This window comes from Pyxicephalus adspersus, chromosome 2 (assembly GCF_032062135.1).
Source record: "Pyxicephalus adspersus chromosome 2, UCB_Pads_2.0, whole genome shotgun sequence".
In the NCBI taxonomy this organism is placed as follows: domain Eukaryota; kingdom Metazoa; phylum Chordata; class Amphibia; order Anura; family Pyxicephalidae; genus Pyxicephalus; species Pyxicephalus adspersus.
Genome location: NC_092859.1, coordinates 75,608,801 through 75,680,889, shown reverse-complemented (window position 1 = coordinate 75,680,889; position 72,089 = coordinate 75,608,801). Strand labels below are relative to the sequence as shown.

General features: G+C 35.0%; 1 protein-coding gene across 1 annotated transcript; it reads right to left on the bottom strand.

Annotated features, from left to right (window-relative positions):
* Nucleotides 1-43,906: 43,906 nt before the first annotated feature.
* LOC140322068 (homeobox protein EMX1-like) lies at nt 43,907-63,657 on the bottom strand. Its single transcript, XM_072398711.1, has 3 exons — nt 63,242-63,657; nt 46,262-46,446; nt 43,907-44,435 (listed from the first exon to the last, which is right to left on the bottom strand). The coding sequence occupies exons 1-3, from the start codon at nt 63,522-63,524 to the stop codon at nt 44,268-44,270; spliced, it is 636 nt and encodes a 211-aa protein (XP_072254812.1). The 5' UTR covers nt 63,525-63,657; the 3' UTR covers nt 43,907-44,267.
* Nucleotides 63,658-72,089: the final 8,432 nt, after the last annotated feature.

Genomic DNA, 72,089 nt, shown 5'->3' with positions numbered 1-72,089 from the left:
TTGTTTTACAGTTTCATAAAAAAAAACCTTTTCCAGATCATTTGTATTCCAACCATTATGTTAGCAGCAAATCACATCATTTGCACCCTGTCTTTTTCCCTGTGGCAATGTTCACACAGGTGAGTTTGCCATCCAGTTCTATTACCACAACAGGTTTTAGGGAGATATGGAGATGATGATATTCACAGAGAGGAAAGGTAGCAGGAGGAACGCGGGGATGGCAGTCACAACAACTGATTAGCTCTTGTGCTTTGCTGCAAGAATGTTGCTGCTGTGAAAATAATGAAATTATCATCACTTGATCAGATGATAACAGCTGAGCTATTTTTATTGTTAGAGAAATTATTGCTACCATAAATACATAGTTGTAGCCATTTTGTAAGAGAGAGTACATGATGTGTCTCACCCGTTTCACAGGGCTTGGGCTTCATACACACCCTCAATTATTGTCGCTGGAAATTATCTTTTATGATCATTTCTAGCAACAAAGGAGTGACAGATGAAGGAATGAGCGCTGTACACACAGCACCAATCTAATCTATGAAGAGAGGAGGGTGGAGTGATCGGCATCTCACTCTTCTCTATTGACTTGTACAGGGGCCATTCATCCTCGGCCGTTAGTGGAGCCGTCGGATGGATCCATAAGTGATATCGAGCAACCACTGTACACAAGTCAGATTTTCACCTGATATGAATACAACCATTTGTATCGGACACAAATTATCTGACGTGTAAACATAGCCTTAATCTAGGGACCTAATCATCTTATATGATAAAGCCCTGCAAAATTGGTAAAGCTTTTTGAAAGGTATGTGACCTTGATCTCATTTCAATAGACAAAGAAAAGAAATCACCATCTTCAGTTTGCTCCTCTGGTGAACTTGTGAATTTAAAATGTAAGAGTGTAGAAAATGTAAGAATTCATATTTTGTTGAAGTAACCTAAATATTCAGAGAATAGGACAACAATGTAAATACACAAAAATAAGAATCTCTTAGAATGTTTTTGCTCACATTCACTTGTGGACAAATTAGTTCAAACCGTTATAGTGCTGACTGTCTTTAGTTACCATTGCACTGTAGATGTTTTTACTACTGTATTCATTTTTGTATGATGAAAATGCAACATGTCTTCTTCATTTAGCAGATATCCAACAAACTGCTAACTTTAGCAAGTCCGAAGCCAAGAAGGGCATGGATTTGTAGGCATATAAAAGTCACAGTGCCATCCATTGGTGAGTATTAAAGGATAATAATGCCGTATCGCTACCTAATGATGATGCATCTGATTTAGGATGTAGCAAATCTAATGTGGCCTTTGTTTAGAAGATATACCATCATAGGAGAACCTGCAGGATTTAGCAAACCTGGAACAGATTTCCTAAAAATCAGTTGCTATTAGCAAACATTTTCAATTGTGGGCCTTCTTCGTTTTAGGTTTGCGGGATCACTCAGGTTCTTCCATGATAGTCTATCTTCTCCAGTCCTAGAGAGCTTATTAAATCAGGTCCATACCATATGCAATGCTTTAGGAATCCATAAACACTAGATGATTGCTGCCCAAGTCTTTATGGAAACCTTCTGCAAACACCTTCAGTTGATTGTTTCAGTTTTTTTCCATCTGAACAGTGACCATAGCCATTCAGTCACCATAGCCAGGCATCTCCTTTGGGTAAAAAGTTAAAATGATCAACCAGATGGCATTTTTTTCTTGCTGTCCGTATTCCCACCGGTGGACTTTATGCAGAATTTGGTTTGGTGACCGATGGAAATAAGACACAACATAATGGAAGTTTGCACTGTAACAGGAGGTGACGGGATATTTTTAAGCCTGAACCTATATTGTGACAACATTTTATTTTTTTAATACCATTGGAGAGATTTGTTCTCAATTGTTGTGTTTAGCTGTATTGTGAAACACCTTAAATGTTCCTATTTTCTCAGCTTCTCTTTATATGAATTAAATTACTGACAAAGAAAAACCAAAAAAAATGAAAATACTGACAATGTTCCTCTGTCGCTGTTGTGGTCTGATGTGATACATAGAACTTCCTGTATTGGTATGGTGTAGTTTTAGCAGTTTTGGAATCACAGATGCTTTTTTCCTATATTATTTTCTAATATAATGTTAATGTTGTTGTTGCAGGCATAATTTGGTATCTACCTCTGACCTGGCTTATGCACAGCTACCTAGAACTTACCTGTATAAGAGAGATGGACCTTCTTGGACCCAGCCAATTAACTTCAGGTACATTGTTCCCAAAATTGTCTTTGCACCAATTGTTGCACTTACACCAATATCCCAGAACACAGTGACATAAACTATCATGTACATATTTAGTTACTTGTTCACAGTGTATTCAGGAAATACACACAATCACCAGAAAAGAACTTTCCAAAAGCCACAGTTTGCACAGAGGAGTACCTGTACACAATTTCCACGGACAAACCAAGGCTGCACACCCGCTTTCTGTCAGAATCCAGTGTCACTTTTCTTGTTTCCCGAGCATGATTTTATTTTTAGGAAGCATTTCTTTATTTGCTATAGCAGCAATAAATAACAAAGGCATGCAGGTCTTACTTGTCTAGAATCTTGCAACCCTTATACACAAACATTTATATGAATAAAAATGTAAAAACATAAATATGTTACATAGTATATTGGTCTTAGTACCAGAAGCCTGGCAAAGGATTTTTATGCGATTGTAAAAAGGTGGAAGTACTTGTGGGACTACAAGTGTCAGGAAGGGTTAAAGAATGACACAAAACACTCAGGCACTGCTTAATTAAAAGTTAGTACTTATTTTTATTGGATGCATACAATGGTCCAAAACAGCAACAGCTCCAACAGCAAGATCACGCGACTCAGTTTACCCCAAGGGAGTCCTCATTTCCATATCATCTAACTGGGAAGAGTCAAGCAGGGAGAAGCTGGCATTTCTTTACGCGTATTTAGAAAATGTCAGCGTCAGCACTCAATTCTATGATATCTGGAGTTAACAAACTATACACAATGATTTCAATCAATCAACTCGTTGCATGACCATTGCATGACCTAACCCACAAACCTTTATCTAATGCAGTCTTTCCCAACCATTTTACATGAGAGAACCCTTAAAATAATTTTCAGGTCTCAGGAAACCCCTGAAAAATATTTATGATATGCTCGTTTCATGTTGCAATATCCTGGTGGTCAATGGGATAAATGCCTCCTGAATTGTTGGCCAGTGGAAAGATACAATTGAAGATAGTAGTAACTGACCCAAGAGGTACAAATGGCTCATTGCTCAGGGAGCCCCCAGTAACCTCTGAAGCAACCCCTATAGACTCTGGTTGAGAAACACTGGTCTAATAACTAGATAAAACACCATTTAAATAAAACATTTGTCATTTATATAAAGCCATGGTGTGCTTAACTTACCTGAAGTTTATTTTACCCTCCAGTAAACACTATAGCCCTAAAACTTAGACAGTTACCTTATCATTGTCACCAACCGATCCTCTGTGCCCAGATCTTACAATGTTGGCATCAAGATGGGATGATGTGTCTTTTGTGAGATGTAAACCATCTTTGGCAAGGCATTTTAGTTTCTATGTATACTGACGTTTAGGTAAAAATCTGTTTTATTACAAAATGATATTATCAAAACAATAATGCAATTTCAGTACTACATACATTGGTATTTTGGTAAAAATGATTAGTAGTAATTACCTTGTTTTTTTTTAAAAGTTGTACAGGTTCTGATTGCATTGTCCGTAGTGGTGTTGGTTATCTTCACTGTCTCTGCTGTACTGAAAGTTCACCAATCTTCTGAAGATCCTTCCATTGTTGGTACCTGTTTGGAGAGAACCTCAGTGAAACATTTACTGCAAGCTGTACGAAGTCAGATGTATCCTCTTCAGGCTCTGGCAGCTTTTATCCTGATTAATAGCTACCTGCTATTACAGATCAGCCAGATTGCACACGTCTCATTTGGAGAAGCAAAAGACAATGGTAAGTCATAAATTACACCACTGCTGGTTAACCACCATGAGCCCCCTGGCCTGATCACATTTTCAAATACGTAAACATATGCAGACTCTGGCCTCATGTTCACTCTACAAGTTTGTAATGGGTTGTAAGCATGCTGCTATTGTAGTGCAGCATCCATACCTGTAATCAAAGGCAGCTTGGAATCTATTATTTTAGTCTAGTACTAGTTAGTTAGTAAAAATAGTAAAAGAAAGGTAAATATATGCATTTTTGGTGGTTTGCAATTAGGTTATTTTTGCCTTGGAAAGGTGAAGCATAGATTCGAATTCAAGATACACTGGACCTTTACCAGGATGCCATTGCCTCGCCCTCTTTATTTTCTGCATGCACTCAGCACCCTATTTTACTAATATGGGGACAAAAGTACTCTATAGGACTGCTGAAGGCCATCGCGAGTATGCCTCCCTATGGGAATGAATGGGGCTACGTTACTTAAATGCAAGATGACCAAGGGTTGGACGCTTTCTTAAGAAAGACTGTATTGCAGGAGCACACAGTTAGGATCTCTGGAACTTGGACAGAGGTAAGTAGTGGAACAGGTGGGTTGCACTACGGTTCTACGCCCTTACCAACAACATGTTCCAAAGTTTCAGAAGTCCATTAAAGTAAAGTTGGAAGATACTATTCATTCTCAATCTTGTACTTAAAAAATTGAAGAAAAGATTTCGAGCACTTTAAAAGTTGACTTCAACAAAATGATTGCCAGGACCTTTTATGTGAAATGCATAAAACACTTCTAAAAATGTACATGTAATGTGAAAACATTTACACTTTTAAGATGCAGACGTGTAAATGCACCTTAGGGCCTTTATTTTATATAACTTGGAATCAGCAGAGGAAAAAAAAACTAATTTTGTTAACATTTGCCAAATCCACTTGTCACTTGTTACTGAAAATAGTATTGATTAAAGATTAAAGTTATATAACAAGATGTTAATCACATGCTATTTAGTTACTAAATTATCCTTTACTCACAATGACTGGTTTCTAGTATGTATTCAGATTTTTTAAATGACTTCAGGAAAACAAATATGCTAAATTCAGGAACAAAAACATAGGTAATTATTGTAACAAAAACAGGTAATAATGTAACACAATCACACAGTAAATAACCCCGAACTCAAAAATAGTTTCATTGCTCTACTTTGCAGAACTTCACAATTGTTGTAATGGTAATTAGAGGCTATAAATCTTACAAATCACTGAAAACAATGTACTATTTACTACGGCTGATCTATGACTGATCTTATTTTATTAGCTGTTAAGTGAAGAGGTTGAATAAGGTTGATTCCAATATAGCGCTCCCTCCAGCGTTTAGTATTTAAATATCTACTAGTAATATTTAAAATGTAAAAATGTGAACGTTTAAAGTAACTATAGGGTGATTACTGCAATAGTAAGTATAAACAAATGGTCATTGAAAATGCAATACACTTTTCTTTTTAAAAAAGCTGTAAATGTTTTGGGTCAGTTTTTCCTCATCTCTTAGTCCCTTTTTTTACTTGCAGAAATATACTGATTCTATACCTTGTAGCATTTCTAGCCTACCCCAACCTAATTTATAAAGTTTGGGGACAGGTTTGCTAGATCATCCAGGTTTTCCCATGATGAGCTAACTTCTCCAGTCTTGGAGAGCTTTAATATATCAGAACCTTATGATTGGGCTTGTCTAGTGACCCTCAAATGCCACAATTCAGTGCTATCTCTGTAAATAAATATATATCTGTTTTACCAGTCACCATGATAAAGGTTTCCCAGAGTACTGTGGATTTTTTAAAGAGAGAACAGAGTAGCAGGTTTCTGAATGAAAGTTCAAGAGGGGTTAGTTAAGTTTTAGCTTGAACTATTGTGCTTTGTAAACAAAATGCTATAAACAGATATTAACTGTGCACATTTTTTTCCAGAAACAGTAGCTAAGGAGAACAAGAGACTTGAAACTAACAATTCAGACACTGCACTGCTGCTGCTGCTTCTACCAGCTGAAAAGCGACTGACCTACATGATGTTTTGTGGAAATTTTGCCATTCCTTTGATTATCTATGCCATACAAGGGTCAGAAATAATATGGCAGAAGGAGAAACTTTGGGGATTCCTTTATTCTTTCATTTTGCTGTTATTACCACTAAAGTACTTGTCATCTTCTCTTACTTTTTACGTCATCAGTGTAACAGACCTCAAGTTCCCGCAGATTCTTTTATTTCAAAGTGTTTCAAATTGGCTTCCAGCTCTGTATATTACATCGGCACTTTCTCTGTTCTTCTTTTCACTAGCCCTAAAAATGTATATAGAACTAAGCTTTAAGACCCTTTCATTGAGCTCCTCTACAGCTAGTATAACTTTACGAAGGAAAATGTATTCTTATCCCCCTTCTCCGTTTGGAGTAACTTTGACATCAGTGCTTGTTTTAGGTTGTGAATTTCCCTCTATACTGCACTTGATTAGTTTTATTGTCCATGGGAGTAGTGATATCCTAATTGTTTGCTTACTAGCATTCAACACTGCTTTCTGCTTAGTGACTGTCATTGTGTCAGTGGTGGTGGGGTTCAGGAGGAGCTGTCACCCTAAAAAATCCAGGATAAAAAAGAAGCGAGCAGATAGTGGGGTTTGCCTGGCAAATTCCTTTGTTTACCAGACCAGGTCAGAAGCAGGCAAAGCAAAGTGCTGAGTGGTAGAAGTTCTCCTCGAAAATGATATGTCTAAAAGTACTAAGAACTAGTAAAGAAAAGTACAGAAGATTTTTAATGTTTCTGCTGCAATAAATAAGTCTTTTAGGCAAGACATAACTGTAAGCAAGACAGAAATGCTTATTGACTTGGTATTTGTGTGTAGAAAATTGGTAATTTCCAGACTTTGGGCACAATATATAACATCTATGCAAAGATAATGAAGATCGAAATTACCAGCTGATAGAAGTACAGATGTATTTTTTTTTTTTTAATTATGTGGTCATAAGCAGACCATAGCACAAGAATACATTGCTGGGCCTTCCTATGAATATATTTCTTTTTAATATTACAAAAACTTGCCAAGTATATTTTAACATAAAACACAGATATACCATGCTCAGGCAGGGCCAAGTAACGAGGTTGCCTTAATGTCCCCCTTCTTGGCTTCAAATACCCAACTTTACTAAACTACCCCAGTACTTCAGAAAATATCCCAGTACTTCCAGGTATGGAGGAGAATGTAATTAAATGACCTTCTTCTCATGTGACCACAAAAATCTGCACTGTCACATGAATGCAAATAGACAGTCCAGAGGGCCCAAAGCAATTTGGACCTTAAATGGGGCTTACTGTTTACTCCCAGGAGCGAGGGAGCAAATAAAAGGTGAATACTACTGCAGAGGAGTAAATAAGTGAACTTGTTGTTATACCCCTCATTGGGAATGCATACATTTGCTTTGAGCTAATGTTTTAATCTGTGTTTACATACTAATTATAATATTTTTCATTTTTTATTATTTTATAGTATTACAATACACATACTATTTATATATTTTATACATGTATTACATATACATATTACATACAGTTTATTGCTTACACTGTTTCTATGTGGGGGATTTTTTATTTCAAATAGTTTTCAGTGTATTCAGCATTTATTTCCAGCATATCCTCCACATTGAATTAATAAATTGTATTTTGACTACTAAAATAAAAAAAACAGACGAGATTATGACTTCTTCATTTCGCTAGGCATGTCCAACCCTGTACATGACAGTTTTAAGTGATGTTTATTTCAGTTTGTTTAACATTTTGCACTTTATGTAGTCAGCATTTTGTACTATTTCAATAAATGAGAAATAACAAAAAACTATCTGTAGCAAAATAAATTATGTCTTTGTATGAAGGTTATATTCATTCAGTAGATTATCATTCTGTTTTTTTAATATATATATATGTATAAAATAAATCAGTCTTAAACTGTACAATAATTCTTTTATAAGGTTTCTGCATTTTCTCTAGCTGGGGCCTCAGGGTTGAGGCTATAAGCATGTTTTGTCATGCATTGCTTATGTAAACAAATATATTAAGTTTCTGCTGAATATTATATCCACTAAATAATCATTATATTACTTGAGGGGTCAGTCCATCCATCCAACCAGTTTTGCTCAGATGTTGAGTGGTTGAACCACTTCATCTCTCCAGTCTCTGTTGAGAATTTGCTGGACCTTTTTTGGTTGGATTGTTTAGTTATTTTACAATATAAATGCGGTAGTAGACTGGAGGTTACTCGTCCTTTAGCCAGAGGAGAAAAGTCCATAGAACTGTGACCTCCAACAACTAAAGTCCTTAAAAGACATAGTAAGTCAACCCATTATCTGGTTGGCATTCCAGGATTGTTTCTCCTGAAAATTATTGTACAGTCTACCCAGGTATTGTCAGCTTAAGATAGGTGACACAAAAAAGATCCACATAGATAACTAATTATTTATTACAGGAAATGTCACACCGCAACCTCATAACCTAATATTTTAAAACTTTCTCTTCATTTTTTTTCCGAAATGTGATACACTTTTTTATTCATAAAAAGATTATCTATCTTCTATATATGATACATGGTAAATTGTTGCATCACTTCTAGGATTTGCTATATATTTTACATAGATGCATATGACACGCACATAGATGTAGTCATTCTGTACTGGGAATGGCTTTGTCCAACTTTTGCCTTATTCAGAAATATATACTCAAATATATGTATATTGGTGCTGTGTGATTACTTCCTGCTCCAAAATTAAATTAAGTGGTAGAACAATATTGTGCACATAGGAACAATTGTATCCTGGTACCTGAGTGAGCAAGTATTTTACTTTTAATTCCTCTGCCACTAACTACTGGATGTCTAGATAACTTTACACAATCCCGCAAAGATTTCTTAGGATGCCTTCAACTCAAAGATGGGTTGGGTTACCATGACCATCTCTACATATGGTACACTATATAGCACACTCTATAGTAAGTATAGATGGCCATGGATCTCTTATATCAGATCACAGTTCAGCTCTGTACAAGAGGGTGGTAATTTCTGGAACAATCTCTGTTCAGTAGGGAGCAAAGTCCTCAATTAAAGCTTCATTTCATAGGCATCTTTTAACCACCATTTATCTGAAGCTAAAAAACAAAGGTCCAATATTAAATCACCTAATTCTTGGACTAGCTTGGGGAAAGGCCCCACCGGTCTGGCAAAATGTGACAGTTTCAGTTTTCTGTCAGTACCACAAACTGAAGAGCAACTTCAAAGTCAACCAGCATCTGAACAGCTTTAGGGCACAAGAGAAACGGAGTACAAGGGTGTTTCATTATGGGATAAGATGGGACATGTCTCTGACCTAAAACACGCACACTGAGTAATGTCTTTCTTATAAGAAAGCACAAGCAGCTACTTAGTTAGGAATCCGTACAACAAATATGTGACTCAGGATCTTATATAGAGCTTAGTGTCAATTAGGTATAGGATGTAATTTACCACTACATCTAAAAATTTCACTTAATGACATGTCTGCAAGGATTGTGGGAGTGTGTTTTTTTTTTTAAAAGTAATATATAATTATTGAAAGCAATCCTAATGCTTAACAAACTTTTTTAGGATTCGATAGGGTTGCCACCCATTTCAACAGGAACAGAAAGGAAATCTTCCAGTGGGGACACTTGTTCCCCTCTTCTGAAAACTGTCTTAGAGAATATATAAGGATATAAAGAGAAATTCCTTAATTACCTAATGAGACACAGATGACAAAAACCTGATTTTAAGCTTCCATCCAAAACAAAAAAGTATGAAATTTAGATATGCTTGAACTTTAATAAGAAATTAGGATAAAGAGAATATAGGGTAAAGGATCTGTCCTTTAATCTAACGTAAAGTCCTTTTCTCACTTTCTACTTTTTTAATATATGTCTAAAAGCTGAACCCTGAGCAGAAATAACATTCTGTTTTCATGATTACCATATATACTCAAATATAAACCATAACAAATAAAAATTGAGGTATCTACTTTTTACCTAAAAGGGAAAGCTACATTGACTCAAATATAAATCTGGGGCACAAAAAGCACTAACATTTAAAACTGTAATCAAAAGAAATACCATTAAATTGAATGTGAATTAAACATTTTAGAGGGGGAAAAAAAATCACATGTGCTCCATTTGTTATTATTTTCCCCCCTTTTTACTAGTTAAAATATTTTGTACTGTTGAATTGGTTGTGATAGGTCACTTGCTAATAAATTATATTTTGTGCATTATTGTTACCCACCAGTGGATGGTACTCTGTCTTTCATATAAAAGTGTGTTACAACCAGTTTATCTGAGACAAATGTATTTCCAGGACATGCCACTAGATATCACCCGAATATAAACACAGTTTTTTTTCTACCGGTAATGGTATTTTCAGGGCAAAAATCTTGGTTTATATTGAATATATATGATACATAATTAAATATTTTTTTTTTATTGAAACTCTGGGAATACTTTGGTATCTGGCCCTTGGAGTCCAGAGCTTTGACTGTCCAAAATTTCACAGGGATATTCAGCACAAGCAACTAAAGTGAACTGCTGTAGCACCCATGTGATAACAAGAAACATGGTTTTGGATGGAGGGATCAGACTGCTGTTTCTCATTTCACTGTCCAGTCAAAGCGCGGTAAAGGGTCAAAACTTGTAAGTGTTACCTAAATTCAACATACAAATTTAGGACTGCCAAAAACATTTCTTTTTGGTAGTAATATTTATAGACATCTTTATTGTGTACACAATGTAAAAATGTATTTTATTTTACTTCAGATTTTGCATAATATATATATTCTCTTCTGTAGAGGTTTGGCACAGTGATCAATTGACCTGAACTATGGATTGTTTTGTTTTCCTTTTGGAGGCATTTCCTCAACCAAGAGTATTATATAGAGTTCTGTTTGACCTTCCTAATGAGGAGGGTCAACAGCTAATGGTGCTATCTAAAAGGTGGTGGCACAGGTGTTATGTTCTTTTCACTTTAGAATAGATTTGGAGTCTGCATTCATTTAAGGGAAGATTTTAAGGCTCTTTTTTACTGCTTGCATAAGTGTTGTTTATGGTGATCCACAGTACATAATCATTTTCTTTTACTGCTTCCTTCCTTTTGTCAAGTTAGCAGATTTCACAACAAAAATAGGTGGGCATGCAAAGTAAAGCCCAATTATAGGAAGAATAGACTATATATCTTTTGTTCCTCTAATGTGCAGTACACTTTAAGATTGACAAGCTTTACACTATCCTACCATTAAAAAAATAGTCATACACTCTAATAGTTTATTAAACCACCATTAGCTTTAATCATGGCATGCATTCTCCATGGTACCTTTTGATAAGCTTATGCAATATTACAACATTTATTTATGTCCAGGCTTGCATTAATTCTTCACCAAGATTTTGAATTAATGATGGGAGAATCAGAGCTCTACATAAATTATTTTTGGGCACATCTCAAAGATTCTCAGTGAGGTTAAAGAGGAAGGAAACCACACTTACCTTCAATCCCGCAGAGCAGTCGATCCATCAGGTTTCTTCCATCGGGTCCCGAGTCATCCAGGTATTTTTCTCCAGGCTGACGCAGAGGGAGCACCAGGTGCCGCCAATCTACGCCACCGACGCAGGAGCATGATCGCGTGACGTTATTTAGAAAAAAAACGTGCCGATCTCACTGCACATGCGTAAGATCAGCAATTTTTCCTTTTGATGAAGGGGGGTCCTTCTGCGCATGCTCGAGATGCAGTGAAAATTGTAAGGTTTCAGGACCAATGCTGCCCATTCAACCGGAGTAAATAAGTATCAGTCATAAAAAGACATGTATTGCAAGAATTAGACTAAAGTGACATTTCTGTACAAAAACAGCCTAAGTGTGTGAACCTTTATAAAACAAGAACAGGCTTGAATTTGTAAATGAATAGGTTTACCATGCCATACGTCTTTATCAGACACAAGTACTACCTTGTCTTCAGAAATCAGAGAAGACACTTTATTTTGGAGGTAATATAGCCAGTGTGTCCCTGTTTATTCCTCAAGTAATTAGCCAGTAGATGTTGGGAATTGTTTCACAAACCACTAAAAATGACACATTTCACCCAGAGACAATGTTCTACTTCTGTTTTTAAGATGTATTTCCCAAATGAATTTGCTAAGGCTGCATAAATTAATTGATGCTAAAACACCTTTAATATCAATTATTCATTCAGTCCAGGTGAATTCAGACGGAAAATTAGTGTGAAAAACAGGAAAAAAAGTAGTGTAAAATACATCATGTTAGAAAGTTTATATTCCCAATGTGATTTAGCCTACTGACATTGAGCCAATTTTTTGTCTAATTACAGATATTAAAATGTTTATTTAACTTAAGAGGTATTTAGAATTGCACACTTTATTGTGTTAATATAGTCAGTGTGGACAATAAGATATTCATACTGATGTGAATAACATGGAAGTATTGTTGGTTGTATAGAACGTTATTTTTTTATTGTTATTCTCTTAGACAGAAGACAAAGTAGTAACTGAAAATCATTTTTTTATGATGAAGTAATGTAATTATGATGAAGTAATGTTTGGCAGGAATGCTTCAAAATTAGCAGCTCATATTTGTAGACCCAAGAAGACAAGCCATTCCCAAAAAGCCATTTTAACAGAATTTTGTAGTACATGTATAGTGAGCATGTATTTCATTTCATTTCATTTTGCATTTTATCAACTCCAGCATTAAAACCCATCCTGCATCTTCTAGATGTGGGGGGACTGCTAGAGATGTAGATGCACCCATGCTGGTCTCATACTATCCTTTTGGGTTGATATTAATACTGAAGTCGTTTTTTCCGGATACCCAGAAAGCAATGAAGTAATGACTGTTACAAGACCATTTGGACGAACCATGAGGAGAAACAGGAAAAACCTGAGCTCAGCACTGGAAAAAAACACTACAGATGGTCATGTGACCACAAGTAATTATGGCGATAAAAAAAACAATGGTTATTTTTTTTTAAATACAGACAAGCTATATGTGTGACTTTCTCAGTACATTTGCTTGCACTTTTTTTTAATTACTGAACATAGAGATTAGTAGATTAGTCATTAGTGGAGGCAGTTACTTAATTTGCCATCACTTGTGACACGATATCAGGCACATAGGGTGACTCATAGATTTGCATTTTTAGGAAGCATCAAAGAAGAACCATCATTTTATAATGAAGGAAGAAGGAACTGAGTATCTAATACGAAAATGTGTCTTCTCTCGTGTACAGATATATTTACAATCGTAACATAGAGACAGAAATAGAATAATAAACACAGGAAGATCAAGAAGACAGAAGAAAGCTAGGGTTTTAGATTTGGTAAATTAAACTGGCCATCCACCTAGGCACAGCATTACTAGGCATGTAGATTGACAGCACTTTGATCCACCTACTTTCATGCACTTCCTCATATTGGTATTTATGATTCTTCTCCTTTCCACTTCATAGTGCACTTCCCCTCTTAATACCGACATTTAACGCTCTCAAAATACCCCTGAAGATGTTGATAGGCGAAACACATCGGGTTTAGAGGCATTACACTTTTGTGTAATTTTTTAAAACATAAGGATTTTCCTGCATAGATAACCATCATATATCCTATCAGCATATATTAGGACATGACCTAGTACTTGATGAAAGAGTGTACTCACTTGTGTTTATGTATACTTATTTCACACACTTAATGTGATGACTTTCAATACAATTTAATTTGCCAAATCTAAAACCACAGCTTTCTTTTGTCTTCTTAATCTTCCTCGATTTATTACTCTAATAATTTGAGTGGGGTCAGCTTTGTTGTGTTTTTTTAGCTTTTTATCACAGGTTTGAAAAAAAATGAACCACAATACAAAAATAATTTATTCTAGATAGCTTTGTTTATAATTCCTTAGGGTTTGGCGAACATCTCCATTGCAGTGCTTTACTTCACGTGTTATTGTGTATCAACAAATTGATTCGACTGGTCTGCCAAATGCACCTCAAATAACCTAAAGTACATCTACACCATTTATGGAATTGCAGCACAACTCAAAACACGATATTTGTATTTTATTGAATGAGGGAGTATTTTATTAAAAAGCTTCACATTGTAGTACATGAATTGTGATAACATGCATAAAAACACATTGGCTTATGCTACAAATAAAGCTACTATTTACCATGGAAATTTGGAGTTGTCCTTTCTCAGAAAATACAATTACAGCATGTGCAATAATAAATGGAACCCTATTCAAGGAAAGGTTTGCTGTATGGTAATTTCTAAAATCTCATCTACAGATCCTAAGAAACAGTAAAAGTATTCTGGTAACACTGAAGCTGGCATTTGATAAAGGATTGCATAAGGAAAGCCAAGAACTGTGAGCTTTGGGGCAGCAAGATTTAAACATCTAAGAGAAACTTTTATAACTTGGAATGTGTGCATGAAAAGAAAGACTGCAGCAGAATTGAAACTTCAAATAAATACAAATATAGTTTGCATTCTTGCTGTAGGAAACAGCAAAGAGTAGTAAAATATGTTCCCTGCCAGCATGTTGCAGAGTGAAACTTGCCTATGTGTAAATGCACTCTCATTGAAGAGGTCTGACACATATCCTGCTGTCAGACCTATAGCTTTGCAATCAGTAAAGCTCCTGCACCCTGCTGATTGTAGATCTCTGGCTCTGACTCAACAAGGGGCAATAAAAGCCTCTGCAAAGGGATCACTGCCTCCCCACAGAGAGCAAGAGTCCCTGTCTTCAACATGCTGGCAGGGGCTAGGCTTTTCTGTGGCTAATTGATAAAGAAAACAAACTGTCAGACTTAGCATACCTTATAATTTGGTGCCACTAGAATACATTTAACTAATTAAAATGGAAGTTTTGTTGGGCTTTATAATTGACAGAAAATCTTTGTTCTTAGTGTTGCTTTCAATAGTGGAGTGGAGATAGTTCCACAAGACATGTCATTATGTAGGAAGGGTAAAAGATAGAAATAGGTGACTATACAGACCTGTAGGCAGGCTCTTTGGAGTGGTAATTATACTGGAAATATTTTACAGGAAGGTATACAAAAATATATAGATGTGTACAATCTAATTACAGAGAATGTGCATGGGTTTATGAAAGGTAGGCCATGTCCAACATGACCAGTGGGTATGAAGATGTAAGGCTAAATTTGGATGTTGGAAATGCTAATTATGTAATATATTTACACTTTGCTAAAGCATTCAATATTATTAAATATAAACATTTTGTGCACAAATCAAGATTGCCAAGATTACCATCCGCAGACATTTCAATATTGTCTCTCAAAGGAGCTCACAATCTAATATCCCTACCACAGTTAGTTAGCATTAACCTGCCAGTACTTGTTGGGTGGATGTATGAGAACCCAGAGCAAGTCCACACAAACATTTGGATTTGATACTTGAACATAGAGGGCCAGCCACTATGGTATGTTTATATAGAATTGTACACAACAAAGCCATTCCAACATCATAGTCTGCAATGTTGTACTTTCCAATGCAATATGTTTATACAACATCTACATTATCATACAAGTATCTGTTCAGCATGTTCAGCACACCAAGCGCAGAAACTTAGTGCTCCTATGCTTAAACGTGATTATTAGTGTTTAATTTCTGTAGTTGCTGAAAAAGTAATTAGGGGCGTATTTCAAGCAAAATATTACCATTATTAGTTTGATTTTGAAGTGCTAATTTGTATGCAGGTTGCAAAGAACAGGATGAAACTGTGTAATTTCCCTGTGTTACAAAGATGTGCCCTGCAGCACAAGCATATTATAATTAACTGAGGTATGACACCTATTCATGTCACATTTGCTTTTCTCTCACCTTTGAAACAAAGCCTCGGAGGACCTCTAGTGCAAGGAGATGTAAAATGATGCTGTATTGTAAAAAAACTAAATTTCCAATAGGTGTGTAGCATCTCCAAGGGTTAATGGTACCTCATATCTGCATTTTGGTAGGCAATCAAGTCAGCGGAAAACATATTCTCTGAAGCCCAAAAGCGAACAATCTGTCATGGGGCCCCCAAACTAAAGCACTAATTATCGGGTCTTACCCACACCTTTTCTTGCACAATTCAGGATGCAGCTGGAGTGATAATGTTTGCTAAGGTAGCCTACAAACAAGTGTTTGAAATCCCCCCCCTTTCTCTTTTGCTTTATACACAGATGTTTTTCCCTAGATCTTGTTTTTATTTAATTCATAACCTTGAAGGCACTTTGGAGGGCATATGCCCTAGAAGGCTAGAACTTTCCTTGGCTTTGTAATACAAAATGCATATGTTAAAATAACCTCCTAGATTGTAAGCTCTACGGGGCAGGGTCCTCTCCTCCTGTGTCACTGTCTGTATCTGTCTGTCATTTGCAACCGCTATTTAATTTACAGCACTGCATAATATGTTGGCACTATATAAATCCTGTTTAATAATAATAATATTATTGTGGACTGGTGCATCCCCCTTCCCTGCACACAATTGCACTGCCATATACTATGTGACCACAGTTCCCTTGAGCTTAAAGCACGTTGATGTACACAGAGGTCCCTTTGACGTGCCTTTCAAACACATTTTAAATTTAGGTTAACCATTTTACTTTTAATTTAATGGAGTATTATACATCAGAGTTTGGAGGTTGTGCATTTCTTGACAAATGCTGCTTTTCATTTGAATGGAATTTCTTCATTTAAATTAAATTTGAATGATGTTTCCAATGGATTTGACAGGAACATCTAATGACATATTCCCAAGAAGGAGGTCAAGTACAGATCAGAAGGACAACTGGAAATTATATATATATATATATATATATATATATTTATATACTTGTAATGAACTTAGAAGCATAAAGAATAAACTTTATGTAATGAACTTAGAAGCATAAAGCACATGAAATGAAACTGCTTTAGTCACGAATCTAAACAAATAAACCCTTTGGGATTACATTAAAGTTACACATTAAAGGTAATATATATATATATTTATGAATAAGCATGTTAAGGAAATAAGAATAGTGGATTTTGGTTGATTTTCTCATTGTACTTTACTGTTATTAAAACATTCCTTCCATGTGTAATCTATAAATATATAAATATTTCGGGGGAGCTCATTAAACACACAAGATCCAATTTCCATTATTATGCTTTGCTGCTCCTTCTTACAATATAAGTTTTTGAATCACCTGACCTAATGAAAACAAAGGACTAATTGTGAGGCTGATATTATCGCAATAGTTGGTAAAGAATACATGTGTAAACATATATGTACCTTTTGGTATATATACTGTATACATACACTTATATATATATAATTATAATATATAGTTATATGATTAAAAAGATTATATTATATGTATATATATATACTTATATGTATATATATATATATATATACTTTTATATATATATATATATATATATATATATAACACAAATATAACAAATATAAAATATATATAAAACACATGTCTACACTTATGGAAAAGATTCAGGCAGGTATGAAAACATGCTGTAAAGTAGTGAAGTATGTATGCTTTCACAAACATAAATTCTAAATCTAATTGTTTACCCTTATCAATTTACAAAATACAAAGTGAGTTAGCAGATGAAAAATCTAAACCAAAATCTAAACCAAATCAATATTTGGTTTGACCACAACCAGCATTATTTCTTTAGGTACAATTGAACAAAGTCAGGGATTTCCAGGATTATAGTCAGGTGTATGATTATGTATGGTTATGTATGTATGATCAGATTCTTGTGGCCAATATTTTCATATGTAGGCTGTACCCAGTCATTAAGTAAAACAAAAAACTGTGTAGGAGACTTAAAACTGGGTGAGGAATAGCCAAACTCTGCTACAAAGGTGAGGTTTATGTGACAGGTCATAAACTATGGAAGACTGAGCACAACAACAAGATACAAGGCCTACATCAGCATGGACTCCCCAGGCAGATTTAAAAGAAGACTGCGGTCTCAAGATGTGCTCTTCAAGTTTAAAGAAACAGGCAATATTGAGAATGATAATGATGATGATGTCGTGGTTGGCCAAGGAAACCTAGTGAGACAGATCATGTTTACTTTTGTTTGAAAAAGGAAAATGTCCACCACAGCCAATAGTACAGAACTGTCAGAAACGTGGGAGATGTGGGAGATAAGTCTGGCCAGAAGAGGTCTTCATGGAAGAATTGTAGCCAAAAAGTCATATCTCCAATGTGGAAATGAGACCAACTTACTCAGCAATGCATAAGAACTGGAGTGCAGAAAAATGGCAGATTGCCCCCAAAGGGGTGAAAACAGTATTAGTAATGAGTGTTTGCTGGCCACCACCGGTGGTCCGCGAGAAGGTTTTGGTGGTCCACAGCTCTGCAAGTGCGCCCCTGAGTGGGGTCAGAAGAAAGACTCCCAGGGAGGGCACACTGGCCAGAGCCACAGACCATGTCCCCCCGTACGGATTGCAGGCTCCGGGCGGTGGGTTGTGTCTCTGGACACAACCCGACAACTCTCTCATCGCAGGCTCAGACCTCTGATGGAGGAGTGGGCGAGTTCTGGCATCATGACTTTAATCTGGGGGAACTTACTTCCCCTTTGAGTGACACCCGGCTCTCAACACATGTGCGGTCCGGAGCTGGTAAATTTAGTGGTGTGTGGGTCCGAAAAGGTTGGCGACCACTGGTCAGGAAATAATGGTATGCTCAATGCTGAGAAATACAAACATATATTAAGTTATCAAGCTATTGCTATTTGAATTCATTAGCCTGTTCTTAGTCTGGCAAGCATCGCCTTTTCTTCTCCAAACATAGCAACATTTATTATAGACAGAAAATTTGATCTTGTATTCATCAGACATTTCTCCAGCATGTAAAGCTACGTACACACGTCCAACAGTTCTCGCCCGATATTCGGCTCAGGGCCTATATCGGGCGAGAATCTGGGGTGTGTACAGCGCCAGTCGTCCATCGTCCGAACGACTGTCCTGGCCGATCCATGGATGACGGACAACTAACGATCCTAATGCAAGGGAAGGGGGAGAGCGCGCAGCAGGGTGCCACTCTGTCCCTTCCTCTCCCCTCTGCATAAAGAGATTGTGAAAGATCCTTTCCAACAACTAATATTGCACGTGTGTATGTGGCTTAAGATCTCTGTCTGTGCCATTGCAAACTGCAGTGTGATTTCTTTATGGAAGCTATGAGCAGTGGATTCTATTCTATGGGCAGTGGATGGAGTGGTATGAAGGCAGTGTGATCCCAGGACCTTTTATACCTGCATATTACTGTTTGTACATGAACAAGGAACCTACAGACATTTGGAAAATTTTTCTAAGGTTGTAGGTCCATAACTTTTTTTTCGATTTTGATAGAAATGAGCAGATAACTCCTGTGCACTCAGCCTGTGTTGCATATCAGTTACATTTTGCCCAAGTATTGCCATTCCAATAGACCACCTCCCTTTTTATTTTGTGGAAAAGAGGACAGGAGAAATGTTTGCAGTCCTTGCACGCTTCCTGTGACAACACTGTTCCACCACAGATGCAGCACAGCAAGTGAGCATTGTCATCCTAGATGTGTTACAGGTATTGTTACAAAACAATGAACTAAACAAGCAAAACTAAAACAGACACAGGCCTGACAAGCTATATATATAATATAATACATTTTGGATTTGAACACATTTACGTTTTTCTAACAATGTACCAATATTATTTTACATGAGCCAATGACATAGGTGGATGGATACTTCCAGTAAGGAAGGCACTAGCTTGCTTTAATACGTTTTTAATTGCATGATCCATATATTAAACATTTTTTAATATATGTTTTAGGATATAAAATAACAAAATAACATATTGTTTCATTTATTCACATATATTATACCAAAAGTAATTTAAACAAAATTAATTTTAAGAGTGGCAATGATATATATTTTACTACTTACTCAATTTTCTTAATTTTCTCGCACTTCCATCTGCCTCTGCCAAGGTGAGCATTACTTTCTTGTTAGTCACTGATAAGGAGAGAAACTAAAGTCGTTAAGGATGTGTTGATGATGTTTAAATAACAAACAAATCTCAGCCAAACTGTCAGATCTAACAATAACTGATTGCCACTAAGAAAAAAAGCCTGTTCTGCCCCATTGTCAAAATGCTACATTAACTGGATTACTGTCCATGACAAGTGAGATCAGTTAAGTGCTTTGAAGGACAACTTTTTGCTAGAATGGATAGGAGTTAGTGGTGGTTGACCGCTAACTTGCTGCTGATGAGTAAAACCTCAGTGCCTAGGGCAACACAGGTGTTAGATTTGCCACCAGCTAATGCTTTGGAAGTAATATATACTAGCAATCTTCTTTTCTACTTGCAAAGGAAAACAAACAAAACTAGTCTACACAGTCTCAGGATTCCGGAAGTCAAGCCTTCCTATGCCTTTGCCCCAACCAAGGATAAGCATTCATCCATTAAATGACCTGCTAGAGACAACTGAAGGTGGCAAAAAGCTTAACAAATGTATATGATTATCTACAGCTAATTGCTGCTAATTGGTGAGACCTAGAATTAGAGTTGTTTAAAGTCCTACCTGAAAGTATCAGCCAAAGTGTTGGTGATTCATAGGGTGAGTATACACATCATTTCAAATAATTTATGGCTCTTTACACTTTGTTAATAATATAATTCATGGTTCTTTAGGCTTTGTAATGTTAACCTGTAACTGCGTACAGCAGAAATTTCATACTGAACTCAACAGGAATTGATCTGCACTTCACTTAACACATCAGGGAAAAAATCCTTCTCTTCATTTATCCACTATTACTCTAAATGCAAAACACGTTTAACAAACACACAGGCAAACTAAAAAAGGATCTGATGCTGTATTATTTTTATGACTACTGACTACAATAAAAAACCTAAAAGGACAAAAGTTAAAGAGTAAACCCAACTTTCAATGAGATCCTGGGGTTGAATATTTGATCATTGGGTTGAACAGTAATGTTAAAGGGCCTTTTCTCATAAGATTTGAGTTATTTTTTATTTTGGGGATTTCACCAGAATTGGCACAGATAGAAGCATTGGTATGGTAAGCATATTTATTATTTCTTTTCGCTTCAGTTTCCTTATTCTTTATTATGTTTTTTTGCCCTTGGGAGGAAAAAAGCTGTTTGACATTCAGTCTATTTAGGGCTTCCAAACCCTAATATTCGTGGAAGATTGTCCTGAAGGCAATAGAATACTTTCAAGAGCAAATATTCCACTACACGTCATGTTCTCCCCTGTTAATAATCCTAGCCAGAACAGTAAGTAAATATTATAAAGCAACGTAAATTCAAATATTTGCAAGTATTCCCAGTTGAAATTTCAAAATAAATTTTGATCCAACCAGATCTAAAGGACCATATCAAAACCTAAACGGTTCTAGACTACAACCTTTGCCCATTTAGCAGCCCAAATCTACTACTGCCCAAAGACAGACAATCTGTTGGCAGGTACGTATTCACAGTGTGAGTGAGTAGACATGTACTAGTCTATGAAATGACAGGTATCTTCATTTTATATCATCATCTGTCCTCAACTCACAGGTTTCTTCACAGCATCTCAGGCCTGCGGTGAAGCATCTTCAGCTCTTCTTTACTACAGGAGGGGCCTAGTCCCATCTATTCTAGTCCTGCTCTAATTTCTCATTCCAAAAGTGAGAAAATATAATTATCTGAAATATGCACTTAATGATGTGTTAATTGGTCTCCAGCCGTGAGAACATAAAACACTTGCTTGAAAAGTTACTTACTTTGTAGGAGGAATTTGTGAACATTTAGTTAGATTTGCTAAGAAACATCCCTAATAATAAGACCAATAAAATGATAACAACCACAAAGGAAAAAGCGAAGAGCTAAAGAGCATACAGTAAAGCAACACAGGAATAAGAATACTCATACATGGAGTCAAAATGTTGTATCTTAATTATTTTGATGCTGTCACACTACCATTTGTATGATTTAACAAAACAATTCATCACAATAGCACCAACCTAGAAGACAGACGGAAATTTGTGGTGATTTCCAAATAATCCCATCCAATATCTAAGGAAAGCAGGTGCTATGTGTTAAAACCCACAATGAGCTAACCCAACATAAACTAATTATTGGATGTGGATTTTTGGTAGAAAATGTAATCTTACTATTCCTTTGATAATATTTAAAACATTTAGTCTTAACCCTTATACAGTTTAACTTAAAATGCATCCTATCAATTATAACACAATATTGTGTTGCTGTCATCAACATTTCCAAAACGAATTGTTCCTAGGCGGTCAGGATAGAATTCCTCCAAGAAAAAATGGATTCCATAGACTGGTCCATCTAGAGAAAAAAAGTGTTTGATTTACCTACTGTAGTCATGGGATTCCAGAGCTTCTTAGGAAAACGACATGGAGATGGAACTCTTGACTGAAAATCATACTTGGATCATTCTTGAAGAAGTGAGTGTAGATTACCATGTAAATATATAAAAGTAGCTATTTTACTTTAAGGCTATCCAAGATCCACTCTCTACATGATAGGCCTATCGGCAGGGGCGTCTATATTTCAGTTAAATTTAGAATTTTGCCCTACTGCTGTAGACTCTAGACTCTGTAGTAGCTCAATGTGTGTGTATGCATACCAACCACAATGTCTCTTTACTGTACAGATAATGCACTGTATTATTACCAATTTTGTGTCCATTCTGCATTGAGTTGCAGATACTATACTGGTATTCATGGATGCCCAGGTCACAAAACTACTTACTGTGGTTACCTACTCCCTAAAGCTGCTACATAATTTCTGTCTCCTTTTAAAGCTATAGGAACACCTTAATGACAGAGCAGCCTAGGGGTGGAAACATAATGGTCTTTGAAGAGACGCAATCATCCAAAACACCTGGAAGTGCTGGATGCTAAAGATCCTGCGGGTGCCTTTGACTCTGGAAAAAAAAAGTTTCCATTAAAGATTTAATTTAAAGGACAAGGTCATTCGAATAAATGTTTACTAACAACAGTGTCTCTTTTAAGCTAGGTACACACTTGCAATAATTATCGTTAGAAAACGAACAACTAACGATTATGCACTATTATTTTGAACGATCGTATTGTGCACAATTCTGTACATGTTGTAACAATACGATCGCTCAAATATAATCCACCAATAGTGTGCACACGCTAGATACAACCGTTTGAACGATGCAGGAAGTGACATGTATAAAGAGAAAGTGTTCTGCAGAACCATCCACGATCACTGAACAACTGTACACACAATAGATAGTGAACAATTGTCGCTCAATCGGATCCGGCGGAACGGTCTTTCGTTTCCAGCGACAATCCTCATTCGTCGGTGTCGTTAGTCAGTCATTGAGACTTTTTTTGTTAAAGATTATCGGACGATCGGTCACTAGTCTTTCGTTTCCAACGATAATTATTGCAAGTGTTTACGTAACATCTCAGACTCCTTCAATGAGTCTACACATACTTGTGTCACTTTAACAAACCTTCTTCATTATGCTTTCTGTCTTCAGTTCTGACTGTGCACAGACATATAGGCTTAATAAAAAGACTTTATAACCAATTTTTAATTATAGGACAAAATTTGACCTCAACCATGAACTGGCACTGCATGAAAAAAAAATACTTTTACCTGTGTGTTAGCTCTGTTAATTGAGTCTATGGTCTGATAAACCTTAGACATGCATCATTGGAATCCAAAATTCCAATGTAGTGAGCCAATGGTTTAGAACATTGGAATGTTATCGTGTGCACTAATAGGATGTTATTACACCAAAACTATTCACAAGCGTTTTCTAAAGATACTTGCACCAAAATCATCAGAATTTCAGAGCTGCCACCCATGTTTCTGCTGTCTCTTGCTCATTTGAACCAACCCTACTCCTAAAACAAATTTGCTTCTAAATAGATTTGCATTATGGGTGTATTACATTTTCTGTCATTAGCTACTATGCATATGCATCCTCTCATACGTTTTCCTTGACAGTCCTGAAGCATATTATGGCACTGATCAGCATGGCAATTTTAGAGTGAAAGATTTCTAAAGCCAATACAGTATTATTTATGAATGCCAACTTATTAATGCTTATAATATAACCCACGTACTACCAAGCTGGCACACCATTTACAAACAAGGGGCTTATGTAGGCTAACTGAAGAATCTTCTGTTTAGTTAATCAGTTTATAAAAAATGCATTGAAACAGAGCTGAATTCATTTGTGTATCTGCATTTATTTAGCTATTATTGTCGCTTTGAACTTCATGTCACATCAACATCTTTTATAGTTCAAGCATCAATTACCATATAATAGTTTGGCTTGCAATCACACTCACAATAAAAAGCCATTTAGTTCCTTTCTGCCCAAAATGCATTTCAATGTGAGATGACAGAATAATGTCACCTTCCCTTTCTTGTCTTAGTTACATAAAGAGAGGATTATGCAGATGAGGCGTTTTCACAGTCAAGCTTTAATTAACAAGGTGTTACCTTTTACAATATTTGGTAACACGACAGATGCCTGCAGATGTTCAACATGACAGGAACTGTGCTCAGAATAAGGAAGTGCAGCTCAGGTGTGCTAATTAACCCTCTGCTCCATTTAAATGAGGACAATCTGTTTAGAGAGAAATTAATTAGTACAGTCATTACACTCCAAGAAAGATGCGACTAAGAAGACAATCAGTGTTTAGACTTCGGTATTGGAAACAAAATATTTGTTTTTATACAAATGGAGTACAAAAAGCAAAACACTGAGCAGGATACATAATAATGAGGCAAAGCTGCAATGGAATGAGATATAAGGATATATAGTATACTACATGGTAAAGCTTAATAAAAGTACTATATAGCTATGTTTTGGATGCAGTAGGAGCAGCATTAGTCTGAACCAGCCTATAGTGGACAATCACACAGTCAGATTTCAGTAGTCTAAGGTTGGGTACACACGTGCAATGGTTCTCCCCGAATAATTGGCTCAGGGCCGATATCAGATGAAAATCTTGAGTGTGTACACGCCTCGTCGTCCATTGTGCAAACGACCGCCCTGGCAGATCCACGAACGATGGATGACGAACGATCGTAATGGAAGTGAAGGGGAAAGAGCTCAGCAGGGTGCTGCTCCATTGTTCTCCCCCTCCCCTCTCCATAGAACAGTCCTTAGTTGTTGGAAAGGATCATGGAAGATCCCTTCCAAAGACAATTATTGCAGATGTGTACATAGCCAAAGTCCTTTCACTGTTTAATGCAAACAGCTTGATTGGTTGTTTAATTGCAACCTAAGGAGTCTAACTTTAACACAGAGCACTAATCTATAGAAGTAATCATTTTCTTTCACCAGTGATAAACTGAAGAACAGTTAAGCCCCGTACACACGTCAGATTTTTAGAATCTGGCGTGTGTACAGTCGATGTCGTCCATCGTCCGACCACCGCTCCGTCGCTCTCCCCCTCCCCTCTCTATAGAGCATGAACTGTATGTACAGCACCGTTCATGCATCGTGCAGTCCCTTGTCGTTGGAAAGGTTCGTGAAAGATCCTTTCCAACGACAAAAATTGCAAGTGTGTACGCAGCTTTAGAGCCTTGAGACAGTTAAGTGATGTGCTTTAATCAGTCATAGGTATTGCATACAGAGGTGTAGATATTTAGGCCTCAAGCTACCCATACAGGTCAGATTTTCATCTGTCGGACCAAAAAAAAAACTTGCCAATAGCTATAAATGGAATGTATAGGTAGATCCTTAACAATGCCATATTTTGTTTTTATTTTACTGTGATAAATTGTATTTCCTTTTGGTGCAGGGGAGGTTTGGCCTGGGGAACAGTTGGATATTTGGCTTATAACAGACATACCTGTATGCAAGCACTGACTTTCTTTGTAGCTCTTCATCATGTAACCAAATGCCAAGGAGTCTGGCCAACAAAATTGTATATCATAGTAAACTGTGTCCTTTAGAAGTACACACTATATACAATGTTGAACATTTTAAATGGCAAAACTTAATTTACCCATAGAAAATTCTTCCTGGTGTGACAGGAGTATATGATTGGGTCCCCCTTCCCCTTATTATGCCAAATGTGTCTTTTACTGCTTTGGTGGCACAGTATGAGCTTCTTGTTCTAAATATTAAGTGGAACAACACATCCTGCTCATTTTGAACAAAAGTAGACTTTGCCTTTGCTGTATTGGACATTTTTGGATTGGTATATTAGGACAGCCTGAACAGTATTAAGGTTAAACTCCACGGAAAACCATTTAACCTTTCCCCAGTGCAAAGCTGCTCAGTTAGGGGATGATGCATAAGCAGATAAACACACCTCTTTATTTTCCTATTTTCCCCTGTTCAGCTTTAATTAAATAGGGTATTTTCATACCTCAGGTATGACACCCCCCAGAATAACATTCAAAGCTAATATCCAGAAAGATGACCAAACACTTGCAAGGTGCTAAAGAAAAAAAAATATGATGGTGTTACCATATCCACAAAGAGTGGCATCTTTCTTTTTATGCCATGTTGGCAATTTCTCCAAATTACTGGGATCTTATATGGGTCTTATGTTGCATACTATCAAGCTGTTGGTTGTCACGTTTAATCATATACATCAAATAGGAATAAATAAGGCAGAAACGTGATATTAATGCTGCAATAGTGTTGGAATCAATTTTCACAAGAGTAAGCAGGGAATTTACAGTTTCAATTTGCATGCCATAAATCTCTGTACTAGTGTTTAGCCCAGATTGAACAGCGGACTTTTCACTGACTTGTCATGTTAATTTCTTTGATACGCTAGTGGGTGTAAATAATTTTGTAAGATATCTTACACGTCAGAGCACTGCATGTAGAACTATTTAGGCTTTGAGGATGTGTCACTCCCACTTGCTTTAGGGGACATTGCTCCTAATGTTGAAGGACAGATGGAGGTTAGGGGTCATCAGGATTTGAATTTGGAAAATTGTGCACATTTAGAGTCAGGCAGGAGACCAACAGTGTATTTATCCTTACAGCATAACATATAAGAAACAGATTATTGCAATGTAGAGGAGATGAGATAATTACATGATGAGGAAATGTTCCAATGTTAGGGTAGAGATCCCAATGAAAATTATAAAGCAAGAGCTGAAGAACTTTATTTCTTTACATCTCAAGTAATGTCTTTAGAAGTTTGTTTATGGAGAGCCTATTGTCTTAACACCCAATCACCCCCAAAATGTCATTATCTACCTAAAGTTACAAGAATGTCTAGGGTGACCTATATTGGCCAGTATTGGCTCTCTATGTGAAGACATCTATTAGACCAGGTACGTCCTAAGCATTCATTTGATGATAAATACGTTATTTTACTGCTAAGGATTTCATTAAAGGTCTTCTCATAGGCTATTAGTTTGTGATGTCATGGCATGGTACTCCTTGATGCCTTGGAGGCCTTGAAGTACCATCATGAAGGGTATAGTGGATATTCTGGGGATTTACAGCATATCATAGGGGTTGATTTTGTTTTAAACAACAATTAATTTTACTTCAACCACGGTACTATCATCAAAGGTGTGGTGCTTTGTCGGTGGAAATATTTGCACCCACGTATGCAAATTTGTCTATGGAGTGGTGGGAGCACCGCCACATCTTTGAGGCTGGTAACGTGCTCAGACCAAGGATCTATATTTTATTTACATTATATTATCTATTAATAATAAATGATGAGATATCATGTCTTTTTTGGAATATTCAAATGCCAAGGGATGCAGTTTGTAATTTACTTGTGAAACACATGAAACTGAAGTTTATTGTGTTTATCTAAATTTTAAGGTGGGCCCAGTAAGAATAAGATGTAGGACCACAGCCCATGGCAAGATCACAGTAAATTTTTTTGTAAAGAGAGCAGAATGAAAACCCTCACTTGCTTTTATATGTCTCCCCTGCTGGGCAAGTCAGTGACAGTCCCTCAATCAGTGAGGGGGAATTATTGAGCTCTTTTTAGCAGTTCTTTTGTTGGTGGGTTGCTGTGAGCAATAGGATAGCATTGGCCTAGCTAGCTCTAACAGCAGCATACACTAGCATATACTTTACAAAACATGTGACTGAGTGCTCCTAACAAGTTTTTAATTTGTTGTCTATAGACCCTTTTAGGAACCATATTTTTTTGGCTGTTTGCAAGCCCATGCAAATTGATGGTTGATGTATTTGGTATCTGTTTACTTGCCACAAAATATTTTTTTTATAGTTGAAAAAAAGGGGGCAATCCCAACTTCCCTTGCGGGTGCAAGGATGAATAAACACCGCCATGTCTGCAAAGAAAATATGCATGCTTTTAGAAAATAACTAGTTTTATAAATTATAAACATGTTTTAATGAAAAAAAGGTTTATTTTATATCTGCAAAAATTAAAAAAAAAAATGTTTCAGCAGCAAAATCTGTACTGAGAGAATTCGTGGGTTTCTGTTGCTTATGAAAATGTAAGCTTTCTGTTTATCAAACTTATCTAGTTGCTTCAATACTTTAAAACCATTGCTCTAGTACAAAGCCTTAGATCAGGAGTTCTGACTTTACTAGAACATCCTATTAGAAATTATTATCTCTGACCAGTAACTGAAAAGTAGCAAAGTTAAATATATTCAAGCTCCCCAACTAATACCAACCGTACATTTAGCTGTTTCTCAAGAGTTTTACTAAGCTAATGTTCATTTAAAATATTATGTATTTGTAATGTATATTTAATGCAATTACATCTAATTCCAATGCAGGTAAAATGCAAAGATGTGAATTGGGTTACTGGCAATAATGCTACAGTTCTTGTTCTGTGTATTGTGAGCAGTTTTACATAAAATATCTAACTATGAAAAAGTCCTTGGTCTTAGGGCCTATTCCAGGGTTCCTTCAGAGGTTGTTGGGGGTTCCTTGAGCAATGAGCAATCTGTGCCTCCCAGGTCAGTTTAACACCAATGATAGCTTTTAGGCTATCTATAACCATAGCATACTTCCCAATGACCAGAGATGTAAGAGGCATTCTGACCACCACAATCAGTCAAGAAAGGCTGACCTATTCACACCAGTCTGTCTTGGCCCATAATTCCACAATAGTAATGGTTTAATGTGTATGGAATTAAAGAAAAACTAAAGTCACAATTACCCTTAAGCTCTTAAAGAATAAGTACCTGAAATGGTTATATTGGCTTACTTCACTATCATGTGCAGCCTGGGCCAACCCCAACCTCATAGTTTTTGCATTGAGTTACAAAGAGTCTGAGATAAGTTAATATTGTGGTAATGTGTGTTTTAACACAGTTGATATTACTTTGGGACAGAGGCATGTAAGATTTTTTTACTGTATGTTATGTATGTTATGCCAGACTGTAATAGTAGTGTGTTACTATGCATGGGGTGTGCTGCAACACACATGCAGTACATACATTAACATGCATTGCAGTAACATGAGTGTTATTGAGTATCTGTATATTCCACAGTGCATCATACTGGAAAGGAGTAAAAAGCCGTTAGCCTTTCAGTATTTAAACAATTTACACACCTGTTTATTAAAGGCTAAAAGGAAGAAACGGCTACATCCTATTGACACAAAGTATCAGTATATTGTCGGCTCTATTAAAATTTACAACACCAGAGACATCATAATCACTGCTTGCCATGAAGCACTGATCATTTCCTTGTAGACTTGATGCGTCTGTTTTACTGTCCAACACCTGTTTGCGGTAATGATGTTTGAAGACATGTCTGGACAGAATTACACAATAAAAATAACAATTTCACCCAAGCTGCTCCATTTAGAACTCTCCTTTCTCTCTTCAGGGTAAAAACACTTGGGGGTCCAGCAAACTTTGTGTAACTGCCTTTTCAGCTGTAATTATGTTACAGTATAAAGCAGCATTACTTATATTGCTTGTGATAAAAGACTTTACTTTTACCATTTACTATTCATCCCAGTATATTACAAAAATATCATAGTGGTAGAAATCCAGGCAAGACAGGGTTGAATGATGATGTTGATGATATATCAAGATATTTCAGTTTGGTATTTATTTGTTTGTATGAACTTCAGAAGTTTAGCCACCTAGATGATATTCTAATTACCTGAAATGGTTTTATGTGTGTCATACAGAATGCAGAATGGCTACTAAAAGCCAGCCTGGCACTGAATACACTTAGAAGCCCTCATTTCACAAGTAGAGCTGTGGGCTATAATAATGTCAGTTGTGATGACATCACAATCATGGGAAGTTGTGGAGTTTTGCTTATTATTATTAATATTATTATTATTATTATTATTATTTGTTATATATGTTTTTTGATGCTTTTATTGAGTGGGTCCTGACTATGATTGGAGACTATCGTCAACATCCTTATCCTTAAAGAATTGAATTATTTTTGCAATATTTATTTTGGATCTGGATCTCAGGTACATGTCCATGTGAGTATTGACCTGGCTGTTTGTTTATCATAATCATAATTTAATTTATATAAATAAATATATATATATATATATACATATATATGTTGAAAATATATTACACTCTGAAGTGTCCACTTTTTTTTTACCTTACCTTACCTTACCTTACTTTACTTTAATTACTGCCATTGAAAAAACATAAAGACCTGGAACATTTCCACCAAGGAATGTTTGAGGGAATGCCTTATTCCCTGTTTTATAAACAGAGTCCCTTGAGTGCATTTGTATTTAATACTGAATTTTCTGGCTTGTTTCCATTTCTACTAGATATGCTATTGAGTTTCCTAAACTTTAAGAAAATCTTTGTTCATCTACTTATATATGAAAACACTTCTATTATTTGTATGAGCCATATCTGGGACTTGGCGACTAATTGATTCTCTAAAATAGGGAAGGTTCTTCTTGAAAAACTGGACTGTAAAAATCAGGCACCAGTGCTGTAGGCCAGATGCCTTTACTGTTCATCAGTACCCAGACATTGACAGTCCTATATGACAGTATGGCAGGGGTGCGGAGAGCTGTGCATTTAAAATTCTATTTCATATTTGCCCAGGGTCTTATTTTGTCCAAAACAGTCCCCGTCACCAGCATATCTACACAGAGGTAAGTGAAGACATAAACCTAGCATGTACAAACATTCTAGTGATTTGGTAAACAGACCTGTGCTTAACATTTCCTTAAACTCCGAGAACTAAACACAATGATTTTACTTAGAACAAAACAATATAAATCACAGTTTAACTCTTTGGTGCAGGAATTTTAAGTACAGGTTTTCAAAGTAAAAAAAATTGCTGGTATTTAAATGTCTGCTACTTTACCATAACATTATAGCTGGGCGTAACATAGGGATTCAATGAAAAGGAATCTGCTAAGCAAGATTTAGAATCTGAGAAACAGATGTTTCTGTCACTGCTGTCACCACCTCTAAAAAAATAAATGTGCTGAAAAAGTCAGATCACTTTTTCAGCACCTGGGTCCATTTCCCAGGTTGTCAGGACTTCTGATAACGAAATAAATGACAATGTTACCCGACGGTTTAATGCAGCTTTTAACCTTTTTTTTCCAATAACTAAACGTATGAAAATAATTGCAGTCATTGACAGAATATTATATATATCAATGTCATTGACATCAATATCATTGACATAATTTAATCAAGATATTAGTAGGATAAAAGAAAATCCTGGAATATCTTAGATTTATAGTTAATACTTTAAAGGTGTGTGCCTTTGGGTGAGAAAAGCATATTATCATATTGTCCCTGCAAGATAAAATAAAACTAAAAATGGGTAGTTCCAGACATAGTATTAGAGGCAGACACAGACAGCAAGGGGCCACATTTTATAACAGTGTCTGCATAGCTTTTGTACTTCTCAGTGTTAGGACAGTCCTAGTGATTTTCACCAATAAGTCCAAGTGAATGTTTATTAAAATTTTAAATAAATATTTAATTTTTATTGGAAATGATCACAAAACTTAATTTCAAATGAGAATCTTTGAAAGTGTATAAGCAGCCTTACACTGCTTGAATCTAAAGCAAAAGGTATTTAGTGTGGGAGCTTGGAGAGATACCAAAACACCTAGCTTTACTGGGTTCAGTATACTAAATGTTCTGAATATTTGACACTGATTTGAGCAAATTCCCATTGAACCTCGTAATCCACTACCTGACTATGAACGTTTGTCCAGCTTGGTAATTCTAATACCTTGGGAACTATGCATTCCCCATTCCCCTCTTTTTTTCAACCCTGGTTGGGTTAGATTTGTGTGTCTTCTCATCTCCAATTATGTTTTATTATGATATAAAGCATATGTCATTCATTGTCATAAGAAACCCTACAATACTTTCTTTTGCTGGGAAAATCCCGCTTGATTGGCATAGTTGAATAACAGTCACGTGAGTTATTTTGGGGACAATGTATAAGAATTGTGTCAGACAGTCCTGATTACTGCGAGCACAGATTCCTCATCTGGTACCTACTGTACTGTGCCATCATATTAAGACACACAGCACAATTTCTGTAACAAGAAAATGAACCTAAGATGACAATGTGACTACATATCTATTTATTTTACCTTGGCTAAGCTTCAGCTTCTTTCATATCCATTAACACAGGGTCAGCCGACTCTACAATTTATTGTGAATAGCGAAAAAGAAACAGAGTATGAAGTGGCCACATACAAGATTGTTGCCCAATAAAGATACAAAATGTGGGCTGTCATATCTATGGGTGCCTCCAAGCAATTTTATTTTTAGGCAACAGATACATCTACATTACTTGATAGCTATCATTGTTTGTATACAGAGACACAGATACCAATAATACTTGTGCATAAAGTATAATGTTTTTTTATTTCAAGTATATCTAAAACAGAAAAACATACAGTTATTGAGGTAAAATTATGTTTATATAAAAAATGCAGTCCACAGCAACTATATCCTACTATTAGTCTAAAGAATGGTAAAGTGCATGTATAGCCAAACATTTTCATATTTTTTTGTTCAATAGAACAGTAAAGGTAATCAAAAGTCCTGTTAGTTTATTTTTGGCCAGATTTAATAAGTAGTGTCTAGGGTTCATTCACACTATTGGCTCTATTTATAAAACAGAGCATCAAGTATTCCCTCAAACATTTACTTGTGAGAAACTTCCAAGTCCATGTGTTTCAATAGCAGTAATTGATTCCCACAAGGGAATGTTTAAGGGAATGTCAGATTGCCTGTTTTATAAATAGAGTCTGAAGTGTTTCTTTGAAACCTAGAATTTTTTCAGAGGGTTAATATATCAGTTTGTAAGTTTAACCTCCCTAGCGGTTCATTTCTTTCCGGTTTTATATGTCTAAAAGCGGTACATTGTTTTTCATGAAAATTTATTTTACAGTAAAATATAATAAAAAAAAAACTATATATTTAAAAAAAAGTAAATTTTTTTTAATTAAAAAAAAAAATACATATTATACTAATACTATTATATATACTGTAAAATAAATGTTCTTGAAAACAATGTACTGATTTTACACATATAAATCCAATGTATTGCATCCAATACAGATATTTTGCATTGAATGCAACACAAATCGATTTTGAATTTCCCGCCCCACCCCAACATACACACACACCAACGTCACCGTTAACTCCCCAGTGACTCATCGGATGCAGAAGCCGGCTGGGGGAAGAAGAAAGAACACAAAGATTGCGGCGATGGACGACGCGGGACGCCAGCGGATCTGGTAAGGCTGTATTTACTAATACTTCCATAGGTTTACCTACCCCAAGTGTGACTCAGGGTTACCGCTTTTAGCAACTCTTTTCTACCCCGAGTCACACTCTGGGTTACCGCTAGGGAGGTTAATAAGAGCCTCTGTCTTGTGTTAATGTTACAAGTTTAATATGGTCCTTGTGGTCCACATGGTGACAGACAATTCCTGTTCAATAAATGTAATGAAGCCAGTAACATAACAATGGGTTTTATTGTGCCATCATTATGGTAGATAAAGTTGTATTAGACTAATCTTAATCTATACCTGTCTATCGTATGACCATTTCTGCTTTCCCATGTAAGATCCAAAATTTGACTCAAGGTTGGATCATCCACCCTATGGGCCTGATTTAATAAAGCTCTCCAAGGCTGGAGAGGATACACTTTCATCAGTGAAGCTGGGTGATCCAGGCCCTATGTCTTCAGAACTTGGCCATATACTTATAAAGCAAAATGTCTTCCAAGACTTTATGACATTGAATCAATACAAAAATATTTAGTAAATTGAACATTAGTTAAGTGTACCCTATAGCCTCAGCCAGGGAAAACCCCAGGCTCCAAACTGACAGAAAAGCAGCGGTGTGGTAGGCTGTAATGCTGAGCATCATAGCCCCCATTTTATATTTGCCTAGACCCCATTTTTTCTAAAACTGTGCTTAGCCTCAATAGGGTAATGTAATTATCTAGTGAATTCTTTGTGCTATTATCTGCAACGCTTTCTAATATATTCAAATTTGATTGCTGCAGTACAGGTTTCATTTAACCGGCATAACTTTCTTCATGAAACCAGTAATTAGATGGTTAATGACCTTTTCAGAATGAATATCCAATAAGCATTCAACCTTCTCCTACCCAGACAATTTGTTGAAATATTCTATAATGTAGGAAGGTATAGTCTTTGAAGTTTAGAAAAAAGGATATACCTATAATTTGTTTTCCTGAGGGGACACAAGACTGCATTTTCCTCTTGTCAGAAAGCTGTGGACAGATGAAAACCGATTGCCAGTATGGGCAGTCCTAGCAGGATTAGCAGACACCATCAATGTACAGTGAAGAGCCCAGGCATGTGTCAGAAGCAAACATAAAAAGAGAATAAAATGATGATATCGCTGCAGGTCAGCATGACACATTTTTTTCTAGTGTGTGACTTTTTTATGTTAAAAGCATTCTGAGTTTAGTAATTGTCTTTGCCTACAAGAACAAAGAGTAGGTCAGATTCTCTGAACTGAACCGTCAAGTTTTTTCAGTGAGTAAAGACAGGAGAATGAAGATAAAGTTCATGGAGTTAGAGTATAATCTGATAAGAGTTTTAAAATTATGTTTTTATTGAAAGGGCAAACCATATGACTTTCAAGTTTTGGGACTGTTAATTAAGTAAACATACTTCCTATAGCCATTTTTTTCAATGGGTTGTACACCCAATTCCAATAGATACAGATGTCACCATGCCTCTTCCCATGCTGTAGCTAGCTACAATTTACCATCTATTTAATGTGGTGTTTATTCTATCCAGCTGATGAATTCTGATGAATGAATACCATTTCATTGACAAGAACAGATTTTGTCTGCTAGTGTAACAATATTAGCATTTTGCTATTGTTTAAGCTAAGATATACTGTATATGTTTGGTGCCCACTGTGTAATACTGCCTAGAAGCGTCATTATCAGCAGTATTTTTTTTTTTAAACACTAATAAAACTATGTAAAGTTATTGACAAATGTACATTTTTTTGAGTATTATATTAACATAAAGTAAAACCAACAAATACAGATACCAATTGGAGCTAGTGGTGGTCAACCAGTTTACTGTGTTCTTCAAGTTGTCAGCACTTGGTAAACCTTTATATTGCTGGGCAGTGGTGTGTGAATCTTCTAAAAAAGAGGGAGAAGAGTGTAACATTCTGCAAATATTCCAAATTATCTAGCGGGCATTTGATTTGTCTGGTAGACCATACTTTTATTAATCGTTATTTTTTTTAAATGTAGTACCCTCTGATGATGTAAAAAAATCAAATTCCAAAATAGGACTATGAACTGACTGACAGAGTTTAAGCCAGTAAAAAGGAATTCAATGCCTTTGCTGTACCACGCATATACTCCCTTTTTAACATTAACTTTCAAAACTAATATCATTACCAATTAATATATAATGACTGATTTATTTTACTATAACACTATGTAGAACTGTATTTTAAGCTTCTTAAGTAATAACTATTTATGCATTGTTGCACATAACACACTACACTAATTAGGATTTCTTGCTTTAAATCATTTACACCTTTCTTGAGATTTCTGTATTCACAGTATGTATTTTTTAAACATTTACAAGCTTTTATTAAACAGCCTTTGTCAAGATGGGGAAACAATGCATAGTTAGGGGTGAACATAAAAAATGTCTTGAAAGAAACAACTGCATCTTATGTGAATGTTTGGACAATTTTAAAGCAATCAGACTGTCAAGAACAGGCATCCATATCTACTAGAAGCAGGCTAATTCAAGTAACATTAAGACTTGGTGGAGTGTGATCCCTAAGAAAGGGTCGAGGTTCAGAGTCTAAGCACCCCACCTGGATTTCACCAGAGCACCCTACAAGGAATGATACATTTTAGTGGTAGACTTAGCAGGTTGCAGCCCTCAGACATATTAGTGCAGGTAGATGTACAGTAATGTAATAAAATGACAGGTAATTACAGAGTCAAAAACAGGCTAAAGGTCAGGACTGGGAGTGAACGGGAAGGGTCAGAAACAAGAAGCAAGAAGTTACCGTCCAAGCAGCAAGTGGACAACAGGACCATAAAGGGTCACTGAAACACAAGGGTCACAGGAAGTACAAGGATTACAGGAAGCGTTAGGGTCACAGGAGGCACAGGTTTACAGAAAGTAACAAGAGACAAGCCACAACAGGGGTATACCAAAATAAAACGGAATACCAAATTACATTTTGGTACATTTTTAACATCCCTGGCAGTATTCCGAGTGTGGCTTGGGGTTCATTTTCAGTACCAAATGACAACCAATTCAAAATCTAGTAAAGCCTCCTGTCTGAGCTCAGCAAAAGTGAAAGTAGGACCCTTTTTTTGTTGTAAGCCAACAAAGGTTTATTGCAGCTACCACTTACCTTCCATGGGTTATTCCATGATTATTGGCTTCTTCAAGGTCCATTGTCTTTCTTTTGTTAGGGCAATTCTTAGGCACATGGCCATACTTTATGTATATTAAAATAAAGAATGTTGCCCATGCATATTCATTCATTCATGTAACGTCATGTAATCTTACTTCTAGCATTCAGACAGTGTCCGAGCAAAAACATTCCTCCTCGCCTTATATGTCACTTTAATACTTTTATCACTTTATCCTTTTAAACTGAACTCTGTTGTTCTCTTGTCTGCTACCTGCAGCCTGTAAGTGTCCCAATCCAAAACCTTGGTACAATTTACTTGTTCCTTAGACTTCACCTCCTAGAAGAATGCACATGAACTGATGACAAAATCAGGGGTTTTCACTACTCATGAATCCTGGCTGTAGATACTACTAAAACAGATGGCAGGTCAATGGAAGTTGGGGGTATATCCTTGGAGGATGCACAGACCTCCACATACTAGCTCATTCTACCCTGAGTGTGTAGGCAGTTGATGGATGATAAAGGTCTTGATGCCACTTACTAGCCCACACATTCCTCAAATCTGAAACCAATACCAAGTACCAAGTAGTGTCACAAACTGTCCAGGAGGCCATTGATGCCCTGATCCGGGTCTGGAAGGATATCCCCCAGGACACCATCCCCATCTCATCAAAAGCATGCCTAGAAATTGTTGGGTATGCAAAAACATGTGGGGGCATACACACTACTGATTCACATTATGAGTGGTGATGAAATACACACAAATTTGATTATTCTGTAACTTCAGTTTTTCACTTTGATTTTCAGTGTGAATTTTAATCTAGCCCTCAGTGGGTAACAATTTGGGTTTCTAATGATTATTCTAACATCATTTTGTTCTCAAATAACACTGGGGAACGCATTTTTTGTTAAGTTAGATCTTACACTTGTTTTTTACAAATTTTTGGGTAGTGAATCAAGCAATGGCCGCAGTTTTTTGCTATTACATCCAATGTTTACGATACAGGGTACCTTTAATTTTTGTCAAAAAAAACATACAAAATAATAACTTAGATGTACTGTTTATTTAAATTTCTTATGTTCATACAAAGGACTTTTTGTTACTCTATGACTTTTTTTTTGACAGTAAAACATTTGAAAATGAATCCGGTAAGCGGAGCTTCATCAGACCCAGTTTCATGCGCAGAGGCGAGAATATAATATTCTTTCTAACAACAAGTGGCTCATGTAGAATGTTTGGATCACCTGGTTTTAGGGCAGATCTTGGAGGCCAATTCCTTTTTACCCGACGCCTCTCACGAGCTCTGCTGTCCCACATGCACAGATAACAGGAATACTTGGTGTATCCACGTTGCTGACCAAGAAGGAAGCATACCATTTTACGGTCAACGCAGATGACCCAATTGTGTTGGTGATATTGAAACAACTCAATGACCCTCTTTATGTCTGCATATTCTTCACAAAGGGAAACTGAATGGCCAATTGGGACTGACCCAAATATATTGCCATTGTGAAGGAGGACACACTTTAACCTCCACTTTGAGCTATCAATAAATAGTAGCCATTCAGTTGAGTTATAGATTGGAATTCCCAACTCCTCCATTAAACCAGGTATGTTATGGCAATACACAAGGCCACTGTCAGTTCTAAAGTACTGCATAAATGCAATTTCTCTGGTTCCAAAGTACGATACCATTGTTCCTTTTTCAAATAAGTTTTTGTTACGCAGTCTTGATGCTAGGAGTTCTGTAGCCTTCTTAGTGCCAAATCACTCAACTCATGCTAATCTAATCCCTTACGAACAGAGTCCTCTTGAATTTTAAACTCTTGATCATTGTTGTCACCTAGTTCATCACCATAATCATGTACAGTAATTGCATTAATTAAAGCGGTAGAGGAAAAAAATGATGTGAAACTAACTGCACTTTCAGAATCAGCATACCTATTTTAGTGTAAAAAAAGTAAAAAAAAATTGTTTCCCAGTGTAATCACTTTAAATAATTGCTGGATCACCCAGGTTCTCCCAGTCTATCTTCTCCGGTCTATAAGCCCCAATGCTTATCTATATAGATTTCCAATTTACATATTTTAACTGAGATTTGAGATGTAATTTCAGTGGATATCTGTTACAAGAAATGAGGATAGTGTGAGTACCTAAGTAATATGTCTTGCCTAAATGTCCAGAAGTGGCTGATTCCACCTTTGGTAAGAAAGACAGTTGTCAATGATTTTGAAAATTTGCCCTTTTTGTGCTTACACTGTGGGCCTGATTTATTAAATCTCTCCAAGGCTGGAGTAGATATACTTTCATCAATGAAGCTGGGTAATCCACCAAACCTGAAATGGATTTCTTTAAAGTCATTTGCTATTTGCTAGCAAATATTTTGAATCCCGGACGAGATCCATTCCTGGTTTGCAGGATCACCCAGCTTCACTGATGAAATTTTATCCTCTACAGCATTGACAGCTTTAATAAATCAGGCCCAATGTGAGACACTAAAGGAGGATTTATCGAATGAATTAAAAACCTTTATATAAAAAATGTGTGAATATTCATTGAATGTCAAGTCATGTTAAAAATCATGTTTATATATCTCATTTGTACATGACCAGATAATTGAACATTTACACAATTTATTGTATAAAGATTCCCAACTCCATAAGTAAATTGGCTCATGTGCGTCATTGATGTGTCCACATAAACAATGGGCCACACCATTGCAATACCTTCTTTGTTTTAATAAAACTTTATTGGTAGATAAACTGTCCAAGCTTGAGGTAAATATTTACACAATGTAAAATTTTCTCTGCAAGCTTCTGTGTTGAGGGAGCTTTTTATCTTTGTATGTACTTTTTTTTTAGTGAATCAGGAAGTAGATGGATAATACCTGAGAAAAGATGGCACTATCCTTTTTTAGAGAAAATTTAATAAAGGCATTGTCAAGGAGAGTTATGTGATATGTGTGAGAGGTTTCAGATGCCTTATAATGTTACCCCTACTGTATTGATTACTTAGCATTAATACATCTAACGTGAGAAAACAACAACTTATGTCAAATTTATTTTTATTATATTCAGTTTCATACTATACTATGGCAAATGCCTTGCCTTTAGATCCTTCCCTGCACAAAGTATCCATACCAATATCTGGGGGACCCTCTAGAGCAGGGGTCAGCAAACTTTTTTGGCTACTAGGCCATGTAAGGGAGTCATGAAGGCACACTAGGCCGGACTCTCTCTCGAGTTGCGCGCTGAAGGCTCCGCCCCCTCCAGGAATGCCTGGAAATCCCTCTTCTCTGCAATGTATGTGGAGGAGAGGGAATGTCCCCTAGCATGCAGCTCAGGAGCGGCGGGCTGCCGACCCTGCTGGCCGAGATTAGGCCGGAACGAACAGACCAATGGCTAGGCCGTATCTGGCCTAAAGGCCTGAGTTTGCCGACCCCTGACCTAGAGTCTTCTTTTCTCAAAACTAGTTGCTGCCATGTCCTTGACTTAATCATAGGCCAGAACTCTTATAGATTCAATTATTGGTTTCACACTCCTATAGGCCAGGAGCAGGGATCATAACATTGTCACACCATCCCTCCTTGTAGGCAAAATCTATCTGAACTTCAGTGATGGGAAGTATGTGTATAAAGCAATGCATATTGAGTCTCCAGCATATTTTCTACCCAGCCTCCAAAACTGGTAATCTGACAATATGTTTCAATTACGTAATATAAAAATAAAACATTTTGCTTGCATACATTTCATATACACTTGGAAGCCATCCTGCAGCCCCAGAGTAGATCTGTTAAACGTGGTTCATAACTCCAAATTATCTTAGATCTCAGTAATGGACAACACAAACAGCAATGCAAAGACAGAGAGGAGAATCACCCGGAAGCAAATCTGGTAGCTGTCACCCAGACAGTATAATGTAGCTTCCTCAAATATTTGCAAATATTTAAAACCAAAAACTCTGTTTTAACCTACCGTAGTAATAGTTGAAATGGATTTGTTAGGTTTATTTGCTAGCTGGTTTAAAATTGTACTGGGTTAATTTCAAACACATCAGATACTTTATATAAAGCAGACATTAGGATAAATCAAGATGGAGAGCATCATAAACTTATAAGTAAATGAAAAAAGGGCATAGCCCCCAACATTCTGCCCTGAACACAAGTGGGTAAACTCTAATACTTTTAAAGCATCATGATCGGCCTCCTGAACATTGATTGGGGAAGGCTAAGTTTTTATATTTGAATGCAAACAGCAGCAGGAAATCAATGACCACTATGTACACAATTGAGCTCTACAAAACTAGTGGTAGCAGCATTCAAACTGAAATCTATCTGATATTGAATAATAAAAAGGTGGTAAAATGATCAATATTGTCAGATCAGAGAAAAAATTGATCATACAGCAAATATCTAATACATGTTCTTATAGATTTAGCAATAAGGTGTTAATTGACTGCATTTGTGCTGCTCCTGTCAGTCTGCAGACACAAAACAAAAGTAGGAAGCTTTATTTTATGTATGTATTCTAGTATGCTAGTATTCAGTATATGTCAATTTGTTTTTTCATATTGTTTTTAAACAATATGCAAGTGATTGATTGCATAATTACATTTGTAAAATGCTAGAAGTAAATTGTGGTCAAAATGTAATGTAATAAATAATACATTAAGGAGAACTAGATACAGGACATACAAATAAATGCTTGGGCCATAAAAATATGCTTTTTCTACTTTTGGATTTCTTACAGATGACTTTATGCCAGAATACAAACCAATGATCAATTGAGCCAGTTTACTGAAAAATCCACAAGATATAAAATACTCGCTTTATTGGTGTTTGTAGCAAAGAGATCTAAGATTAGTAGTCAATAATTTCCAAAATAGTGTTTGGAAAAGTGCAAATACTAGAGGTCTTGTATGAGAAGCTGATCCTACTCTTGCCTTTAGAAAATTTATTTATGCAGATTTTAAGACATGTCATACATGTTCTTTAGATAAAATGTCCTTTTTTTTCTTTTTGGCAAAGAATTAGAATTAGATTTGCAGAGTTTACTGCCATCCGAGACTTCATTAGCATTTCTTAACAAGATAACAAAAATATCTTTATGTTCCTCATAGGAAATTGTGAAGATAACGAGGTTTGTTTTTTCGAACATCCTGGTTGCATCTTTTGGCACGATCATCATCTGACACCTCATGTGGCTGCAATCAAAAGTAAATAGGCTATGTGGTACGCTTGGCAACAATCCATAGATTCTACTTTTTATAAGTGTTATCTGGACCCTAACGGTCTATAGATGGATAGTAGGTTGGGTTTACATGGACCTGCACTGAGCCCTAGTTTTGGATTGTTTCTCAATAGACAAACAGTAAAAACCTAGGTCTTCTCCAAGGATGTGTGTTGTGATTGTTTGTATTCCATGTACATCATATCTGTTTTGGCTTTGTATGCACCTTGTTACCCTTTCATTTCCCCTATCTGTTCCTCTTCCCTTGATAATGTTTTATGTATTTTTTTAATAATTCCGGTTTCATATTTTCCTTTTGTGTGCATCCTATTTTTCTGTTGTTAAAAAATTGATGTTTCTTCTTTGTTCTTACCTTCTTGCATTATTTCCAAATAATGAATGTTAGGAAAGGGTATGAGCTGTACGCACTACTTTCATATGGAAACCCGTTACTCCATTAAAATGAAAGCAGCTTTGATTTGCCATTTTAGATTTATTTTTTTTTTACGTACTTATATTCTTCATTTTTGGAAGCATGCGGTGTCCAAAAAGTGGTGATTATGTTTCTAAAATTGGAGAACAAAAATATGAAGACAAAATTGCTGTTGTCTGTATTTTTATACCTAGTTACCCCAAAATCTTCGAAAAGTTATGTTTCCTTGTTTAGTTAAAGTGTTGGTAACCCTGAGAGTATGTAATGGTCAGCAACCAACATCATGTTCTGACATGACCCCTGGTTGTGAAGTCCACACAGAGTGTCATTAGGAAGAACATAAACTGTAGTATTAAAGCCGATGTAGGACACTGCAGAGTAAACAATCTCCAGGTTACGTGCTTAAGTTTAATGAGCCATTTACCTCAATCCATCTCTTGGACACAAGACACTGGAGAATGCATTAGGAATGTGAGCCTTGTGCTCCAATATGATGCTGGTGTATGCAAGTAAGCAATCTTGTAAAGCTCACTATTGTGCAGGCTAGGTGTGTGACAATGGCAAGCTTCTTCCGTCTTCTATGCCATTATCTCCTACCCTCATTTTCCTGAGGTGTAAAAAAATACAATGTCCAGTTGTAGAAAAATTGTAATTGAGAGAAACATAGAAACTTAAAATTTAGAACAAATTTCAACTTTTTATCTGCATACTTGTCAGTGATTTAGAAATTATTGATGGTTTTATTTCAACCTATTGTATCAGCCAGGTGACTAGTAATGTATATACTCTATATTACAGAGCAATAGCTGTATTATGTTCCTGGCTTTTTCAATACAAAAAAAGAACAACTCCTGAGAAGAGTGTCCCTATGCAACTTAGGAGGCCATGTGTGAACCTGTATACTGCAATTCTAATGACATTGTCGCCCCAGAGAGAGCATATTGCATTAAAGTAATTTCTTTGCATACATTTAGCTGGACCCCTACAACTTTTTACTGGGTGGGGGAAAATATGAACAAAGATTTAATATACCAAAGCACACAGTATTTTACAATCTGTGTACTGAATATCAAACAAATCTAACAGGTTTCAGCAGCATAAATGTATAAAATTAACATAACAAACTTCACTGACTATGCGGGATTTTCTGTAACCTAAACTAACCAATTAGATTTCACTTACTCACTGGATGAAATAAACTAAAATATTTAATCGATTCATTTGGGTTCTGGATTTTCACACATAGGCCACACAAATAAATTAGCATCCATGTGCCCTAAGGTCAATAAATAACAATGATAACATCTTTGTACGCATTTAATAAGTCCCCTTATCTTGCCACATTTTCATGTTTAAATATATATTTACATAATTTCTATTTAGTACACAATAGGGATTCCTGAGGTACAAGGTTTGCTGTACTGTTATCTTCTGACTGATCTTTATCCATTGGATTCAGTCTATGCTGCATTCAAGTGTAGACAGTTTCACTGTGCTTGGCCAGTGCCACAATGTTTTTCCAAATGTTTTCCAAGACAAGACTACCCTGGTTATTGCCAGTGAAAGTACAAAAATTACAATTTCAGACCCAAAGTTCAAGTTGGAGTATTGGCTTCATCTGCTGCATTTGGCATGTGTTCACCTGCCATGATAGTCTCCATGTATAATTATGTCCAGTGATGTCATTCATCTGATGTGACATCTATGTCCTTGGGGCTATCCTGACATGTTGCCATTCTCCATCTGTTTACATGTTGACTGCTTTTTCTTTTTTGCTGTGTTTCTGGACATTCTTCTTCTAATTTCTGGCGCTTGTGTTTCGTTCTTCGATTCTGAAACCATACCTTTACCTACAAAAAGAGTGATTTTTTTTAGTAGTCCATAGGGATAAGTAAATTGGGTATATTTAGCTATAACACAACATGATTGAATTCTTCAAATTATCCTCCATTGCTGTCATGATTTCAAGTAATTGTGAAGAACACAAGTTGCAAAAGGGGTGAAGAATAAGCACAAAATAAATTATATATGTACCTCTAATATATGATACTAATAATATGTACTTTGTGTGCAGATGAAAAATTAACTTACTACATCCACTGCTCCAGCTTTGTCACCAACCCTATTTCCTCTGGATTGTAACCTTGCATGGGCAGGGCTCCCCCCTGTTGCTTCACGTGTTCTTTTTATACTTTTATACTTCATATTTTTTATGTATTTTTTTACCTGTATACCTTTACTACTGTATATATATGTACGATCTGTTAACCTATTATTACCCATTGACTGTATTGTACTTCATAAGGTGTTTCAGAAGATAAATAAAAACATTATTACTTGCCAAATAAATTAGGTAAAAAATCAACAAATACTCTGCCAAAAAATTGCTATCCCTTTCTTCAAGCATTTTCTGTGTATGTTGCCTGATGTGCAAGCCTTTTACATTGAACATGCAGCATATGTAAAATCCAAACAGTGGAGCTGGGGCTATATAACTTCAGCATGCATGCAAAACAGTAGTTACATCTTCAATGGCAACAATGGCCAAACAAATAAAACCTGGGCTTTAGGAAGAGGGGAACATAGCACCGTTGAGTATGTAAATAGCTGCCTGTGCTAAACAAATGAAAAGTTGGAGGTAAGTCTGCAATATTGTGCATATAATATGTACTCACTTGCTCATTATATTAGGAACTTCCCATTATGCATTGGGCAATCTAGTCCCTCAAAAAGCAAACCTTCCTATGCTGCTTTGTAAATTGTTAGATTTGTTCACAGAAAGAACAATTTATAAATAACTAAATAAATTAATTTAAAAAATTAAACAAATCCAAAGAAACAAGTGAACAAAATGTATTCTAATTCTAATATTTAAAATAAATCACATTAAAAATAAAAACAGAAAATATATAATTTAATGTTTAATTTAAACATTAAAATCAGAGGTTATAGTGGCATTCATTTGCAAATACACTATACATACAAATACACATATACATTATATTAAATAATTTTTTTTTATTTTTTTAAACCTTTACATAAATTAAATTTGAGCAATAAATTAGTTAATTTCACCATTTTTAGATGTATATTATTACAAGTCATATATTAAATTATTATATATTGTTATTATTGTATTTTTGTATGTTAAAAAGTTACGTTCTAAGCCCAAGCATCAAAGTGCTTCCTGAGCAGCAAAAAATCTGTTCAGTGTGACTAAAGTACCTGCTGCAGAACTAGAATGTGACCTTAGGGCAGTCAGTACTGCAGTATTTGAAAGATTTTCCAGCCAGGTAAACACTGAGATTAGAAGCTCTCTGTAAAACAAAAGATCTGTGTACTCTCACAGTCACTTATTACCACTTAGATGGTCCTCATAATTTATTTTTGAGAGGCGTTCACTAAAAGGTGCACAAAGCTAGTTTACTTTAGTGATAACACTTTTATCTTGAGAAAAAAATAAACTGTTGTGAATGGAGTATTTTTGGAGAAGAACTTAAGCCCCAAGCACATTTATTTTACATGTAATCACTTCATATTATACCCATTTTATAATGAAAGCCTTTAAGCTCTTTTTTTGTATGTGGGATTGTATGAATAAAGGTTGCCTTGGTTCTTTGTATTCCCTGAAGCACAGTGGATATATAATAAATATTTTTTGTAGAGTATGCTATACCTGGGTCTCTGTGAGGCACAGACTGTTTGCAAGCTGTTTTCTTTCTGTCCCGACTACGTAATGGTTCTTTTCAAAAGCTCCTTCAAGGCGTAGCAGTTGAGAGGGTGAGAAAGCAGTTCTTATTCGCTTAGGTTTCCGTGAAAAAGGTCCCTGAAGCAAATAGTTTTCTGGAGTATTCTCTTCACCTAAAATAAAAATATATTTGAATTTATTGTACAACAGTAACATTTAAATAAATAAAATAAATAATAATAATAATGCACACTAGTAAAAGTATTTGAGATTTACTTAATAAAACCTGTGTTTCAAGCACCCAGATGGTTCAGAATATATAAAGAAAAGTATTTTTAATGCCAAATTACCCACTGCTGTCTGTGACCCTGCTGTCAAGATTTACTACCTTTTTGTCCTAAAGACTATTGACATCATTTAGAAAGTAATAGGAAATCTAAAATGTTATAATTGTTTCCAAACCAGGAATAGAATGGACATCATCCAGGGTTACAATATGTTCCTGTGATGACCGGCCATTGGCCCTCATTTGAGAGAAATTTTGATTTGAATGATTTGGATTTTGTCCCCAGGACAATAGGAGAATGGTAATTCGTGTCCCTTCAAAAAAACTACACATTACCATTAAATTTCATTACCTAATTTTGCTTTTAATGGCAAGTTTATTTACATCAATAGTAAAAAACAGTAAAACTGTTCTCAAGACAAGTAACAGAAATGAATAGTAAAATTATTAATACATTAAAAATATGTATGTATATATTAATATGTATGTGTCTATGTGTGCAGCAGCTTACTGCAAAAATTCACGTGTTTGGTGTCAGCTCTTTATAAATAGTGTAGTAAAATAGAAAAAAAACAGTATTTTCATTTCCCAATACCTCACATAGTAACTTTCCAACACTTCGTACTCAAAGAGGTAAATGTGCATCATTTTCAATATACTGTTGGTTAATAATATAACTGGTGCTACACATCACCTAAATGTCATCATCAGAAACACACATGTACATACACTAAAAAAAAATTAAATAGTCCAACATTACCCTGAACTGATATTTCAATTTAGGGTAGACAGTAGTGGGATGCAACACCTGTCAGATTCTCGCATTGCTAATTTTATTGTTGAGATATCTACACATTAGGTTATGTCTCTGCATCTCCTACAAGGTCATAATGAAAGTTTCTTAATAATGAGGATTCTAATAATTTATAATAGACTCTTTAAATATTTTTACATCAACTGAAAACCCAACATATAAAAGAAGCCTGCATGTGACACAAAATACAAATATCAGTTTTGACTGCAGGTTGCTTTTCAAGATAAACTTCAACCATATAAAAAAAAATATCTCTGCAAACATCCTCCAGCTCATAAACAAATTTTAGCTGATTTATTAATAAAAAATAAAAATTCTCAATATTGTGCTAAATTATTGTGCTATTTATTTACCCCACTATCCCATAATAAGCAATGTGAACCGCACCAACAATAGCGGCCATATTAGTTTTGGCGCACTGGTTGTCACAAAGCCATAGGACTGTTAAAAAAGGTAATACTGGGTAAAAAAAAAATTGGTTATGGATGAAAGGGAGGGACATTTTTTTTAGAATGGGCATAAATAATAATAACCAAGGTACCATACATACACAGTATAAACAGTATACAGGTTCACAAACTGCACAACAGTATTCCAGTATCTATATTTTAAAGATCTGAAACATCCTAGTCTCCACTGTTCTTTGTCAATAGTAATTAACAGATAGTATTGCCAAATAAAAAAATGACATTCTGTTTGTCATATGCAATTTCGAGAAAGGACGTAATTTTAGTTTTTCATGCAAGTAAATATTCTCTACTTTTTTAAATAGATCAACCTCTAAATATCAAACACAAAATAGGATAAATCAAGCCTTTAACTAAAAAAAGTAAAGAAACTAAAGGTTTTTTTGTGGATGAATAAATAAAATATCTAAACATAAATGTCACATTCCCTTACGGTATAGTTTTAGTTGTAAGCAAATCTTAAATCTTATAAGGAATTCTTATTGCCAATGGTCAGCATTAATCATTTGTTCCTATAAATCACCTTACTGCACTGACCTGAGCAGTATTTCACATACTTTAACTTGTCCAACATTTATTATATAACTTTATTATTGTGTTGGTATTGCCACACTTTTTATAGTTTGAATTGTTTCTCTTTTAACAGACATTTTTTATAAAATCTTACTGAATATTGGTGTTCATTGGAAATACTCTGCATCTCCTTTACCCTGTTTTATGTACTACTATGAAGTCATAATACTTAAACATAATTTCAAAAAATGAAGAGGATTAAAGTTGATTAAAATGGACAAACTTGCACCCAACCGGAGTAGCTAGTCAAACAACTCAAACTGATCTCCATAATCTTATCTAACCCATCAGTTGACCTCATCAGCCTTCTAAAGGCCATAAAATTGCTTGTACCTGGTTTAGAGCTTCCTGATTTACCTGCCTAATTTGAACCTTTAATTTTGAGTGTCAAGAGAACTAGTTTTCCATCACACATTTTACTAAAGCCCTTTAAAATCAAGTCTTGTTTTTTACTATTTATATTATATTATACTACATTTATATTTTCCTTGTAGCTTTTGTTGGCTTTATAAGTTGGATAATTTTTCCATAATTTTTTTATTTCTAATGCGCCAACATGTTACAAGCGCTGTACAATAAATAGGGGCTGCAGATGACAAACCTGCACATATAACAAGTACAAACAAGAGCTCCAATTTGAACAAAACATGCTTCTGCCTTATAAAAAGATTTAGAACTGATTTTCTAAAATTAAATGTTTGGTTGTTTTTGCCTTAACAAATTCAGGTTACATTTCAGTGCTTTTTATGTAGCTCCTCTAAACCTGGTTGGGTAAATAAAGTAGCTAAAGACTAGTATAAAATGTAAAAAAAATTCAAGTACCTGTGTAACTTAGAATCAGGAAAAGCCTGCTCTACCCATTAAACAGCAAGAGATTTCTAATGTTCCCAATATAGTAAAGCATGTCTTTATTCCTCATGTCTTCTGAAACAAAAGTATTCAAGTAAAGTAAAAAATAAAGAGTTAACTGAAGTAGGACAGTTAACTCACTTAATGTTTGTCAAAAGTGATAATTGTTCACTAGGTTATTTTACAATCTGTTTAGAACTGGCCATATTTAGGGAGCCCTCAGGAGTCCCGAGATTGGTCTTCAAAGCTTAAGCTGCGTACACACCTGCAATTTTTGTCGTTGGAAAGGATCTTTCACGATCCTTTCCAACGACAAGGGAGTGCACGATGCATGAACGGTGCTGTACATACAGCACCGTTCATGCTCTATGGAGAGGGGAGGGGGAGAGCGACGGAGCGGCACCCTGCTGCGCGCTCTCCCCTTCCCTTTCATTAGGATCGGCTGTCGTCCATCGTCCGTGGATCCGGCAGGTCGGTCGTCCGGACGATGGACGACACCGACTGTACACACGGCAGATTTTCGCCCGATAATTGGCCGATGCCGATTATCGGGCGATAAAAATCTGACGTGTGTACGTAGCTTTAGCTTCTAGCTAGAAATAAGTCAACCTCATAATTGATAAAATCTGAAAAAAATAATTATGTGGATTTACCCGGACTTTTCATCTATACCAATTGTGTATTTAAAAAAAACACAATTGGTAAGGATTAAAAACGTATGTTTTTTTAAGCTCCTGCATATAGCAGAAGCTTTCATAGATAACCTTACATTGTCGTCTAAAATTACATGCTATATAGCACTGTAATATATAATAAGGGTACATAATACAATGGCCTAAAAGTTTTCATTTAGCTACGAAAAATAATATATATGAAAATTATGCTTATCTTTTACATCATGTGGCAAATATTTGTATTACTGCATTGTTGCTTTACCAGAAAAGGTATGTGTATTTGGCTTTGTAATAAAGAATTTTTACACGCCAAAAACCTATACATTTAAAAAAAGATTTAAATGACCATTCCAATATTTTCCCAATAGGGGAATGAAAAATGCTTAAATAATGGCCAGTTAATATGTATTACTATCCTTTTTGTTTGTGTTTTCCCACTGAATTTGTGTTTTGTGAAAGGCAGCAATTCAATTAAGAAAAAGAAGGTCTTAATAGTGTTATCTTGAGTAACTATTTATTACTTTGGGTCCCTGTAATACATGCCTGGATTTTGGAATGGTCTTGGATTTTCTAAACACATTGAAAATCTTCATGCAATAAATTGTAATAAAATGTTAACTTTGAATACCCAATCATGTGCAGATGAATCAACAAAAGCGAATTTGCTTCCCCTATGATTGGATAACTAAGCAAATCCTCCCTCGGTTTACTACATGAAGATTCCCAGCTCCTTTAGTAAATCAGCCGTCTAATATACAGTGTCTGTGTGTGTGTTTGTATTTACAACATTTGTAATGTAGCATAATGATTTGTATAATATATATATATATAATAAATATTTATTACCCTTTTCCACAGAACTACCACACCACAGAAAAAGCACAAATGTAATAATGCCCTAAACATTACCATATTGTAACCACCTACATGGTACAAATAAGTGGAGAAGATATTTTGCCATGTTCAGACATTAAATCATTTTTATTTGTTGTAAAGATAAAAGAGGCATGTGATTTCACAGTTCATGACTAATGAAGGTATGACAGAATGCGTACATGTATGTCTAGATCAGGTGAAAACATCTGGACAAAATATTTCTTTAGTTTGTCAATGTCTACAGCCAATGTCTACAGTTTGTCAGCAATGAGGAATTTGTCTGATTTACAACTCTTGTTTAGCACATGCCTATGCTGCTTTTCAATAAGTAATGTTTTTATGTCTTGTTAAAATATATATTGTTCATCTACCTCTCCCTTATTACATCCTACTCCCCTTCAAATGACAGCATTGTGCAAATGTGGAATCTCTCCATTATTCTATGTAATGTCTCATGAGTAGCACTCACATTAAAAGTAACTCAAAAAAGAGATCTCATTAATATTATTTACTATCATTCAGCAGTTAAAAACGGACTGTGTGGACCAGGGGAGCCCACACTTTTTTGGCTAGTGAGCTACTTTTAAAATGACCAAGTCAAAATGATCTACCAACAATAAAAAATTGGTCTTAATAACTCCTGTGCACGGTAGAGTTTATTTTGAAAGGCAGGGCTCTGCGATCTACTTTCGTTGGCTTTGCGATATACCGGTAGATCACGATCCACCTGGTGGGCACCCCTGCTGTAGACCTTAAAATGGGGTGCATATGGCTGATTCATCTCTTACTCACATTTTTTACTGTTAGCAAAGGTGATACTAGAGAAGAATGGAGTGGGAAGTAGAGGCAGACTTGATGGGTCACTTTGTCTTTTTTTGCCATTACTTTTCAATGTTTCGAGGACTGTTAGACGGGGGGTTGACCTATATGCGATGGATTTAAAGCCTGAATAAGACTTGAATATCAAAATGGATCCTTTAAAACACAACAATTATATTCTCTCTGTAAATCTGCAAACCGTGAAAAAAAAATCCCATTTATGTACATACATGATCAGTTTTTAAAGAATGAATTTTGTGACAGTGAGACAAAAAGTTAATAAACTTGTCTGGGCAGTTTCTGTATGGATAGACCAATTTGTAAAATTGTTGAATGTCGTTCATCATTATTTTTTTCAATCCTAGTAATTTGGTGTAATTTCTTTTTGCACGCTATGAGGTATAGTTTTATGTACAGTAGTCATCGAATGTCATTCATCAATCTGCCACAGCGGATCAATGAATGACTGATTGGGAACGACCCCTATGCATGAAAATGGAGGAAAGCTTATTGAGGTGCCGGTCGATGGAATTCCTGCTCCCCTCTCTATAGAACATAACGGCGCTGTATGTACAGTGTTCATCTGCCATTTGAAACGATCATTCCAATGTCAAAAATGAAATGTGTGTACATAGCTTTAGAACAGACAAAACATCCCTTAGATCACCAAAGACCTACAGAAGTGATAAGAGGACCTCATAAAATTATCTACTATCTAATGTTATTTTTCATGTGCTTAGAAGATGGACCCTAGACAAAATTCAAAAGATATTTACTATTGCCAACAAATTGTAGTCCACTTAGTGAATGCATTTAGATCAGGATTTTCTGTGGGGGATTCCTGCAGAGGATGCTAGGTGTTCCTTGAGCAATGAGCAATTTCTGCCTTTCAGATCATTTTGTCTGATATCTGTAAGAGGCATTTTTCCCAATGAGAACCACATTAATGTTCTGTGAGCTGTGGATAAAGGAACTATAGCAGGGGTTCTCTACGATCTAAAAGTTATTTCAGGGGTTCCCTATAATCAAACTTCAAGAAACGCTGCCTTAGAACACACTAAATAAAGCTGTTTATCTTTTATACTCCAACAGTTCTGGATGTACCGTTGGCCAATAAAGGAATGATTTGCATTGCGCTGCCCTATATCCATAAATCTGGCATAAAATTTTGGCTTTAGTATTTGCCATGACAGTGAGACATGTAGAAGCTTTGCTTCTTCCTTCTATCCCACCTCACTAAAACCCATCTGGTTTACTTTCTCGATGTTGTTACCAGACAGTCAGTTGTTAACTCCACACTGTCATGCTGCATATAAAGGCTTTACTCAATAAAGTATATTCCAACACTAACACATTGTAATTCCAGAATGATATTATTCAGCTCCACCTTTTTCTCTGTTTCCTATAAATGTGCAAATTATATAGAACCTAGTTTTTATTCTACACACCTACCACACCTCCCAACAGAAACGTAAAGTGCTAAAGGCAATTCCAAAATGTAACACTAAATACACTAGAAAGTGTTTATAATATTATGCAGACAACATAGAACTTTAACAAATGTTCATTTCCAAGGAAACATACTGCATAATAGCTTCATATTTAAACACTGATGTCAATTAGGTGGGCTAATTTACATTACCTTCTGTACAGTGTTCTGTCTCCCAAGTGAGGGCTGTGTCTGATTTGTTAGTAAAGAATATAGAACAAAGAAACCTGTATCCTGTTGTGATTTATAAATGATTGTGTTGGACCATCTTTTTTTGTGATCAAATATATATATGTTTTAGGTAAGAGTATTTTAAAGGAAGTATGAAAGGTAATATTCTTGAATGTATGTGTTACTTAATAACTAAGTTGAGTTTTTTTCTTGACACTCCAGCCCTAATTCTGAACAGGAAACATTAAATAGATTTCTAGACAAAATAATAAAACAGAACTATGCCCAACATCTTCCACAAATAACTGATGTCAGTTTTACAGAAGAGGGTGTCATACTGTATTAGAAGGGACCAGAAGAACCATCATAGGATTCTGTACAGGAGGAAGCAAGTAGATTTCTGGGACTACCTTGGGAGATCACCACAATACTGCTTATATTATGACATATCAATAATATTAAGTCAGAGTGTTGCCAGTTCAGTTATCAGCACACAAAGGGATCCTTATAAACACCCCCCAACACTCTTGTGTGGATCAAAATCAAAGGCATGAATGCTGAAGCATTAGTATACCAATCTGCAAAGGGCTGTGATATATAGGGTAATTTAAATAATGAACAATATCAGCATCATTACAATAAAATAATAATATAATTTATCAAACTGATTACAAAATTATGAGCCACAACAAGCTGGTAAAGACAAATATTGCAGTGAGCACTACATTTGTTTATTCCCGCAAGGGGGTATAGAAGGAATATGTTTCTTAGTTGTTGGCTATCTGACTTTTGGGATAAAAATGGTCAAACACATTTAGTCTAAAAATCTGGAACAGTGGGCTTATGTTTAGTAATAAAAATGAGCGAGGAAATGGGTTTTTTGTTTCCTGATTTATTCATGCATTTATATATTTCTACTGTAACTCATATGTGGAAACTGTGTATTACAGTGAAGTACATCATTTGTGGCAATGCATACAATGTCATAAAATGTAGTACAATACTGTGGATTTATATTACTCAATTGTACATTTATTGCACATTAGCACTTGAATTTTTTACAAAACAAAGTAGGGTATATACATTTAATACCAAATAGACTTTTCTCCGATTCTGTGACCCTGCATAATCCTTAAGGATCCACTTTGGCAAATGAAACAGTAAATATGTTTTATTGCTGGTCTAATGTTTTGGCAGTTTTGCCCTGTGGGGCTGATCTGATTCTTTTGTAGCTTTAGGCATTTACCTTTTTTGTTGTTTTTTTTTTTTTTTTGTTAGGCATTTAGGTTGTATTCTGTAGCACCGGCAGACCAATCGCTAAAAAAATAGCATCTGGTCATGTTGGCAGATATAAATCTAGTAGTGGACATTTTTGACAACACTCTCTCCCCAAATCAAGCTGCAGAAACATGTTTAAGTGATATGAACTTGCATGTTTATATGACAACTGGATCATGTTAGTACATCAAATTGTGTAATTAGCCAGGAAGCCTGTAGTACTGAATAACTGAATGTAGAACCTGCCGATTCAAAACCCATACTCCTCCATGCGCTTGCATTCAAGCTTTTAATATGATCCAGCAGACTAGGGGACACTAATATGTGAAAACTATTGGTCATAAAGCCAATCATTGTAAAGGCCAATAATAGGAAGCAAGAGGACGAACGGAGGGCCAAAGTTCTGTGCTTCTAGCTGAAATTGATAAAGCTACAAGAAAGCTGAAGGTATGCATAAACAACTGGTAATGACAGTTTATTGAGAAGTTATTTCCTGTAAGAGTTAAGCTTTCATGTCATCAATCACTCCAAAAAAAGTTTGTTCCATAAACTGCAAAGATTGAACTAAACATGTTATAGATCAGACCTGTTTATAGACCTGTTTTTCCCGTGTTTAGATAACTGATAGGAAACACCACTGTTCATACAACTTTAATGAAAGGTTTTTAAAAGACCAACATATGGACACTGTTATGAAATTACTATAATATCTATGGGTCTTCACTTATTGCTAGGAAGCCACGTAAGACAAAGTCAAGCTAACTCCTCAACTCAAGTGATTTGATTACATATTACAAAAACACTGGTTTCATGATGTGTAATGGGTAAGTAGTAAAAAATTTAAGGGCACAAATATGTTAACCAGCCCAACCTGTCCAATGAATCATGCCAACTGCCTGCTGAGTAGGCAGTGAATCACCAGTGTGATTATGCTAATTTATTGTCCAATAAGCAAATTATGGATAAAGAGGTGACACTAAATGCTGGCAAACTGAACCAGGAAGCACTGGGGTCATCTAGGTGTAACAGATGTGCATAAATCACAATTCTGTCCTAATATAATACAATCTTTTAATAGGTACCACACATATATATATATATATATATATATATATATATATACATATATATATATATATATATATTATACTGATATATACCATATATAAAAAGATGTAAAGAAAGTGACCAGCTATCTGTATAATGTATTATCAGCTTTCCCATATATACAAATTTAAATGTATTAAGATGAAAATAGTGGGACTTCCAAAACTGTTCAACCAATTATGACCATAAGAGTGGCCAACTGGGCGCATAAAGAAAGGATTTCTTTACATCTTAAGACGAACTAAAAGCTGCCTTTTGTAGAAACATACCATGATATCAAATGTTATTATTCATCTCAGGAACATCATAAATTCATTATCTTCAACAGGGCTTATGTGACATTGATAGCTGTGATTTTCCTGCAAAAATAAAGAACCATTCCTTGAAGGAAAAGTTCCCACATTTTCCAATTATCTTCACAGAACCACTACTAAAATGAAAGAGCTGTGATTAATTAACACAATCGTATTATTTTCTGGATGCAATGAAACGGTCAATATTTACTAGTACCCCCATTTCTATAACAAGAACGGTCACCATATGTGTATCCATCTATGAAAACATCATACCAAGACATGGCTCATGAATGGACTAACCATGACCAAAGGGACTTTTACAAGTACAACATTATTCAACTATTATACAATTTTTAGCCATATCATCATAGAAACATCAAAACAAACAGAACCTAAACATATTTTTATATATATTTTTTTAAATACTAATGTTTCTATGTTTGATGATAGTAAGTCCCTAAATAAAAATTGACTAAAACTGTTCTCCCTGTACATGTCCCTTTTTCATGGTTAGTGACTGCCATTTGATGACCAGACCAGAAATGCAGAAATCTATTTTTCAGCATATTTGGCATCACATTTCACTGTAGAAATGTTTCCTATGCAAATCATATTTTGTGAATCTGTTGCAAAGTTTCCCAATTCCTGTTTACTGATTTAATCTGCACATTATTGGATAAATAAATTGCAAATTCACAGAACTTACTGCGTGAGCATTCCTATATAAATTATTGAAATGTATTTGCTGGAGTGTTGATAGTGACTTTCTAGTTTATGATTTTGTCAGACAACCCAAGAGAAAATTAAAAGAGATTGCCTGGTAGGCTGACAACGATTTAGCATTGTCAGCCCGTGACTGTGCTGTTACTTGCAGGATCTTCCAGTAAGGAGTTTTGCAACAAATGCACAAATGCACAAAAAATTATTTGTTTATGAAAGTTATATATTTAAACGTATATATATATATATATATATATGAATACATACAAACACACAATATATGACAAACATGCGGAAAATGGTTTATATAAAAATGGTTTATATAAAATTTTAGTATTTAATGTTTACATATTCTTTACAGTGTTAGCAGCTAGCTATATTCAGAAAAATGCACAAAGATTTTTTTGTTTTTTTGTTAATGATTTCAAATTACATAAAGTATTAGATTTGTGGGCTCTATCACACAGTCAGATGAATTTTGTGCTGACTTTCATTTTACTTAATAATTATATTAGAAGATATCACCTTTGTACCTGTCAATCTAAATGTGATACTTTTTATCACAAATACACATGCAAAAATGTTTTGGCTTCATAATAAATTAACAAGATGGGACATGCCAGCATGCCACTAATATATGTTACCATGTTTTTGCAGTAATATATCATTTTTCACCCTCACCACAAAATTCTGTCAAATAATTCATGTAAGATGTTAGTACGATTTTCAATAACACATTTTAATTACATCTTGTTGTTTGCTTCAAGCTTCAATATAGACAAATATTAAAATGCGTACCAAAGGACAAGTGCTTACATGGTAGGGATGCCCTGTTGCCTCAGGGTCTGTTTAAAAAAGTTGAATTGATTTTTGATTTTTCAATCTAATTATCAATGTCTTGAATTCCAGATTAGGAGAACTGGCAAGGAAGAAAATATTAGTTTTATCATATTTTATCCCTTTTGTTTTTTATTTTATTTTCATTTTATTTCCAGTTTGGTACTTTTTTTTCCTTTTTCTAAAGAATTTAGAAAAAAAATAGGGGAGATATTAACATTGATTGAAGGTTATTTATTTTCCTTATATTCATTAAATATATAGTAAGATTATAAATATAAAAGATGTTTTATAATGGTAGTTTGCAACTTTTTTTATATATATATATCTATTTGGCAAATATAAGGAGCACCTGCGCAAATCTCACTGTACGTCCTGGGAATCATCTCAACAAGTTGCTGTAGGCCCACAGCACATTTTAGGTTATGGATAGGATAGTCTAAATCAGAATCCTGCAGACACCCGAGTTTTGGGTGACCTCGAAGTCCCAGCATGTCTTGCAAAAAAAAATGTCACAAACTTTAACTAGGTAAAGTAACAATATAATGATACACCTAAAAGTAATAAAAATTTGCACAAGCTAGTTTGGAGATACTTTTATAGATGTCGCCAACAATTATGATCGTACGCAAAGCTATTTACAACACAAAACTAACTTTCCCAGAGAATATTACTAAAGCCTGAAATAGCACATGACATGAATCAATATTAATATTATCATTATTATTATTATTATTATTATTATTATTAATTAACAGGATTTATATAGCGCCAACATATTACGCAGCGCTGTACATTAAATAGGGGTTGCAAAGCACAGACGAATACAGACAGTAACACAGGAGTATGTTGCCTCCATCTACGTGACATCATGAAAAATATGTATTTGTTACTGGTAAACTATCAAAACTTTTGCATATATACCGATGCATTTTGTCACTAGTGGACAATTGACTAGAGCAAAAACAATTCTGTAGGCCTTCTTCATTTTTTTGTGATTTAATGTGGTGCGTTATCACACAAGAATGACCCTGCGTTGAGCCTATTTATATTAAAAACTGATTCTAACACACATCGATGAGCCTAAACAAAAATGGATGTAACATTTCTTTTTATGCAACATATCGCAATGCAAATACCGATGCACGGGCCCAATGGCACCTACCGCACATGTGTATCCAGGTGCTATTTTAAATGAGTGGTAATGTAACAACCACATACATTTCTGTCTATCGATGTTTTACTGTGTATTACTGCAACCCTAAAATGTAATAGGGGCCTAAATGTTTTCTATTTATTCCCCAATCATAGTGAATGTACACTTACTTATTAGGGAGAAGCAAAAGCCCTGGTGATGTATTAAATCTAGTGGCATCAATGACTAGTCATGTTTTCAGGTTAAAACTACTTAGAAAAAAGATATTTGCAGATTGTTTTTTTCTGAGACTGGCCTGCTCCTTCTGTCTTCCCTAGACCTATTGTAGTTACCTTGTAGCTTTACGGCCAACATATATTTACCATCAACACAAGTTCTAATTCTCAGTTAATAAAACACTGCTAAGGCACATCAAAAACGTTAAACTGCTTCCCTATAACATGGATCAGATTTATATGAAATATGAATTTCATGTATATTAGGGTGGATGAAATTATATAATATATATGAATATCTAAAAAGATGACAACATCAAGGTATTTTATTCCATGTACAACAATGGCAGTATCATAAATAAATCCAGTACAGTGATACAACTCTTAAGCAGCACTTTCTTGTATGGATGGATTCTTGTATGTACGAGAGCCCCAGAAGAGTTTAAAGGACAGTGATTTCTGTACAAAGGATATGAAGGGAGGTGTGTGCTTTTATTTGTGAACAATTGTAATAAGTATATTAATTGATTGATTGATTGATTGTCATGGTTTATTGCCAATTATCATTCCACACACCCTTCACTGATAATTCCTGAAAGGCTGGAAGTCGATTGGTAAAGTTTGATATTCCCAACCAACTGTGATGTTGCATTCTAGTACAAGTGTGGGTGTGCTAAACATATCTGTTTAGGAAAGTAGTATTTGGACATCTGATCTAACCACTGTCTTAAGCCATAAAACAGATGATTACTAGTGTGTCTGTATATTATTATTAGGGATGATGCCTAGGGTTTGCTTGTTATAACCATAACCACCTTTGAACTGCTTCCAGTAGGCTTACAAGGGCACTTCATTACCTAGCCCCACACTATAAAAAAGGGTGCAAAGTGGCTATATGGCCCATGTATTAGAAGCTGCTGCAGGCAAGGACAGGAAAAGCTAACAAACAGCTAAGGAAGGGAAAATTGTACTCTCATTCTGATTTTCAACAGACACAATCAACCCCTTTGGTTATTTTTTTTTTTTTTTTTGGGGGGGGGGGGTGTTTTACCTATATATGTGGTCAGTGGTGATTTATCATTGCTGTCCTGTCAATTTTCTTTAATGGACCTTTGATCCACGCACTTCTATTTTGAGGTTTTCCTATACTATTATTTTTTTTTTGTTGTTTTTTTTGTAGGCTAGGTAGTTTTTTTAGGTTACATTGTTTTTGGATCTTTTAGGGTTTGTTTCAGTTTTATTGTTTTGATTTTTCTACAATTATTTTTGTTGTTGATAGAGCGTTTTAACTTACTGACCATCTGTTCCTAGAACTGCCTTTTGTTCACAGCATGTTACTAAGAGTAGGCCTATGAATCATGAATACGACTGTCCAACTGCTGGCCAGTTTTACACTGCTAAATTATTTGCAGTATCCTAAGTTTTGTAGAAAATCCCCAACCTGTTATCTTTGTTTCTAGTAAACTTGCACCAATAATATTAGGGTCAGCCACAGCATATTATCTGCTGGTCATATCCGGTCTATTAGAACATGATGAAAAAATGTAGTGTATTTCTTCCTAGCTAATTTTAAAAGAAAAAAAATTCAAGACAGGTATGCACTTTGTATGATGTTGTTGAGACTGTAAAATTCATACTATAAGACCATATACAGCTGTAGGGTATTCCCCCAAGCATGGTATTTAAAGGATTATTGTATTTTCAATGTTGCCCTTGAAGCCGCTTGAAAAGACCTTGTCCCTATCGTGTGGTATTTTAAAAAATATTTTTGCCTTGGTACATGTCCCCCATGGCTGTGCCCAGATTTCCACACCCTTTTTTGGACATTTGTTTGCCTCCTAGCCCTAGGAATTGCTTTAATATATTTACAGATTCACCCCCTCTGGACTGCAAAGGGATTCACTACTAAGTTTGGGTTCAGTAAATTTTAAAGCATATTTGCTGAATCTTTGGCAAACCAAATGCTGGCAGATTTGCTCATCCTTAATATTATGGATTAAGGAAACTTAAATTTTCTTTCTAAATTATGCAAAAAAAAAATATGGTTCAAAATTCAAAATATATTATTATGCTTTTCCTACTGTTGCCTGAATGTTGTGGACATCAAAGCATTTTTTCTTTTGATATACAAGGCTAAATAATTAATTACAAAAATGCCCAAAATACAAAATACACATCTGTATTTACAAATACATTCATGATATGGATACTAATACATATAGATTAACTACATATACAATTTAGATGAAATCATATACCACTGCATTGTGAAAATTTAAAAAGCGGTTATAGTAAAAAAAAAATATTTAATAATAGAGGTTTTCAGGTAAAAGCACCAAGTCCTATTTATTAGTGAGTCTCTAATAAGTGTGACAATTAAAAGCTTACAATCTCATTAAATATAACTGTCTGCTTTGGTCCATAAAGACATATTTGTAAGGGGTTAAAAATGATATGAATTAAATTTAAAGTAGCTTTTTGTTTTCAACCAACTAAATAAACTGTTAAGAGTTTACATTAGTTGCAAGTGACAACTCAGAACTATTTCATAAATAATGTATTATGCCCTCCCTTGTACCAGGCAAGGGATTTTAGGGGAAATATTTTAAGTGTTAATTTGTATCATATATATATATATATATATATATATATATATATATATATATATATATATTTTTTTTTTTTTTTTTTTTTTAACAATTTTCCATCAGGAAAACATGCTGTTAATTTATTTATAACTTTGTTGATAAATACATATAAGAATAGTACTTTCTGTCTCTATTGTGAAATATTCTAAAATTAAAAAAGATATAACATACATTAAATCATTAAATATAAATAAAACATGTTGCATACTAAACATGTTCACTTCTTCAACATTTATAGGATTCCATGATTGAGATTTAATTGAAGTAGTCTAAAACTTTCATATGCCTATGTTATAATTGTGATCATGCTGCTATTAACTATTTTAAATAGTGTGCAATATTAACTTTCCTAACAATCATAAGGCATTGACAGTAAGTTAGCTTTTTCTAAGCATGTCATAAATTATATATAATATTATACTTTTATATATATATATATATATCCCAAATATTTGCAGGGTGATTACAGTATGAGCTATAATAATTACAAAAAGATTAAATATAGCACTAGTAAATATTTACCTAATACAAAGTAACTACATACAAAACAATAAAGGTTTCTAATACACTTTAATAAAGTTATATTACATGTCACAATTTTTCCTGGATAGAATATTTAGGATTATTAAATCACATACAGAGCTCCAGAAAATAATAGAGAATACTATCAGGAATATAGGACTATTTATTTAGAAACCAGTGAGAAGAAAAGGCATGAAAACTGATAAAAATGCATATGCACTTTATGAATATATATTTTATGTATTTGGAGCTCTTTTGTGTGAATGATTTCTGATATATATATAAGTATATAATCACTACATTGTGATACAAACCATCAGAAATACTCCATGTGATATAAATTATTTGGGGTGTATATAATGTAACCTTTCCAAGGAGATCGCACTTTCTATATAATATAAGTAACGATCATTAGCATGATTTCTCTTCTCTGCCCAAAGTTTGCTGGTTTTGGATTGCACTTTTCGGGTGATTTTTGTAATAAATCCCCGGTAAATCCCATGTTATATAAAACCAGTTTCTGCTGGGCAAAAGAAGTGTCTGGTCTGCTGATACTTGTAGTTTCTCGCCAGTCCCAGGCTGTCAGTGATTTAGAGAAAATCTGGGCTATGATCAGTATATGATTTATATGATTATTGGTCTAATTGGTGCTCAGGACACAGCACAGGACTGTGCTGAGCCTGGGATTGACAGGCATGTATTTCTGGATTTGTGTGCACACATCTGAATGTATGGGATCAGCCCTGTGCTGTCTGCAGCATGTGATCATAGCAGAGGAGAATAAGAGGTGGTGATTGTGGGGGCCATGTTTTATGTGCCAGGGTGCCCAGTCATCAGGCTGCTTACATTGCTTTCCTGTTCTCTGGTGACATAATCCTGTGTGGTCATTACTTTTATATGCTTGATGTTGATGATAGAATAACAAAAAAAAAAAAATTTTTCTTTTAAATGTTTTTTTTTGACCTATAAAAAATAAAATATTTTACAGACCTCTGTTGTTGGCAGTGGGTGACAGATGGGTGGTTTGAATATTTGTGCTCATCTGATATGACATGGGATTATCTAATATCCTAATGACAGACCTGGCACGTCTATTATTAGAAGTTTTCTATATCTGATTTGGGATAAGTTAGGATAGTGTCAGGGCCCCAGGGGTCCCCAGTCTACTCACCAGGCAGCCGATGTCTCAGTATCCAGGGGCAGAAGCTGAGGGGGTCCCTGTGCAGTAAGCGATGTTGGGGAATGCCCAGTCCATAGGGGTTAGCAGCAGGCTCCGGGAATACCAGATCTGGGGCCCCAAACAGACGGATCCCAGGGCGGAGGGGAGCAGGGGCCAGTCCAGGGCCAGCCTCAGGGTACTTTATAGCAGTGGGTCTAAGAGGCTCCTCTGGGCTTCTGTCTGGTCCCACCAATGCCTCTATGGAGAATCCTTTCCTGGCTGGAGGCAGGAACATGGTGCTGCCCCTGGGGCTAGATATAACAACAGAACATGGGAGTCACTGGGTGCCAGTCACTCCTCCACACACACTGGATCCTCTGCCGTCCCCTCCTCAGGTAGTAATAAGCCCGGTGCAGAGGTGTTTGTATGTCTGGGATGAGGCTCAGGTATACAGCAATCACACGACTGCATGCTCTGTGCAGGGACAGGGAGCAGCACCACGCAGAACACAACATGTGTACAGGCTCCGCCCCCGACACACCTCCTATCACAACCCACCAATAGCACGAGCACAGGAAGGCTTAGACAATGAAGCCACACCCAACTGTCAATCACACAGCCAAATCTAGCTGTCCCTTCTTCTACCTACAGGACCCCTAACCTTCCCCTGAATCCCCATCACTTTACAGCAACATCAGGCATCTTCCCTTTATACATGTATACATATATATACATTATATATTATACATATGTTACACATTATATATTATACATATACATACATAATATATTATACATATATTACACATTATATACTATACATGTACATTACACATTATAGGTTATACATATTACATACATTATAAATGTACATATATTACACAATATAGATTATACATATATTACACATTATATATTACACATATGTTACACATTATATATTATACATATACATACATAATATATTATACATATATTACACATTATATACTATACATGTACATTACACATTATAGGTTATACATATTACATACATTATAAATGTACATATATTACACAATATAGATTATACATATATTACACATTATATACTATACATATATATATATATATATATATATACATTATATATTATACATATATTACACATTATATATTACACATATGTTACACATTATATTTTATACATATACATACATAATATATTATACATATATTACACATTATACACTATAAAAAATATACATATATTACACAATATAGATTATACATATACATTATATATGCACATATATTACATATTGTATATATTATACATATACATTATATATACATATATATATATATATATTAATTTTATACATAAATATATATATATATATATATATATGTACATGTATTACACATTAAATTTTATACATATACATATATATACATTATATCACCAATCAACATTCAAAGAAATCAGAAATCACCCAAGTGTTCTCACTACCACAGCCATTCTGTAATCTAAATTGAAGTCTCCCTGACATCATTAGCTAATTGTTAATAATGACTGCTATATTGTATCTGTTCATAATGATCTTCCCAGGAAGACCTGAAACAACTGACACAATTGATAGCATGGACCAATTTATTAAAGGGGTCCCCAGCCAGTCCTAATTCAGTATTTATTCAGGAATAATTCTAGAAATAGTAATAATACTAATATGCTAGAGTCTGATTATTATTTAGGATCACAGGCAGTATTCTGTTGTTGCCATGGGCAGATTTAGATTTAATTTCCATGAAATTCCAGTGAAAATCAGATTATGTGCAAATTTGCTTGGTGGATCAGGCAAAAAAATTACTTTCATGAGCCCATTGCTCTCATAGTACATAAACCCAATGGGATCAATAAAGTAACTGAAACTGTTGGTGTCTACCCCAAACCCACCGTTGTACAAAAAAATATCTCCTATGAGTTTTATTTAAAAAAAAAGAAATAAGAAAAGGAATGAAAATGTAAAATTAACAATTTAAAGCAACAATACAGAGCAATTAAATACATTAAAGCAGGAAACACAAATACAGAGAGCATATTATGAAATAAATAAATAAAAAAACGCAGAATTACCCCAAGCAGCTCACTGAGGTTAAGAGAATCCATTTCAGCCAAGGCAAATTTGGAAAATATAAGTCAATCAAATGGATTTTCTGCTTATCTTTACTTAGGATGGGTTCACTTTAATTATATATATATATATATATCTTGTTAAAACTATATATGTTTAGATTATATAATAATCTACCTGAGCTAATTTATGGTGCAATGACTGTAAATGAATGACAGCCCACCATTGCGGCATCTCATTTATATTGCAGAAATTATCTGTACATATTATCTAAGAAGTTTTCCTATGACAGAAAGTCGGTGTGATTTTTTTGGAAACAGATCATATACTAAAAAAAGTGAAGGAGGATAGAATGTAAGAACAGACCTTCTGCTTTACCTCAGACAAAAAGCCATTCATTCTCTAAATCCGACTTTTAGTTGTTTGTAACTATTTTGTATTCTCTTCTGTATTGAATATTGATGATCAGCCATTATTATCATCATAGTATTATTTATATTGTAATGTTCAAAACGAAATGTCCTGCAGCAGTGATGAGATGAGTGATCAGAGGGCAGAAGATTTGTCGGAGGTCTGATGTCGGTGAGCTCCCCTGTCCTCATCCTTATTTACAGGGCAAGTAATTATCAAGTGCAAATATATAACATAACATGAGATATACAACACAAGACAAAAGTTCTTGTTTAAATTCACATGATTTATTAGATTGATTATGAAAACGAAATACCAAAAAGGAAACTTCTAATGTGATATTTCCATCCTAATTGCCATTGCTCTCCTTTATTTCCTTTATTCTTCTTCTTATATATAGCTATCACAAATAATTGCAAGGTACATTAGATGACAGTGTTGTAGACTGAGTGCATTACAGTGCAGAGAAAAAGTTTAGAAAATGCTACTTATAACAGGAAATATTCATTACAGTGCCCACAATACATTGTGCATCAAGTTGTAGTATAAATGTGGACACTAATAAACTGAAGTACATTGAGAGATTTTTTTTGGATTTAGAATTTAACCTACTTTTAGGGTTCATTTGGGTGTGATCCAGTATAACCAATACAGAATGTTTTAAATGTTAAAATTGTCACTAGAACAAAAAAAGTGTGAACATCTTCCACAATGAACACCAGTTCTGGTCACAGCTGCCCTAAACTAGCCATGCACAGTGCAAAAAAATTGATAAGATATGATTTTGATTGATTAGATGGAAACATTCAATTGATTACTGATCAAAGTTTTTATTTTTTTGATAAGTTAATCAGTTGTCAGACATGTGCAAGGTGTGTGGAATACTTGCAGCTGATATATTAAATCATAATAAATATTGATCATATCAAACAATGAATACTACATTGAAAATGGCATGGTGTATGTCCAGTATTTAAGTGGAAATCACCTTTCAGAGATCTTACAATGATTTGCTCTGACTTCCTGTTGGGTTTGGAGGCATGAAGGTGATTTTTTACCCCTGGTATTGGGTTTAGCATGTTGTAAAGTGTGTTTCACATAACACACTTGCATATGTTGTACAATTATTATTATTATTATTATTATGATTATTAATAAACAGGATTTATTTAGCGCCAACATATAACACAGTGCTGTACATTAAATAGGGGTTGCAAATGACAGTCAAATGCAGTCAGTGACACAGGATGAGAGAAGCACTTTAAAGCACTGTTTTAATAACAGGTTTTGTTTTTTTTCAAGGTGTTAGTATTGTATATTGCAAAAAATAATACATATGAAACCAGAGTACATTATATACTGTGTTACAGCATTACCATAGATGTAACCCCAATCATTAGAATCCTCAATACATTGTAACTTAATATTGTCATATATTTATGTAGCACTGACACAGAATTTTACAGAGTCCATGGTCATCTCACTAACTGTCTCTTAGAAGAGCTTACAATCTAGTGTACCTATTATAGTCTAAGACCAGTTTGGGGAGAAGTCCATTAACCTACTTGTATACATTTTTAGAAGTGAGAGAATGGAATTGCCCATGGGAAATCCATGCAAACATCCGATGAGCATACAAACTTTGAATCAATATGATATCAAAAGTATTAAAAGTATTTTAATTCTTAAATTATGAAATCTATGGCTTTCATTATAATTTTACCCAGTGACCCTTTCAGGAATATCCTTGTTGGGACACTTTTTGTTATTGGATGACAACACCATAACCCTAGTGGGTATAATACCTATTTTCCTTCCCACAGGTACTTTAAAGCAACAGTTACCATAGAAGAACATTGAGCAAGGGGGTCTCATCTGAAGTAAAAGGTCTGCTTAAGGGAAGCTGTGAAAAGCTGTGCCCAAAAATGCTGTCAGAAGGCAAAGGACTAGTCACCTGTGTTGCCTATGACCTCAGACATTAAGCACCTTGTCCTTTATTGTGTTTTTGTGCTAATTGGTGGTTTTCCATGTAACACAGCAAATCTTCACTTTTTTCAGAAGTTCAGTTCCACTTTCACACTTATCACACTTAAAAATATCTATGTAATTCTAAACATAGTAAAAAAAAATGTCCTTAAGCCATGCACATTTACCACTGTCAGTTGGATTAACAAATATCCATTAAATATCCAACTTCAAGAGTTCAATGTAATATATATACCTAGAATTATTGCCAGTTTTTGACTTCACAATCGGACAAATTCTGATGGTCGATTTATTATTACCAAAACATAGAAAGTAGTTGTGATTGACAGAAAATTGCAATGGATGTAGTAGTGATCCAGCAGTGTACTGTGATATGAACATCCTTCCCATTATATTGCATTGGCCTAAACACAACTGGTAATTTTCCAATGTGACCAGAGGCAAACTGGCCGGGAACCATAACTGAAAACGGTCAGATAATGTTTACATATAGACGTGTTTGTGTCTGTACTTTAGGAGCTCTCATCATATCATATTTTTTAATCCTTTGTTTATTAAAGGAAACTGTTCACAAGCCCATCAAAGAGAAATAACTTACAGTTGTCTCAAGCTGTGGGTAAAAAAGCAATGTATTAACGAGAGAAAGCCTGCTCATACAACTCATACTTTGTTTTATTTAGATTTGATATAATTTTTAGATTTTTGGTCTTTTGATGTTAGCCAGTCACAAAATATGGTTGGAAACAGAGGTGTAATCGAATGACCAAACTACTGTTTCCCTAATGATTGAAGTATGAACAGTTTTACACTTTTATCTCCCACTTTTGTTGGTGCAATGTCCGCATAGTTAATCCTGGCACCAACTGGGAAACAATAATTCAAGCCCAGGTAGGGACTACCTGGCTAAACAAGAAATATTCAATACTGAGCAGTAGGGGGGTTGCAATGCATCCAGAATTATCACCAAGGATGAGCAGATTTTAAATTTTGTTTAGTCATTAAAAAAAATAAAAGACAATAAACAAATACACATACACAAAAAGGGAAAATACAAGTACAAAAAACATTACATTAAAAAAACAAGCAAATTTGTGAGCTCCATAAAATCTGTAATATGTGTGACAAAATCAATTTTTCCAAAATCACTCCACACCAATTTCAGAGCAAACCTAAACACTCAGCTAGGAATAGATAATTTACTAACATACATAACTTCCAACTGAACGACAGAAAAGAACAATAAAATGAAAAAAATAACTGTTAAGGTGGGAGATAAAAGCAGTTCCTGTCTTTTGTGATGATTTAATGAAGGATGAGAGAGAAGCAATGTAACACTGGAGGCAGTATGAAAAAAGGGTAACAGGGCATGAAATTATTCTACACCATCTCATTAACGTCTGGATGGGAGAAAGGGATTGTTCATGCATGCTGGTCCCTGCAGGGATTACAAAAGGCTACTAGTCTGGGTTAGAGCCTCAGGTTATCAGCAGGGTAAGGGGTAGTGTATTAGCTGCTTACAATTATATGTCTCACCTGTAAAGATGCAACTAGTTTGTATGTACATTGTACTAACAACCATTAAGAACAGGAACTTCTGGCTGTGCTGCAAACTTCATGCTGGTGTCATATATCTCCTCTGTGATAGTTTATTATTCTTCAAAGACAGTATGTTACACAAAGAATAACATAATTACAAATGTTTACACCTTAGGTTAATTTAAGGAAATACAACATTGTTGCATATTACATATTCAGCTGTTCAAATCAATTCTCAGACCAAATAGTAAATAATGCTACATCTCTTGGTACATCTTTTAAAGAGTAACTAAGTATGGGATATCTGAAAAATTACTACTAGATATCTAAAATACCCCAACTAGTATGATTTACTAAAGCTGTACGTGAGGTCACATATCTCTTAAAATATGCCTCTTCCACATTTATTATTTGGTAATTATTAGTTAATCAAACATCAATCTCCTTGCCTTACAGATTAAAGTGATCAAAATTTTAATACAGAACATAAAAATGTACTATACTTTAATTAGTGATAATTTATTTTGGATTTTCTATTTCTAGCACACTCAGCAAACGTTTTAGAAAAAATCAAAAATCAATGTACCATTATAATATGTTACAAGTATAAAAAAATATTATTGTTATATATAGTAAATATAGTATATAATTGTGTATATATATATATATATAAATAATACTGCTACTATATAACAATGTTTATAGTAGTTCAATTTATGAATGTATTGCAAACCTAACAATCCAAATAATTATTGAAATGACCCAAGCACTAAGCATGAAATCCAATGAATAATTAAAGAGTCATTTCTACACTTTAAATATATTATTTTAAAATCATATAATAAACAGAACCCTTGTGTGCATACACATACTGATTTTGTAGTTTAGAATACATTATAACTAGGCTTTTTTACCAAAGGGGCTGGGAATCATAATTTAATAAATTGTGTGATTATGCATTTCAATTATCTAATTATGTGTAGATGAAATATGAAAGAAAAATAAATGAAAGTAATTAGGGTTGTATTTTTTACAATATTTAATAATTTTCACACATCATGGCCATACAAAGTGTAAAAACCACATGATGATTACCAACTGAAAACTGAAAGAGTTGCTGGTTGGTCCCTTTAAAGAATTTCTGGCTATTCATTTTATACTTTAGGACTGCATGTGTAATTTTTATAACATGAAAGGAGCAATAGGAGAGCAAGTTTGAGTAAGAGAATTATTACACAGCTGTGTTTTTCTTTAATACAAGAGAGTTGCTAATACAAGGGTCTGTCAAACACTTATAAACTTTGGGAAAGCCTAAGCACTTGGTTAGTGGAGATATACTGTGTAGTATGTCTGTAAATAAAAGATCCATTATCCTGAGTTATATACTGCTAAAAATTCTGTTAATAGTTTCCTGAAACTAGAAACACTTTAAAGTTGGCTGCAGTGTTTGATACCTGATCTTTTGTGCAGATCCTACTGGTAAAAAAGACCCAGTCTGAAACTTTATAACCCAAAAAGATAAAGATAACTGTCAGCCTGACAGGGTAATGAGACTGCATGGACAGTTTTTCCATGGACTCACAGGTTTTTCTCAATAAGAAAAAAAATAATCCATTGAAAGTGGTAATCCTTGTTAGGATATCCCTGGGTTGGCATCACCTGCATCACTCTGCTTGATAACCCACCATGTAGGGGGCAAGTGCTAGCCGGCTTTTATCACTATTGTTACTAAGACAACAAGTATTCGATTTAAAATTGGATAAATTGCCTCATCACTCCTGAGGAAGCAAAACCTTGCGAGACGCATCAAACCACTGATGAGACTTAATCACACACTATATATTGTAATACAAAGTTATCTTGCTTTTTCTTTTTAAGACATTTAATACATTAAGTTTTTATAGTTCTTAAAATATTGGTGGACATGAATTGATTGAAGGTGCCTTAAAAGTCCAAAATTTACTATTTTTTGAATGACAAAAACAAGGTTGTTACAATACATAGGTTAACTATTAGGTAATCCTTTGGTTTAACTTTGGCTTAATCAACTGCGCTCTATGATAGTTCCTTCACTTTAAATCTTTAAAGGAAAAGTCTAAATTGTCATCATATTGTTATTCAAGGAAGCCTAACAAGAGTCCACCTGTTTAGCTTCATTATTTATGGCAAAGTCTTTGCAGTTCAGAATTGGCAAGTATGTAGTTTTATGAAAAAGGATTCAAAGAGGAATTAGGTCCTACGTTGAAAAATCCATGGTTCACGTCGGTGGTTATGGCATAAAGGAAAAGGCGAAGTCTCTTCTGCAATACCTGTTCTTACCTGCCTGATCGCTGCCCAGCTGTCAAATTTTGCTGAGATGTACTTGAGCACTTGTGTGGCTCCAAGACACAAACCAGCAGGTTCTAAAAGTTCCTTCTGGGGAGAGGAACCTGTTAGGTACAACATTGCCAATAAATAGACCTGCAGTATCCCTACCAATTTTTAGATAAGGAAGTTGCTTTGAAGTTCATTTAACTCCACTGGAGTTCATGTGAGACAAACCTTTCACTAAAAGCAATGTTCCTAAGGTATCAATGGTCTGACGCTATTTTCTCTAAGAATTTAATGTTGTTTGGTTATTTTATTTTAAGAGAATATGTTGCATTTACTACTGTTTATTGTTGTTGCATGAACAAGTATGGATGTCTGACAATTGTGTCAGCGAAGGGACAGCCCAAAAAGATTTAAGAATTATAGTTAATCTTTGGGCAATTATAGTGATAGTACAGTGGGTGTTATCGTTGGCAGAATCACCAGAAGAAAATTAGTGGAAC

What these genes read in the sequence shown, in the direction of transcription:
- LOC140322068 (XM_072398711.1), bottom strand. Translation starts at nt 63,524, where the DNA reads ATGTTCCTGCCTCCAGCCAGGAAAGGATTCTCCATAGAGGCATTGGTG. An exon ending in ACTGAGACATCGGCTGCCTG is followed by an intron (nt 46,447 to 63,241) that starts GTGAGTAGACTG and finishes TTTTTATTTTAG; the next exon opens with GTGAAGAGAATACTCCAGAA. An exon ending in TGTGCCTCACAGAGACCCAG is followed by an intron (nt 44,436 to 46,261) that starts GTATAGCATACT and finishes CTCTTTTTGTAG; the next exon opens with GTAAAGGTATGGTTTCAGAA.